This window comes from Hoplias malabaricus, chromosome 3 (assembly GCF_029633855.1).
Source record: "Hoplias malabaricus isolate fHopMal1 chromosome 3, fHopMal1.hap1, whole genome shotgun sequence".
Taxonomy (NCBI): Eukaryota; Metazoa; Chordata; class Actinopteri; order Characiformes; family Erythrinidae; genus Hoplias; species Hoplias malabaricus.
Genome location: NC_089802.1, coordinates 72,851,485 through 72,920,049, shown reverse-complemented (window position 1 = coordinate 72,920,049; position 68,565 = coordinate 72,851,485). Strand labels below are relative to the sequence as shown.

Genomic DNA, 68,565 nt, shown 5'->3' with positions numbered 1-68,565 from the left:
ATTTGTTTGACACCCTCATATAGCTAGTGCTTAGCTTTTAAACATGGCCGGTATTAATAATTTCTTTAATCAAATAGTTTTAAACATGGCGTTGAAAAATTCCATGTTTGAATTTGTTTATTACTATAGCAGATTAAGATTGAAAAGACTGACTGATGACTCTGCTGCTGTTTTAGGCCCATCGGGAGTTGGTGTGAATGAATTACGCCGAAGGCTAATTGAGATCAACCCAAAGACCTACCAGGGAGCCACTCCATGTCAGTATAGACACACACTCAGACTTTCTGAACTCTGTGTCGTTAAGAAACAGCTTTGTAGACTACAGCATTGCGTGCAGTGTATGATGTGTATTTTATTTTTTGTTGTTCCTCTGCCAGACACCACAAGACCTCAAAAATGTCATGAAGAGCCTGGTCGGGAATATCACTTCATCAGCAGGGAACAGTTTGAGAACATGATGTACAATCAGTGGTAACTTTACACATCAGTCCATACACATCAGTCCACTAGCAGGCGGCAGATGGTGCCTCTGAGGCTTGAAATAAGCAAAAATCTGAATGTTCAGAGGTGTCTTTGTGACATGTTTTTATCTTCTCAGTTTTATAGAGTATGGAGAGTACAGGGGTCACTTTTATGGCACCAGTGTGGAAGCAGTGAAGAATGTCCTGGCTGCTGGGAAGATCTGTGTCATTGACATTGAGCCTTATGTGAGCACTTTTGTAATTAATATATATGGCCAAAAGTTGGTTGACGACTGCCTGTTACGCCAGCTTTATTTTTTTAAACTATGGGTATTAAATGAATGAAAATGCATATTAGGACTTAAGGTCAACATATTAGTGTTGTTTACATGGCTACACTGTATGGATAAACTATAAATGCAGACAGAGACTGGACTAATCAGAGTGGTTTATTTGGTCTTTCTCTGCAGGCCATTGATTCAGTACGGACCCATGAGCTGAGAGCATACATCATTTATATAAAGCCTCCTCCTTTAGAGCAGATGAAGAAAACCCGAATAAACTCCCAGCTGCTCACCAGTTATTACAGTACTCGGCCCTTTAAGGTGAGTACACTCATCTCATTGATGACAGAAGTGTGTTCTGTGTGGCCTGTGATCATGTGGCTTTATTCTATTTGGTTGTTTAAGAGAGTGAGTTCTGATTAAAAAGAAGGAAGAAAAAAAATTAAAAACACATGGTTTAAAAATATATAATAATCTGTGTTTCCTTTCTGAGTCATGTTTGTTAAATGCTATCCCTTTGCATTTTTTCCTGTACTCTCTTATTACAAAAACTCAGTAACGTTTCTTTCTGTCTTTCATTCTTGTTCTTTATTTCCCTGTCTTTTTATACCTTTCTTTCATTTGATTGTTTATTTCTTTCGTGTCCTATATTTTTTATAAACTCATTATCTATTTTCTGATTTTTTTTCTTTCTTTCTCTTTGCCTTCTTTATTTCTATTTCTCTTTATCCCTCTCTCTTTTTTCTTGCTCTTCCTTTTCTCCCTCTCATTTTCTCTCTCTCTTAGGAGGAGGATTTTCAGGAGATAGAAGATGCAGGTCGGAAGATGGAGCAGCACTATAGTCAGTTCTTTGATCATGTGATCGTGAACGATGGCATGCAGGCCTCATGTGTCCAGCTGTTGACTGCGGTCAGGAGAGCACAAGATGAGCCACAGTGGGTCCCAGCCTCCTGGATCAGACCCACTGTCCAGTTCTGAGGGGAGGAGAGGAGAGTCTGTTCTGCTCAAACACTACTAATTCAGTGCTTCAAGAAGATCTAACCCTTAAAGGAGCAATCAGCAATTTTATCAAAGTATTTTTTTCACTACACCAGCCATTGTACTGACAGCTAGTTGCCTAGATGTATCAAAAATTCTGTAATTTATTTTCAACACAACCATTACTATGTGGGGCACCCACTCCGTGGAGTTTAACCACATTTATTTAAGGACAACAAAGCAATGTGTTTCTCCATCTCTTGCAAATTGCAAAGTAAAAAACAAAATAAAATCTTACAATGACAAAAAACTCACATTTATAAACGCTGCTTTCTGCTCTTACAGGTAAAATTGATGTATTGCTCCTTTAAAGGAAGGGAAAACTCAACAGACCTGCCACTGATTAATAACACATTGTAAAGTCTGTTTAAATAAATTCCCTGCTCCAACTCTTTTGGGAAATTCAGTGTTAATTTCTGTAATAAAATCAAAACTCTTATTCTTTGTGTCATGTAGTTTTTCCCATTTCTGTGAAAGTCAAATGTCCCACAGAACAGACATCCAAAACCTAAGCTTATAATCTATTTTTCCTAAAACCGTTAAATTCCAAGCATTTCCTAAGCCTTTCTCCGTTTTTGACCTCATGAAGTAAAATCCCGGCGGCATCGACTAGGGATTACTTTTAAGATGCGCATATATACGAGATATTACGTTAGATATATTTAGGCGCAAATAATAGGAGAAATGTGATTGAGATGTAACTATGCTTCGTATCCAACGACAACAACCAACGCTAAAGACAGCACAGCTTTCCCCTGTGCCCTTCGTTTGTGTTTACATGTAGCGTTTACCCACAATTTTAAAAGTTGAACATTTAATACAAATATTATCCGGACTTTTGGTTTAAACTTGAGTCTACAATGGACACCGACAGCGGAAAGGTTAGTGAACTAGAGAAACCTTGTTTATAAGTATTGTGTTAGCATAGCAATAGAGCTTCTATACATTGATTTATAGGTAGCTATGCTAAGCTAACTCCAGCTGCTTGGTTCAATTCTCCGTTCCACCTTAAATAGTGCAGCAGTTGCATTATCTCTCTTTCTTTTCTTGAACCTTTCCCGGTCATTACCTCCTTTTCCATATGCTTTTTAGTTTAATTAGAACCTTGTTTATATAAATATTTCTGTTCATTTTTAGATGTTTTTTTATATTATTACATTTTTTATTTTTTCCATTTAATATATATTTTCTCTACTCTGCCTTCCTTGAGTTCTAACAAACCTTTACTTCCTTCCTTCTAGCTTAATCTATCATAACACGTTCTGGAATACTCCCCTGCTTTGTGAAATACATCCCTGATCCCAATGGTTGTTTTTGTTTATGGTGTTCCTCTTAGGTTCACAGCACAAGGCGAAGGGATCTCCCTCCTCTTTCACATGTACAGAAAGTAAGTGAAGTCTTGCAGATTCCATGCATGCCCAAGCCAACAAAGTAATGCAGATACTTCTGCCGGAATGACTGAAGAAACAAATCCACTTTCATTGTCACTCATTTAATATCAGATGTGTGTAGAGTAGCCCAGACCCATGCTCAGGTAATGTGTTGTCCTCCCCAGTTGAATACTTGCCAATTCCATCCACTAGATAACATTCCCCCAGTCCCGAATCCTTCCTACAGGACATTAGAAGCCAGCCACAGTGTGTTTTCAAACGGACTCTTATGCTAATAATTCCCTAGAGGACTTTTAAGAACTCTGAAATAACGTAAAAGACAAAAGTCTGAATCCCTTTCACATAAACATAGTTGATTTGATCTGAACATTAAGATGAGAATAAAACTGACTTAAGACTGCTATCCTGACCACCACTACCCTGAACAATCTGGATAATGGAGGCATGCCACAACTCCAGCAAAACTCTCATTACATTTATTATCTTTTGGAAGTTCAAAATGCTTGGAGGAGAACACTAACAGCCCAGATCTGTCATTAGCTTGCTGCCTTATTGTAATATTGCATTGCTCAAAATCCAAGCTATTTAGTGAACAATTTATCGAGATTTTTAAAAGAAACCCATTATTATTGTAGGTTACCCAGCTCTGTGTGTGTGATGTTTATTATGGAAAGACTGAGTGACACTCTGATCCTGACTCTTGAGTATCTGCCCTCCTCTTCAGGGTTAATCCTGGTGCCTAGCAGATGCCTGTGTTAGATTTAGCTCAGCACTAATCCCTGCTATATGTGCACAGACCTGTGTGTTTGTGTGTAATGGCATGATTCCACTGTTGCACTGTTACAGCTAAGTGGAATGGCGAAGAAAGCATCGGTGAGAGTTTCTGACATGTTTTGCCCAGGGATATGCTGCTTACGACAGAATCTACAACGCTGTTTTTATCTTGTTATCTTAGTGTATGCATTCAGTAAAATTAAGATACATTCTTGTTTTTGCTCTTGATTTTCAGCGAGGGCCACGTGCATTACCGTCTTTGCCAAGGTGAGCTTCTCTTTTTTTAGCAATAAATACACAGTTGATCCTGTGCACTACTTTTTAGCCAAATACTTCACCTGCCAGCTGACTAACTGTTTACTTTCTGTCTTTCTGTTTCCTCTGCGTTTGTACCCATCCACTGAGAAAGTCAAGATACAGCAGGTCAGTATCACGTTAGCCAGGGTATTTTCAGGTGTCAATCAAATGTTCATATGACTTTCTGATGTGAAATGCTTTGTTGTAGAGAAACTAACAGTGTCAGAAATGTTAACAGAGATGGGGACAGAAACCAAATTTCTAACTGCCTAGTTTTTAACAGCGTAAAATGTAGCTCATAGGACGTTATCACTAGGAATGTTTCAATGTTTTTTACTATACACCTTATTTTACTATAAAAAATACCACACTATTTAACTCTATGGTACATCTGACATTTAAAAGCTCAGAAGGCATGTAGGTTTAGTGGTCATTTTGACTATATTGTGTGTAGTAGACCTTTCTCTATATCTACATTATTTTGTATGCAGCAGAACTCTACAGTTATCTCTTCTCTCATTCCCGATCCAGATGAGATGCCACTTCCAAGGACTAAGAAGAAGAAGGCCAGGCGTGAAGCGGACACAGAGGGAGCTGAGGTTCCTGAGGGTGAGTTTAAACAAGATTTATAACATGTGCAGCACTCATTACACTGTGCTTTATCACACACGCACCTTTATCATATTTCGCTGTCTGAAGAAAAAAACATTTGTCTCCATTTTTGTCAAGTTTTAATTATTGGATCATGTGAACACAGTAAGTTGTGTAAATCCTTCACATTTATTCACGAATGAACCAATAGAAATGCTACAAAATTAATAAAATCTTTTTAAATTTACTTCTATTGACAGTTAAAGTTTTTTCCTTCTCCTGTAAAATTACTATTTTGGAGACACATATTTTTCAATGGACAACAACAATATTCATTCATTCATTCATTATCTGTAAGCGCTTATCCAGTTCAGGGTCGCAGTGGGTCCAGAGCCTACCTGGAATCATTGGGCGCAAGGCTGGAATACACCCTGGAGGGGGCACCAGTCCTTCACAGGGCAACACAGACACACACACACACACATTCACTCACACCTACGGACACTTTTGTGTCACTAATCCACTTACCAACGTGTGTTTTTGGACTGTGGGAGGAAACCGATGCAGACACCGGGAGAACACACCACACTCCTCACAGACAGTCACCCGGAGGAAACCCACACAGACACAGGGAGAACACACCAACTCCTCACAGACAGTCACCCGGAGAAAACCCACGCAGACACAGGGAGAACACACCACACTCCTCACAGACAGTCACCCGGAGGAAACCCACACAGACACAGAGAGAACACACCACACTCCTCACAGACAGTCACTCGGAGGAAACCCACACAGACACAGGGAGAACACACCAACTCCTCACAGACAGTCACCCGGAGAAAACCCACGCAGACACAGGGAGAACACACCACACTCCTCACAGACAGTCACCCGGAGGAAACCCACACAGACACAGAGAGAACACACCACACTCCTCACTGACAGTCACCCAGAGGAAACCCACACAGACACAGGGAGAACACACCACACTCCTCACAGACAGTCACCCGGAGGAAACCCATGCAGACACAGGGAGAACACACCAACTCCTCACAGACAGTCACACAGGAGGAAACCCACGCAGACACAGGGAGAACACGCCAACTCCTCACAGACAGTCACCAGGAGGAAACCCATGCAGACACAGGGAGAACACACCAACTCCTCACAGACAGTCACCCGGAGGAAACCCACACAGACACAGGGAGAACACACCACACTCCTCACAGACAGTCACCAGGAGGAAACCCATGCAGACACAGGGAGAACACACCAACTCCTCACAGACAGTCATCCAGAGGAAACCCATGCAGACACAGGGAGAACACACCAACTCCTCACAGACAGTCACCCGTAGCGGGAATCGAACCCACAACCTCCAAGCCACCGTGCCGCCAATATTCATTCTAGAATTTATTTAATAAAAAGTTTGGAGTACTTGTATTGATGCAAAGTTTAATGTAAACCTGACCATGTAATTATTTCAAATATTTACTTATTTATAATAAAACATTGATTGTAGTTTAATAAAACAGGAATATTTTGGCCCAGTTGAAAATGATTTTTGTAAATATACTGAATACACATGTATAACTGGTGGGACTTTACACAATAGTGGAATATAGATGAAATCAGACTGTGAAGCAGTGTTTCTTTGGTGTTTTTTTAGCTGCAGGAGATACTGGGATCGAGATGGGGGACCTGGACAGTCGCAGGCAGTCAGAAAACCAGGATCGATTAACCCCTGAACCCCAAGAAAACCCACAACAGAAGAAGAAAAAGAAAAAGAAAACTCAAATTATTGGTGCATTTTACATCACAGTCAGTCTTAACATACACTCACAGACACATCCTTTTAGTAACTTTGTATAATTTGTTTAAGAAAAGCTCTCAATTTGGATAGAAACCACCTAAAGTCTTCTGTTTGGTGCTGAATAGAGATGGTATTCTATGATTGATCAGATCCAGAGGGTGACCAGACTGACCTGGTACAGAACGGAGACATGCCTGACCAGAACACGGATGAGGAGCCTACACGAAAAAAGAAGAGAAAGTGAATCATATCTGCTAAATTCCAACTTTATTACATTGTCATTGTTCACTGGATCAACACTGCCTGTTTGTTATTGTCTAACATCTCCTTCTCTGTCTCTATCTTTGCAGAGTGAAGTCTAAAGTGACAGACATGCAGTCAAATGAGTTAGCAGTTGAGGATGATGATATCATCACAGATGCACAGCCTCCGATCCCCCAGCATGCTCTGTTTTCTGCCCCTCAGGGCCAGAGTCAGCCTGTGGCCAAGGTGTTCATCGAGAGAGGACGTATGTTCACACACACACACACACACACTAATTTTCTGTGAGGGTCTGTTTGGTGATGCATGCTGTAGTCCAGTTGTTTGGATTCAGATTAAACCTATCACAATATTATGAAGAAGATGTCTGAGTGACTAGAAACGCTCTTGTTCAGTTCCTCTAACTAGAATCATAGTTTTGATTTATAGCTGTGAAAAGTCAAAGACTTGTGTTATCTCAGGTCGTTTCCAGCCAGCTGAGCGTATAGACAACCGTAAGACCAGCGATCAGATTGAACAGAACTTCATGGACATCCAGTCAATGTGGACCACCAAAGATGTGTCCATGAGAGTGCATCGTGGCTTCAGGTAATTCTGTGCTAACAGATGCATTAGGCTCAAAACATTACTTAATGAATAGATTTTCAAAGCAGGTCTCGGTAAAGTGAATAAAAGACCTTTAAAATGCTTCATATTACTAAAATATTTTTAATGAACATGGCTAGTGAGGGGCGGCACGGTGGCGCAGCAGGTAGTGTCGCAGTCACACAGCTCCAGGGACCTGGAGGTTGTGGGTTCGATTCCCGCTCTGGGTGACTGTCTGTGAGGAGTTGGTGTGTTCTCCCAGTGTCTGCGTGGGTTTCCTCCCACAGTCCAAAAACACACGTTGGTAGGTGGATTGGTGACTCAAAAGTGTTCGTAGGTGTGAGTGTGTGAGTGAATGTGTGTGTTGGACTGGCGCCCCCTCCAGGGTGTATTCCCACCTTGCGCCCAATGATTCCAGGTAGGCTCTGGACCCACCGTGACCCTGAATTGGATTAGCGCTTATAATGGATAATAATGGATGGATGGCTAGTGATCATTTTGAAAACATGTCTTCAAATGTTTTCAAAATTCAAGTCCTGAGGGTGAAACAATGTCTCAGTTTTCAGGAAATATAAAGGTAGCTTTACGTAGCATTAATGCATTGTCACGACTAGAACGCTTCATTAAACTTCTGCTACTTTTATTCCTTAAAGTTTTGATTGTGGAAAGGTTTTCACATTGATGTTATTTGTTCCTCTACAGGGTGATTGGCTTGTTCTCTCATGGCTTCCTGGCTGGATACGCTGTATGGAACATTATTGTAGTGTACGTTTTAGCTGGGGAGCAGATGAGCACTCTTCCTAACTTACTCCAGCAGTACCACACACTGGCTTACCCTGCACAGTCCCTCTTCTACTTCCTACTGGCCCTTAGCACTGTTTCAGCCTTCGACAGGTAGGCCATCTGATTCTATATGTATTGTTGGGGTCATGAGAAGTATATTCAATGACTATGGACTCACATCTATTGATGTATTTCATTTCTTCAAAAACCATTCACCTTCCAGAGTGAACCTGGCCAAAGCATCTGTGGCTTTGAGGAGTTTGCTCAATCTGGATCCAGTGGCACTTGCTTCTTTTTGTGAGTTTTTATCTCAGGAATATGTATAATCCCATCATGATGCTAAACTATATTAATATAAACTCAAGTCATGTTTTATCTATAATTCCAATCTTATATATGGTTTTCCCGCTAGTGTATTTCTCAGCTCTGATCCTGTCTCTAAGTCAGCAGATGACCAGTGACCACATCAATCTCTCTCAATACTCCAGCCCCAATGCTTCACTATTGTGAGTTTTCAGTTGTAGACTGAACAGTAAGCCTGGGCTATAAGAGGGCATTTATTTATTACTATAATAAGCTTTCCAGAACACGTTGCAGGTATGGCTAATACTTATAAACCATTGTGCATTTCCCCTCTCAGGCTGTCTGGCTCTGAACATAATGTACTATACCCCTGGATTATAGTGAATCTGGTTGTGACGTTGTTGGTGGGTTTGGCCTGGGTTTTAGTGTCCACCTCTCCAGATGTAGATTACACAGAAGGTGAGTGCAAAATGAGTCACAGATTCCGTTCTTGCAGGTGAAGCTCTGGTTATGCAGGCATTACACACACCTGAATGTAACCCGGTTATGTTCTGTGCAGAATATGAAGAAAAACTCCAGTTGTGAGCTTTTTTTGTGAAGATTGAGAAGAATATTTTAGGGTTATGCATTTGACAACACTGAGTTTAGTGGGAATTTATTTTTTAAACTGAACATCCATTGAGCTCCTGAAGGTGTGCACTTCAAAAGTGCCTCAGTGCAAAAATGGGGATAGGGCTTTTGAGTCAGTATCCTTGGGCCAAGGTTTTGACTGAACCAGCACTGCCTGTATCAATGTTTCACTATGATTTTAACATCTAACATTTTTGTGCAGACTTCTTGATGGGAATGGAGATAGAATATCCCAACCCTGAGGAGAAAAGAGATGTCACTGCCTGAGACTACTGAACTATTAAAGATTCTTATTTTTGCACACCGTCATGTGATTGAATAAAAATTTACTTGAATTGTTTTTGACTGCTGATCTTCTCACTTTTTCATAAACACAGCTAATGTTTAAAGAGCTGGTCAATTTGTGTGGTTCCCCAGATACAACTGGGTTTTGCACTTCATGCTCATGATGCTTTGAGACAGACTACAAAATATCCTCCCTACATCTGATTAAAGTTACAGGTGGATAGTACATCAAAACATTCCAACTACTGCATTATAGTGTCACTTCATTTTAAATGTTGAGTTTCAAGCCTGGACTGTATTTGGAAATAAAAACCATTTTGTTTCATAATTTTAAGATCTAAGAGCATGGATAAGGGTACCAAGACTATGGAAGCAAATCTGTCTCTTCAGACTTTGAAATATTATCACCTTTGAATTTTTTTTGCACTGAAATTATGTGTCTGAAGATAAGTGCTCTTGAATAGAACTTGAGTTTTCAATAAAATGTTTTCATTGTTATTATTCAAGTTTAATACCTTCAGATAAAAAAAAAAATTCAAGCTCAAATTCCAACAATATATTTCGAAGTTGCTCAAATTCGGTAGATGAAATTCAGAGACCAAAATACGAGTTACAAAAAAACGTCAGATACACATCCGGGTCACCAAGGATGAGCAATCGATTCATTTGGATTTTCTCTTTCACCTTAAACGGTGCAGTAGTTGCATTCAGTCGCCGCTAGATGGCTCTTTATTTTCAAGGTGTCTCACTGAAGACACAATATAACAGACTATTGATATCCTGAAGATGAAGATATTTTACTGTGGAATTTTTTTGTAATGGCCCTGTGAACATAGCATGAGAGCAGAGGCGATTGCTCTAAGACTGCAAGGGAAGCTCAACTTCCCCTAAAATGTCAAAAAATAAGTGATCAAATATGTACTGTTGTGTGTACATGTCAGTAAATAAATATGCACTACAACGTGCTCAACCTTTGTACAGAATCAGCTTCTTATCACTGGTAAAGACGCGGCTTTCCCGCAGATTCACGGTCCTTTAAACAGTGCTGACGCTGAGTGTCCACAGAGTTCAATAGCGAAGCAGCGAAACGAGACTGAGTCATTGGATAAATGCTGGGCTTTGTCCCGCCCATCGGACGCTCAGCGTCTCTGGGGGTCTATGGGGCAGTGGGCTGGCCTCGACGCTCAGCTTCTGCATGATTGGATGATCTGTCTGAGGCGGAATCCCTTTTTGATTGACAGCGAAATGAGCGAATCAGCGATCCTTTGGTGTAAAGATCTGTGGGAGCATTATATTTTCACTCTGTTCTGAGTTGAGCCAGGCTTTCTTAAACCTCTTAGCGGCATTTTCTTTGTTAAAAACGACTAGCGACAAATCGAGCTTCTATTTCTGGTGGGTTTTTTGTAGCTGCTTGTGTTTGGAGACTGACTTCTATCACTCTTTCTGACTTCTATCGCAGTTTCTGTCCAGCGGGTGCTGCTGAGCCCCTCCACCGTCACAAAGCACTCACAGACGGACACACTTCACATGGGCCAAGGCCGTTTAAGCCTAGCTCTGCTGGCCATTGAGAGGACACTAGTCAAGTCCCTGGAAAAGACGCCTTGTTGGTGCGACAGGGTCACAGATCATTTTCTTAAAAAAGGAACGGAGGGTAGAATTTACGTATAAATAAACCGACACATTTTATTATGTAGGCCGAAATTGAGCTTCCCCTCCTTGAAAGACCAGCATCCGCCACTGACCTGAGACAGACTTGCTTCCATAAAGGAAAACTAACTAGAAGGCTTAGGGGAAGGGGAATAAAAAAAAATAAATAAATAAATAACCCACACAACCAGCAGCATGAGATCAACACAGTCACTTTATTCATCATAGTTGTGTTGCCTATAGTCAGGGATTTTCACCAGTCTCACAAGAGCAATAGTGATCAGTCCACAGATACCCAACAACTGCAAGCATAGCAACTCCAACCAGCCCCTAGCTGGACTGTGACCCTAAAAAAAAAAAAAAAAATGAATACATAAAAAACCCTGCTGAGACGTTTCACTTAGAAAAACAGGGTCAATTCAGTTTGATTCAAATCCTTACTTTGTCCATCACCATCTCCTTGGCTTTTAGCTGAAACTGGCATGTCTGCGATCAGAAGGACTTCATTACTGGACACTAAGGCTGTGTTCTCCAAACCCTGGGTGGTTGAAATAGATCTTTCTAGAAAGAAGATTATAAAATTGATACAGTGCAAACCAGCATTTAATACACTTACCCCTACAGGCAAGAGTTGGTTACTTCATTAAAATGAACATGCCTTTGTGTCAAAAGTAAACTTACTTGTCCTATCACAGCTTGTTTCACAGGTCTCTGTAGCAGACATCTGACACACCGATGTGCTACAGTGGAAGAAAACCTAAAAATGTAATATTAAAATTAACAGCATGCATTTGAATTTTACAAATAAAGCAAGAGTAAAATGAGTAGAAAGTCATGTCCAAAGACCTGGTGACATCATGGGATTTGACAATAGTTAAGAGGCTGTGGCAAAAAAAAAAAAAAAAAAAAAGGTTCCTTAATCCCTCATTATGATTGCGGTATACAGTGAAGCAACATTTAGTTCACCAATTAGTGCAAGAAAAATTTAAGTTGAACACTCCCACTGTCCATTGCTTAATAAAAAAAAAAATAAAAATCATACCACATTTGTTTATTTTCTGACCTGACTTTCAAACACTCAAATGGCCAATGTACTCCCCAGTTAACAAGGAACGTCCCAAAATTGGTCTAAGTAGTCTGTCCGTCAAGGACATATTTTAAACGTCCAATGGAAATCCATCTTAAGTTAGTTATCAAGTGGTGACCAATCAATAACGGCAGTGGACGTCAAAAATACGTCTAATAGTCTTTTCAACTTTAATTTTCAACCTTAAGAAAACGTTGATAGACGGCAGTCGTTACGTTATTTCACCGTTGAATCAACGGCTAAATGTTTACTGGGTCCGCAGTGCCTTAAGGAGCCACTTCCAGCGTTACTCAGAAGAGATGTTTCTCATGTCAGATAAACAGCAAAAAGATTAACTACCCCACCCAAATTTCACTGCCATTTTAAAATTTCCCTCAAGCACAAATCTTACCCCTGTAAAACAATTAGCCGTTGATTCAACGTTGAAATAACGTAAAGACTGCCGTCTAATCAACGTTTTCTTAAGGTTGAAAAGACGACCAAACACAGACATTGAAAAGACGACTATTAGACGTATTTTGGACGTTCATTGATGTAATTAATTGGTCCCGAATAAATTACTTGTATAAAATGCATTTTGGACGTCCACTGACAATATCGATTTGTCACCATTTAATTTATTTTAAACGTCAATGGACGTTTGAGGTCCTATTCCACTGATTTAAAAAAAGTCTGAAGCAGGAACCAAGTAATGATAATACCACAGCGACAGATTCTGGAGTAATATTCATCTAAATTAAACTGAAAGAAATCCAAGAACCTGTTTCCATAAAGGACGAAGCCAAGTCTCATCCACAAAGGTAAACATCTTCACAATGAAGCGTTTGTAGTGGGTTGGGTACTGCAGACCAGAAGAGCCAACTGAGAGCACAGTGGTCAGGTAATGGTCACTTTTGTATGGACATCTAGCAGAAGAAGTCACAGCACATTTAATGCATTACAAACTAAATAGAAACATGAATTAAACTTGGCTAAGTACCAAACTAGCTAGGCATCAGCTTACCCGTTAATCAGCAGATCCCACCGAGGTAAACTTGTGGGGTCTGGGGTAGAAGTGGCCCAGCAGTGATTCAGTAAGAGGGCAATGTTCGGGTCAGTTCTCTGCAGCATTCTCACCTCCACATATACTGGCTCCCTCAGGACCTTAGTCACTGGGTAATCAGCTTCTTTGTAGTAGGAGCTGTATATGTCCACTATAATGAAGAACTAGTTTAATTTATGTACAGATTTGCATAAGCTTCCCTGGACCTCATTCTGACTGAATTAATGATTCTATAGAGTATTCGCCTACCATCTGAACATCCTTTAGTAGCACAGACTCCATTAGCAAGCCTGAGTTCCACTTGTAAAGGACCCTGATTGAAGACAGGTCGAGGAGGAGGAACAGTGTTCGCATTCAACATCAATGATGCCACTGTTGTTGCCAGATATTTGCACTGGAATTTTAGCCTACAAGACAACCTCATGTTATAAAAGAGCACAATTCCCTTTAAGCCACTTCTCCCAAAAGGCAACTCACGCATAAGAGCTGTCCCTTGTGACTGCTCCATGTGGCCCAACTCCCACTTCATAGGAAGAAGACATCATGTTCTCATAAACAATATAGTCACCTTCCACCTGAATAAACAAAACAATGGCTCAATCACCTCATTTTGGATAATTAAGTTATTAACACCACTTAGAAGGGTTCTAACGTTATAAGGATTCAACCCACAAACCTTTGTTTTTGTGCCACAAGAGTTGAATGGAAACTGAAAGATGATGAAATCCAAATTGCTGTCCACAGCAGTGCAGTGTTCCCCAGCAGCCTCCAACGTGACACTCTCCAGACTGATACAAGGCTGGGTGGCCTCTCTGGCAACAACCACCACAAACTGACCATCGTCGATGCATTGTACAGTCACTGAAACAACCAATTAACCACTCTTAGACAATTCAGTGTTGGAGCCATACAAAACAAGCTGATGAGTGAGATAGTAACCAGGGGTCATTAAGGAAAATTTATCCTATTTTAGTAACATCCAGTCTTAATGTGGCAACCCCATCAGCGGTGCAGCCCCTTGGAACTCTGGTTCCCATCACAACCATTTTAAGCAAGTCTGACTTGCTAGATTTCTCTAGAACAGAGTAATAAACCATGAGAAAAATTGCTAACATTCTAAAAATCAGTAAACTTCTTAATATTTGCTTACCTGATTTTGCATAGTAACACATGGGTCCATCAGGAGCTTGAATATACCTTCTGGTATCATAACAGCAGTTAAGAGCTTCACAGTCAATTTGAGAGATGCCTGGTTTGCCACAGCCCACTCTGGAATACTCGTCCACATCACACTGCTGTGAGGGGTCGAAACTGACCGGTACAGGCTGCTGCAACTCTGGCTGATTAACTGATTGAGGGTATTGCTGGGCACCGTGCTGTGGCACTTGTCCGTAATGTCGGAGAAGTTTGTGAAAACCTTCTAAAAGCATGAGAAAAATACACTTGCTAACAGATTAAAAAAAAAAAAAAAAAAAAAGAGGTGTTTACTGATTTTAGAATATTCCTTACCTGATTTTGCATAGTAACACATGGGTCCATCTGGAGCTCGAATATACCTTCTGGTATCATAACAGCAGTTAAGAGCTTCACAGTCAGTTTGAGAGATGCCTGGTTCGCCACAGCCCAATCGGGAAGGCTCATCCACAACACACCGCTGTGAGGGGTCGAAACTGACAGGTACAGGCTGCTGCAACTCTGGCTGATTAACTGTTTGAGGGTATTGCTGGCCACCATGCTGTGGCACTCGTCCGTGATGTTGGAGAAATTTGCGCAAACCCCCTATATATATATAAAAAAAAAAAAAACAAGAGAAAAATATAACTGCTATCAAATATTCTAAAATCAGTAAACCTCTCGATATTTCCTTACCTGATTTTGCATAGTAACACATGGGTCCATCAGGAGCTCGAATATAAATTCTAGAATCATAACAGCAGTTAAGAGCTTCACAGTCAGTTTGAGAGATGCCTGGTTTGCCACAGCCCACTCTGGAATACTCGTCCATGTCACACCGCTGTGAGGGGTCTAAACGGACCGGTACAGGCTGCAACTCTGGCTGATTAACTGTTTGAGGGTATCGCTGGCCACCATACTGTGGCACTCGTCTGTGATGTTGAAGAAACCTGTACAAACTCTCTGAAAACAACAGCATGACAATATAATTGCTAACAAATCCTAAAATCAGTAAACTTCTCTTTTAATATTTCCTTACCTGATTTTGCATAGTAACACATGGGTCCATCTGGAGCTCGAATATACCTTCTGGTATCATAACAGCAGTTAAGAGCTTCACAGTCAGTTTGAGAGATGCCTGGTTTGCCACAGCCCACTCTGGAATGCTCATCCACGTCACACCGCTGTGAGGGGTCGAAACTGACCGGTACAGGCTGCAACTCTGGAGGATTTACTGTTTGAGGGTATCGTAGGCCACCATGCTGTGGCACTCGTCCATGATATTGGAGAAATTTGTACAAACCCTCTAAAAAACAAGAAAAATTAAATTGCTAACATATATTCTAAAATCAATAAACTTATTTTAATATTTCCTTACCTGATTTTGCATAGTAACACATGGGTCCATCTGGAGCTCGAATATACCTTCTGGTATCATAACAGCAGTTAAGAGCTTCACAGTCAGTTTGAGAGATGCCTGGTTTGCCACAGCCCACTCTGGAATGCTCATCCACGTCACACCGCTGTGAGGGGTCAAAACCGATTGGTACAGGCTGCAACTCTGGCTGATTAACTGTTTGAGGGTATTGCTGGCCACCATGCTTTGGCACTCGTCCATGATGTCGGAAAACATTTGCCAAACTGTTAGCTTGTGCCATTTGCCATGGATCCTTCAGATCCTGAGCACTAGAAAATGCAGCCGCCAAGCAAAACCAAGCAACCAGTTTTAACATTGTACTATGAGTATTGTAAAGCTTAAGCTCAACTGCCTGAGTAAACACCATTTAAAGGGTGTTGGCTTCAACCAATTATCCCCAAAACCTGCCCCTTAATTAACACCTGGGCCCCTTAGAAACTGAAGGGGGTGGCTAGAAGTGCCTCAAATTTAAACATTCATTTTCAAATTCTGCACAAAATATAATAAAATGGTTAATATGGAGAAATATTTTGACAATATTTTAGTCATGTACTTGTACTCAAGTAATTATTGCGTGACCAAGTAATTTTTATTAATTTTTTTTATGAAAATGGTGATATAAAATTCTGTTCCTATAAAATGTTTTACAAATGTCTATGTAGTGTTTATATATGCTAGAAGACGTATCATGAGTGAAACTAGCAGTCAACACCATAAGCATTTCTTCGAAACTTCATGTTTTAAAGAAAGTCTCATCAGTAAAAAATAAATAAAAATTACATTTATTAAGTGGATTTTAAAAAATGTAATAAAATAAAAAAATAAATAAATAAAAAGACATGCGGGGCAGCCATTATGGGATTTTTAAAAATCGTTCTAAATATGTAGCTAGCTATTTGTGATGAATGTTTTAATCATTGACTAAAGAAGACTAAATAAACAAAACTCCCAGATTTTTACTTCAGCCTTGCTAATAATAGTTTTTGTACATTTTCTGTTTCTTTTTTAAGGAAATGCAGTTTAATTTATATGTTTTCTACTGTTGTTTTTGTCGACACGGAAACTCAGACCAGGTTGCCGTTGGCAACCATCGATCCCTCGGTATTCACTTTCTTCGGTCTATCTGTGTAGTCGATTGTCGACCTGAAAAGAGGAGGGTTGTAGACGTGGTGAAGCTTTAGTTCAGTAACGGCTTCTGAACCAGTTCTAATTCATCAGCTCCGATACTTTATGTCATTCTAATACATTTATGAGGAAGGCTGTAACTTAAGAAGTGCAAACATGCTGGACTTTGCTATATTCGCTGTGACGTTTGTTGTCATTTTGGTCGGCGCTGTCCTCTATTTGTACCCGGTAAGAATCATGCAGGAACTCGGGGAATTCTTTACACATTTCATATATTTGCTCAAATTTTAGGCGTTTTGGGTTCCTTAGCTAGACAATTTACATATGTGCAGTATACTTTGTGCTTGTTTAGTGGCCTGTTGGCCAGACACTGAACTTTATTTGGAATGGACAAATACCCAACTTATTAAAGGGCCCATATCACAGAAAAACGGAGCCCTAGTGACGCCCTTTTATAATAAATTAATGAGTGGGTACAAGATTTTTTAAAAAGTCGTTCCCACGCCCTTTAAAGACTTTTTTTTATTGTTTAAAATAAGATATTCATGCTGAATGTACACCTTCCTAAAGTTTTCATGTGTACCATTATCTCCCACAGTTCACCAGGTCCATATGAATACTGAGTTTGCGTGATGTAACAAAACGAAAGTCATTGTATATGTATTTACTATTCAACCTACAGTAAATTAGCTCCACCCAGTCATGCTGAAGTTGTAGTGTTTCAGCCAGCTTTGTGAACAAGGCTCAATGCTGGACAACATATCCAAGCTCATGTATTTTACATGTTTTAGACGTAAAGGCTGAGTAAAACAAAATCATATTTAATTCTAAAGGATAAGGAGAGGGAAGAAATATGTTCCAGTGAAAATAATTACAATCACATATACATACACAGTTGCAGTATGTTACATAAACATTCACAGATGTCATAGGTACAAAAATAGAAGACTGTAGGATGTAGTAAATCTGAGTGGCTTGACAATGTTTGAAAAATTGGTATTCCTTTTTCAGTTGTATAAAAAAATGCACACAATGTGGGTTTAGATACAGTTTCCAGTGTAGGATTAAATACAGATATTCATGCAGCTTTTTCATATTTAATGATTTGACATCTAATCTCCATTTTACTGGGTTTCTGCAGTCCTCAAGGAGAGCCTCTGGTGTGCCTGGCCTGAACCCCACAGAAGAGAAGTGAGTGCCAACAAAGATTAAGATTATTCTAAGATAATTCTTTTATTATTTTCCTCCCTCTCAATATGCAAATGTCCATTCTCTGCTATTCTTTAGAGATGGTAACCTGCAGGACATTGTGAACAGAGGAAGCTTGCATGAGTTCCTGGTTGGACTTCATGACCAATTTGGGTCAGTGGCATCCTTTTGGTTTGGACCAAGGCCTGTGGTGAGTCTGGGCTCAGTTGACAAACTGCGCCAGCACATCAACCCCAACCGAACCAGTAAGTAATAACTTTTAAGGTGCAATAACAATCTAAACCTAGCATTTAATGTGACAAATGATTTACTCTCAAGATTAATATTTAATAACCTAAATCCATTTTAAACGAATACCAATATGTAACTTTTTATGTTATTTTTGTCATTTAGCGGATTCATTTGAGACAATGCTCAAGTCGCTGCTTGGGTATCAGTCAGGGACAGGCATAGGAGGAACAGAGGCAATGATGAGGAAGAAAGTGTATGAAGGAGCTATTAACAAAACACTGGAGAATAACTTTCCAGTCTTGATCAAGGTATTATGCTCATTAAACTAAACTACATTCTTTCCCTAATTTTTTGCTTTTTGAAAGAAAGATGTTTTAGGTAACATCAGTATTGTGAAAGTGACATCATGCTGAGTACTGTTGTGTTTCCTTAATTTTATCAATATGAATTTACTTTAGAAACATGATCAGTTTTCTTTGTATTTGTAGCTGGTTGAAGAGTTGGTTCGAAAATGGCAGTCATATCCAAAGTCGCAACACACCCCCATCTGTGCCCACCTGCTGGGACTGTCCATGAAGGCAGTCACTCAGCTTGCCATGGGCAGCCACTTTGCAGATGATTCTGAAGTCATTCGCTTTCGTAAGAACCACGAAGCAGTGAGTAAATATGAATGCTCATCCTGGGTTTGTGTGAAGATTTCATTTTGTTAGTATCAATAAGATGATATACTGATGATGATAGCATGATTACTGAATTTGTTATGGTCAGATATGGTCAGAGATAGGTAAAGGCTATCTGGATGGTTCTATGGAGAAGAGTGCCAGCAGAAAGGCTCATTATGAAACTGGTGAGTGACCATGAAGTCTTTTTAATCTTCACTAACTCCTTTATATATATTTGTATTTATTCATCTATATATGTACATGTCCGTATGTATCTGCAGCACTGGCTGAAATGGAATCTATACTGAAGTCTTTTATTAAAGAGAAGAGTGGACGTAGCTCCAGCATGTCAACGTTTATGGATTCTCTACAGAAGGCCAATCTATCAGAGAGACAGGTACTGCACAGCACATTGGTTAACCACACATCTCTCATTGTTTCTAGTTTTTTTTCACTTGTGTTCTCCTTCTGTTTGATCAGTTTAGCTGATTTCTGCTTTGTGTGCCCCCCCCAGGTGATGGAGGAAAGCATGGTGTTCAGTCTCGCTGGCTGTGTCATCACTGCAAATTGTAAGCAGCTGATACTTCTAACTGCTTGTACAGTGTGTTTTTACATTTCTCTTTCTGTGGAGCCCTGGAGCCCTGTTTCGGGGGATGTAAAGTGATTTACTCTGTAAAGTGACTCAGCCTTGAGTGGCACAGAGGTGTTATAGGTAATCTTGCTACGGCTCAAGATCCTGGATCTGATTCTCACCTTCACTCTGCTCTGGATCATGGTCTGTTAGGGTTTCCTGATTTGCAGGTAGACTCTACACCCACCATGACCATTATTGGGATGAGGAAGTTACAGAAGGATTAGTAAATAATTGAACAAATTAATTTCAGGCTACTTGTTGTTTAGACATACAGTATTGATGGCAGTTCCTTTTAGATGCTATGGCCCAGACCAAATCCTTGATAATTCAGAATGAGGTTTTAATTCTTATGTTTACAAGCAAGGACCATGTAAACATTAACTTCTTAAAGATCTCAATTTTGGTCTAAATTGGACAATGCATCTATAGAGCTTTCCTGCAGCTGTGTAGCTAATCACATGATGTGGTAACACTTTTAATGCTCCAAAACTAGTGTCTCCACATTATTCTACTTTAACTGATCTATCTTCTGTATTATTTTGCCAGTTATATATATCCCTGTGGTTGCCATTGCATTATTGGCTTATTTTCATTTGATTTTTCCAGTATGCATCTGGGCAGTACACTTCCTCTCCATCTCAGAAGCGGTGCAGGAGAAACTACATCAGGAATTAATAGATGTGCTGGGGGATGCTCCTGTCTCACTTGACAAAATTCCACAACTCAGGTCAGTTTTGAGCGTGAACTGTAGCCACCATTTGGTTGCATGCTTTTTTACACTTTGTCCACTTGAGGGTGCTTCTGTGCTGCATTGATTATCTGCTCTGTGGGCAGGATTAGAATTTAACAGTATAACTGTGAAGTAATGCTTTCTGTCTGCAGGTACTGCCAGCAGGTTCTGAATGAGACTGTACGTACAGCCAAACTAACCCCGATTGCAGCCAGGCTGCAGGAGGTTGAAGGGAAAGTGGATCAGCACGTCATTCCTAAAGAGGTGCATAGTTTTCCTATTTCACTTTATTGGATAATGTCAAAACTAATGAAAAAGTTTGTCAGGATAAAGAGAATGCAGAACAGGAATCTCTGAAACAATTGTTTAATGGAGAGAAATCTTCTTATAATATCATTGTAGCCTCAAAAGTGTCTGTAGGGGTCTGTGTGTGTGTGTGTGTTGCAATGTGAAGGCCTGGCGCCCCCTCCAGAGTGTATTCCCACCTTGCGCCCAATGACTCCAGGTAGGCTCTGGACCCACCGCGACCCTGAATTGGATAAGGGTTACAGATAATGAATGAATGAATGAATGAATGAATATCATTGTGAATGAATTTTCTGAATGTTAAAATGGCTACACATTAATAGCTGCTCTGTGGGTCTTTATCTAAAGTTTAGGTGTGAGACATGCTTAGTTTTCTGCAATTTTAAGAACGAAGCAGTTGCTTTTATGGAATTTAATTTTTGCTCCATATTAGAAGTATTTATGCAACTTGGCTAACTTGATGTTGTACCTGGTTCTGCACTGTGATATTTGCCAGTGTGTGACCCTGTAATTACTCTTCTTACAGACTTTGGTTATCTACGCTCTGGGTGTAGTCCTTCAAGATGCAGACACATGGACGTTACCATACAGGTGTGTGTTGAATGCACATTTAGAATCTGTGCAATAATAAATGAATTATGCCCAAGTGTTTGATTATGTGTCTATGCCTCTGCAGGTTCAATCCAGATAGATTTACAGATGAGGCTGTTATGAAGAGCTTCTCCTTGTTGGGCTTTTCAGGAAACCAGGCCTGCCCTGAACTTAGGTAAACTAGGCAAACACTTGAGTGTAAATGCTAAACATTTGGAATACATTTGGCATATAACCAGCTTAATATCAGCTTGACACAGAATTGTTGAAATGTCAGAGATCATCTTTATTATACTACTCACTAATGTCTGTCAAATCCCTTTGATTTTCCATTTCCTTTATGCAAGTGGATTATCTTAATTCTTATGGGAAAAAAATAACTTACTTGTTTTGACTTAGAACTAAATTAAAGTTAGTCTCTGGACTTTAGGACTTAGTTCTGTGTGCATCTAGGAATATTATTTTGAAATACTAAAAGTGTTTTGCAATGCAGGTTCTCATAATAAAAGCAAATAAAATTGCTGAATCACTCATTTTGTTCAAAACCCCTTCAAAAAGTAGCAATTGTTCACAATTTGGCTTGTTCCTATCTGTGCAGATTTGCCTATACAGTGGCTACTGTGTTGTTGAGCACATTGGTGCGCAAACTGTGCCTGCATCGATTGGAGGGCCAGGTGGTGGAGGCCAGATATGAGCTAGTGACTACACCCAAGGATGACACTTGGATCACTGTCAGCAAGAGAGACTAATTTGCAGATCTCAATCTCACAACAAACTCCAGAAAGAGAGGGATTCTGGAGATCATTTCTGAGCCCCTATATACTGCCATGTCCAGACAGGTTTTATATAATGATGTTGTTCTTCATAAGGCCAATATTTTTGCTCACAGAATCCCTGATATGATGTTTTATGATGATCAAACGTTTGCCCATTTCAAACATTTATTTCAAGAAATTGTATGCTTTTTTTTTTTTTTTTATTAGTTTGTGTTCAGGAAATGACCATGAAGTACCACACTCATGAAAAACCCGTCCTTCATGGCCTCAGTTTTACAAATAAAAAGTATAAAAACTTAACCTTTTACCTGCTCTTTCGTTTTCCATTTCTACACCATTGCTAGATTATAACCCGGAAATTAAAGACTTATTTTTTGACATTTCATTTATTGGTTATGCAGATACTTTTATCGAAATCTTTCCACTTTCACATACTTTAAACATGCTGCTGATATGTGAGTGTAGCGTTTGTAGGCTTGCTCAAAATTTGTGTAGTGCCTGACGAGGGAATCAAGTTGTAATAAATGGAGGGCCAACAAATACATTATTACAACAAGCACTAACTGAGACCTATAGCAGTGGAGGATCTAGTAGGGTTGTGTCTCAGCACCTTTCTTATTGGAAAAGGCTTGATATTTGGGCTTAAGCTCTCGGGATAACCAGATTCAAATTTGCTTTTTGGAAAATCCCCATGGACTATTTTTTTTCCCCTTGAACATGTGCAATAATGTTTTTGAGGGGAAAAACAACAGTGTAAAAGTCATTATTAAAATATTATTCTTCATTAATGTTTATTAAACACAAGTTATACATGTTTCATTCAGTAGTCAATTTAAAAACCCAATCTTTTAGGATACTTGCTCTCCGTTCTAAATTCTCACTCTGTATTATCAGTTTTGGAAGTTAGATTTTCTGCTTCTTATGATCCAAAGGTTCTGGGGTGGACTCCAACAACTTATTTTTTTATTTTTTTCCTTTTCTCTAAAGGCTTTTTTCAGACCCAGCCAGTTGTCTTGGAGTAGAACTGAGATAACCTGTAGATTTAAGAAAATGGGAATCTAATCTCAGAAATGTTCTACAAATCTTAATTTGTACTTAAAAGCTGTTTTGACTGGACATTATTCCTGTAGTGCTAGTTCTATAATGCTGTAAAACGCAATCGTCTTCGAAACGTGTTAAACGTTTCAAAAAACGTCGGTGTAAATTTCAGTTAATTGTGTATTCTTGAAGCTGAGAGATGAACAGATTGTACTTGATGGTCGAAGTGAGGGAAGGGAGAGCCGCTGGTGTCTGCGCACTTCATCGTTGAGGCGGTGGAGAAGATGTGAAGATGGCGGAGTTACAAATGCTTTTGGAAGAGGAGATTCCCGCGGGTCGAGGCGCTTTACTGGACAGTTATGCCAATTTAGAGCGAGTGGCGGAATACTGCGAGAGCAACTACATACAGGTAAAGCCGAAATTACTCTCACTGCGGGACATATGAATGATTTCACTGCTGTTATTGTCGCCCCTCTGGAACGAGGCAAATAGCCGTTGAGCTAACTAGCCCAAGCGCTAATTCGACCCAAGGATTGATGTTTCTATGAATAAAGATACATTACATGAACGTACAACTGTAAATTTAGTACCGTATGTAAAATGTACGTTTTTCAGTCCTATTAATGGCGCACAACCGTTGCCATATTTTAAAGAGACGTTGAGCTGCAAAGCTGAAGTTGTCTTGTTTTTCGCCATCATCCAGTCCCCCTTAAATGGGACATTGTGCGTTACATCCCGAGTCGCCAGAATGGAGCCGCTGCACCTTTTAAGGTGGAACGGAAAACACGAATGAGGAGTCGACTTCAGCTTCGTGTATAAGCTAACCGAGGCATCATTTAATCTAAACCCAACTATGATTTTAAACAAGTTTACGTTTATTCGCCAGTTTATAATTGAAGTTTTTGTTTATCAATGCAAATGTTGTAACCTTTATATTAACCTCGTCCTTAGCCTTCGTTATTTCCCTCAGTGAATGTTCAGTGTCTATTAATGTTACAGTACAGTTCAGGATTGTAGCTGGTTACATTTACATCAAGCACTACGATTTTGTTCAGACACGTTCCAATTATAAATCTAGGTAAAAACACAGTGTTGTTTATTGCTGCTGGAAAACCCATAAATATAGGTATTTTCAATTTACAGTCAATTTATTGCCTCTCAGGCTAAAGGCTCAGGATTCTTTCTTGAAACTCTGGAGTGTTCAGAGATTGTTATTTCCCTGCAAACTATTTTTGGTTTTGCACAAAACACTTTTATTTTCTCACTGAATGGATGGATACCCAGGGAGCTTCATAAAATGCATACAAGGACATTCCTGCTTAAAGCTAGCACTGTTTGTAATGTTATGTAATATTGTGTAACATCTATTTCTACTGAATTCACCATTTTGCCCATGAATGTTCTCACTACAATACTCAAAATGGTCAGCTACCATACAATCTTTAGGAAAGCCCTCACAGTGATGATGAAGAATTGAATTGATGAATCTCTGACATGATATTTGGCTTTGTAGCAGCAGCCACCTTCAAGGTGCATCATCAGGAAGGGATTTCCTAGACTTTAAAGAGGAAAATGTCACTCTAGGGAGTACTGCGGCACTGCGGTAGAATGTGAATAGGCTCTTTACAACACGTGTTGCTGTAGATACATTTTTCATGTAAGCCAGACTGCCTCTTTAATGTTGCATTTCTTGCACAGCTTTTAATGACTCTGGGTGCAGTATGGATAAAATGCCATGTTGAATCCTTGAAATTGCTCTGTGTTATTTTGACAGATTGTTTATGGCTCATGTGAATTTCTACAGAGCGCAGTCTGCACACAGTAACTGCTAATGATTTGAGAGCTGTTATGCATCTGTTCATTCTATCAGTATCACAGAGAGTAGACTACAATATGTTGTGCAGCACTACTGATGTATCCTTTCATGAAACGCTGTTGACTGAAGCTGATCAGAATAGAGTCAGATCAGAGCTGTTCATGGGTGCTGTAGCCCCCAGCTACGGCTAACCTGATGGATTTGTGTCATTCAAATCACTAGAACGAGATTCAGAGTGAAAGCAAGCTGTGCTTGTTTAGCATATTTGCTTAAGGGAATCTTTATTCTATGTCTATTTCAGAATTTAATTTCACGATAAATGTGATTTTCTGGCAGTGAAAAGCTTATTTACCTTTGTAAGACATAGCACATCTGCTTTTGAAATACTTCCCACAGTCCCAAAGGTATCACACACCTCACTAGAAATATAAGTATCTGAAACTGAGTGAGTCACTCCACACTTTCTCGCATCCTGCGTGGTCTCATTCTTTGACTGATTTTAGCTCCGGAGTTCAGTGCTATATTCTGCCTGTGTGTGGTCTGCGGTCACGGCTTGACTGTAACTCAATATTTCCTCTCTTACCCACTTCTTAAACTTGGAGATCAAGTCTGAAAACCAGCTTAAGTGGTTTTGCGTAATAAAATACCTAAACACTTACGCAGTATTTTTTATTTTCTCTTTTAAAAAGCAGGTTGTTCTTAGATCTGTTTCACAATGACACTAAATCATCTCCCTTTAGAATTGTCTCTGGTGGAGTGTAATGGTTTTAGCTGTAAATCTGTTTTTGGTGAAATCTTTGCCTAAATTCATTGGGGTTTGGGGTTATGGTCCAGTACATCTGCTAGAATTTTTTGTTTGTTTATTTATTTATTTATTTTTGATAAGATCTGGAAAATAAAGAACTTAAGAGAGTTTTGCCACACAAGGGCCCAAAAAATCAATGCTCTATAGTATAATATTAAGGTCAACAAGAATCGTGCTATATTTGACAAACAAATACAAAGTTTGAGATTATTTACAAAATTTAATGGTTATATACTAATTCAAGGATTTGATAAAATACAATTTCTGAATAATTCTTGGAAGTCAATGCCAAGTATCATTCAAGCATATGTATACTGACATTTGGTTTTGATGAGAAGTCTCATTTAGCATTCTCTTGAGTTGTGGATTTATGTAGACTGGATTATATTGTAACGCCAATATGTAAAATCTAGGTTGATGTTTAGTTGTGAGCTGCAGTTACACATGAGCCTCTTTATATCTCATATATATATATATATATATATATATGAGATGTATGAATACATGGGTCTGTGGATTACAGTTCATTTGAGTAGTAAATCCAAATATATATTAGTGTATGAACATTTGTGTTTGAGTGTGTATGTTTGTTTTATTTCAAAAGGCATATTTTTAATACCACTATTCCAACGTCCTAGAAGTCTATAATTTGGATGTAGTATACACATATCTTGTTTTAAATCAACTGTTTTTGGTTTTAAAACATTCACAGATTTACTGTAGTGTTTAGTTGGCTATTTTGGAAAGCAGCACTTCATGCACATGCTGTCACACTTACTCACATTCACACCCTCCCTCTGCTTCGTTTTATTTTTTTGGCGTCCCATTTATCGTTGAGTCTTGAGTGTTGCCATAGTTACGCTGGAGGGGGATGATTGATGGCTTTGGCCATCCAGGAAAACACACCCAGAGGTGGTTTTAATGATGGATGCCACCACTATGATTGGTTACTGCGGTGACTGTCCTTATGTTCTCTCTCACTCGCAGGAGATTAGTCATGAATGAGTGTGGGGGGGAGAGGAAAGATGGTGTGAAGCTGTTTATGATGTTTTGTTTATTTGTTAACTCCTATTTCCTAATCCCTCTCTATTTCTGTGATGGCAGACTAGACTGTGTTTAAGTTGGAATCTTTTTAAGTATAATGAATAAAATTCGTCATGATGACAATAGAGGTCATGTTATTTATTCTCGCTCCCTTAATTAAGAACAGAAATATTGTTGGACAGGAATATATCTTGTGAGTTGTGAATCTCTGAATATTAGTTTATATCCAAATCAAAATTTGCAGCAGTATTTCAGTGAGAGTTTTCAAATCTCAAGAAAATCTCTATTTTTAATACAGCCTACATTATCAATCATCTGCATTTCAAACCGAGACATTGAGCTTTTATGACAGTTAAACATGTCAGAGTCGGTCAAATACTGTGCTGTGTACACGAGAACAAACACATGTGAATGATCTTGTCCTTTACCAATCAAAAATGGTCAAAACAATCTAAATTGTGTTTATGCACTTATTTATACACGTTTTATAGCACTGTGTAACTACTTTCTGTTTGAATTCAGTCTCCAGATAAGCAACGAGCATTAGAGGAGACCAAAAGCTACACCACTCAGTCTCTGGCCAGTGTTGCCTACCTGATCAACACATTAGCCAACAATGTGCTGCAGATGCTGGACATCCAGGCGTCTCAGCTACGCCGCATGGAGTCCTCCATCAACCACATCTCACAGGTAAACGCATACAAGCATGGACATTAATCTAACTAAAAAACATTTTCATGACAGCATAAAATGTCAGTACTTTCAAATATTGTTTTGTATGTAGTTGCATTGTCTTGCGTGAAATCTTTTTTTTTTTTCTTTTCATTTAGTTCTTTATTTGTGTGATAGGAATGGGTCAACAATTACTATTTTGTGAAATGAAGTTAACACCTTTTTTTTTTTCACCTCTTTCTTATACAGTATATCCATTTTGTTTACCCAGTGACAGTTTACTCATTTCAAATTCAACGTGCCTTGGTTAACATTTTGTTTTATACATTTCATCCTTGTCTTGCTTTAGACTGTGGACATCCACAAAGAGAAAGTGGCCAGGCGTGAGATTGGCATCCTCACTACAAATAAAAACACCTCTCGGACACACAAGATTATTGCGCCTGCCAATCCCGAGAGGCCTGTGCGCTACATCCGCAAACCTATCGACTACAGCCTGCTGGATGACGTAGGCCATGGCGTGAAGGTACAGCAAGTTGTGTTCATAGACACATGAACGTATGTCTGACAGTAACAGACGTCACAAGGATGTATGGATATTTGATTAGTTTATATCTAGTGTGCTTGCTTTCTGCTGTTACTTATTCACTGTGCATGCATGCATGATTTTCGGATCTTCTGCACACTAACCGTCTGTATCTTTTCTCCCTTTACCTCTCACGTTTGCTTCATAATTGAATGTAGTGGTTACTAAGGTTCAAGGTAAGCCTTGGATTGTGGTTTTCTTTGAGTGGTATATTAATGAATTAGATGGTTGTGACTGACATTTGTCCAATGATCTCTGCAGGTTAATGCACAGAACATGAAAGCGGGTACAACTCCACACACAACTGCCCCAACTCAGAAACCGCCCAGTCCCCCAGGCCCAGGAAAGGGCACCCTTGGGTACGTGTTTGTGTATGAATACTTGGTTGGGAGTCTGCAGCGTTATATCAGTTATAGGCAAGGCCAAACTTTGTCTTTTCTCTACTGTGGGTCAGCACCACTCTTGAGCCTTCCATCAGGATGTGCATTAAAAACAATGTTCTTCTTTTGGATCCCTTAACCTTACTACAAATTCCTTCATGCTTGTAATTGGTTTCTCTGTCTCTCTGTCTTCACCCACAAAGCTTTTAGTTTGTTCTGTTTTAATTTTGGATTAAAGGACTGACTTTAACAGGGCAGTGTGGAAAAGTGCTCTTGTCTCTAAATGCGTCTGCTTTTCTTTCCCTGGGCAGGACACGTTGGAACAGAACCTATAACACTTGTCATTGTCGTATACAATGTGTTTATTTCATGTGCTTGTGTTTTTAATGCCAGTGTTTGTTTCTGTTGCTCTCCCTTTACTGTGTGACCCCTCCTCATGCCCCCACACCTGCCCTTACCTCACACTGTCACCATGGTAACACAGCTGTGGAATCTCAACCAATGTTAAACTGAGTTTCTCCAAGTTTGGTCTAATTTCACTTCCTTCCTGTGATTAAAGGGCCACATTTTAAGGAGTAACCTCAGAATTGTGGCCAAGTTGATAGGGCAAAAACAGTAAAAGTTAGTGTTTACAGATGTGTCCCAATTTTATACTAAACACCAATATTATAAGGTATACTGTACTTACTTAAAGTGAACACTTTTCATATGTTGTAATGCAACATTTTATTGTTCCTCATTGTGTATTTGAGGGAAAAGTAGAAATTATGTTATTAAAAAAAAGGTGTATGGACAATTGCGAAAGTCAAAAAATATTTGTGGTCATTACAGCTACAGGGCGTTATTCTGAGGCCCTGTGATGAACAGGTGTCCTGTCCTGGGTGTGTTTCCACCTTGAACCCAATGATTCCAGATAGGCTCTGGACGCCCTGTGATCCTGAACTGAATAAGCAATAACAGATAATGAATGAATGAATGAACATCATTCTGAGGACATTAGATGAGAAACAGGACAAAATAGAACTGTTACAGCCAATTTAACTTCGGAAGTGTGAAAAGTTGCCCCTGAAAATGCAAAAAGGTCTCTTGCAAAGGCAAATGCTGGACTGAAAATTTGTCAAAAATGTTCAGGAAATTCACTACTGGATATTTTCTCCTAATTTTACAGCACTACTACATACCCACCTAGCATTGGTGTTTAGTAAACAGTAGGGACAAAACAACAGTGTTGAGAGGATGTAGGCCTGTTTCATAGTTTGTAATGGGGAGCCAGTTTCAATGCCATCAGTACCGTTAGGATATTAAACTTTAACCCTGCCCCGTCCCCCGGCAGGCGCCACTCCCCCTACCGGACGCTCGAGCCCGTGCGTCCCCCCGTCGTCCCTAATGACTACGTGCCGAGTCCAACCCGCAACACGGCCCCGCCCCTCCAGAGCCCAGCACGAACCGCCTCCGTTAATCAGAGGACCCGCACGTACAGGTACCCACACACAAACATGCACATGTATATAAAATAAACACACTCTCACTCTTCTCCTAACATCCAGGCTGACACACATGATAGCCATTTCTACTTTGAGACTCTTATGGGACTTCTTTGACCACCAACAGCAGGAGATGTGGCCCCTTCCTTCTGCGTCATCTTCCTTTTCCCCCCATCCCTTTTTTCAGTCTGTCTCTTCACCTGTCACTCTCTCTGGAGCCCTGTGTGTGTGTTTGTAAGCCGTCTGTCTTCTGTCTTTTTGTCTGTCAGTGTGTCTTGGCAAAAATAACAGCCACTCACTAACTTCCTCTTTCCTTCTCTCTTTGGCTTTTGCTCTTTCATCCTTAGAGCTTTTCATCTAAGTTCAAATAGCCATGGCATTCTTAAGAAGATCTTTCTCTCTCTCCCCCTCCCCCCTTTTCTGGTACTCTCGATTTCTATTTCTATTTCAGTCTCTTTTCTGAACATCTTTTTCTTCTTCATCTCTTTGCCGTTTGCATCCTGAGCTGAACAGCCAACTTTTATTCAGAGACTCTGTGGATCAAACTGAAAGGAACAGCGAGAGCAGCCTGATAATCAGAATGTCACAAAGCACACTCACTCTTTGGTTCCTCCACGTGGATTTTGCCGGCATGTTGCTACATGGACAGGTGGAAAATAAATGTGGTCACCCCATACTGGTTCTGGCCCTCTAATGTGACTTCCACTGCACTGTTTTAAATGCTGACATCTGAATCTTTGAATCTTTTTTTTGGGTGGGTTTCACTCTGGGAATTATTTTAGCAAGCCCTTACTTATGAACTGTGCAAAAGTCTGTGCGTGTGTATATTTATTTATATAGATTCGTTATTGGCCAAAACTGGACTGTTTTTTCTTACATGGAAGTATGTTGTTAAATTGGTGTTTTGTTGAGGCATACGATTTCTGATGACTGTGTGATTCTCTTTCCCATTTCTGTTTCTTGGGCTCTTTGCAGCAGTGGCAGCAGTGGAGGCAGTCACCCCAGCAGTCGCAGCAGCAGCAGAGAGAACAGCGGCAGTGGGAGTGTGGGTGTACCCATAGCAGTGCCGACCCCTGCCCCACCCTCTGCATTTCCAGGTAAATAATCCAATCTTCATATGCTATGAAACAGGCATTGGATTTAGTATTTAATGTACAAAATAGTACTACAAGGTAGTGTCGGAGTCACACAGCTCAAGAGACCTGGAGGTTGTGGGTTTGAGTCCCACTCCGGGTGACTGTCTGTGAGGAGTGTGGTGTGTTCTCCCTGTGTCTGCGTGGGTTTCCTCCGGGTGACTGTCTGTGAGGAGTGTGGTGTGTTCTCCCTGTGTCTGCGTGGGTTTCCTCCGGGTGACTGTCTGTGAGGAGTGTGGTGTGTTCTCCCTGTGTCTGCGTGGGTTTCCTCCGGGTGACTGTCTGTGAGGAGTGTGGTGTGTTCTCCCTGTGCTGCGTGGGTTTCCTCTGGGTGACTGTCTGTGAGGAGTGTGGTGTGTTCTCCCTGTGCTGCTTGGGTTTCTTCTGGGTGACTGTCTGTGAGGAGTGTGGTGTGTTCTCCCTGTGTCTGCGTGGGTTTCCTCCGGGTGACTGTCTGTGAGGAGTGTGGTGTGTTCTCCCTGTGTCTGCGTGGGTTTCCTCCGGGTGACTGTCTGTGAGGAGTGTGGTGTGTTCTCCCTGTGTCTGCGTGGGTTTCCTCTGGGTGACTGTCTGTGAGGAGTGTGGTGTGTTCTCCCTGTGCTGCGTGGGTTTCCTCTGGGTGACTGTCTGTGAGGAGTGTGGTGTGTTTTCCCTGTGCTGCGTGGGTTTCCTCTGGGTGACTGTCTGTGAGGAGTGTGGTGTGTTCTCCCTGTGTCTGCGTGGGTTTCCTCCGGGTGACTGTCTGTGAGGAGTGTGGTGTGTTCTCCCTGTGTCTGTGTGGGTTTCCTCCAGGTGCTCCGATTTCCTCCCACAGTCCAAAAACACGTTGGTAGGTGGATTGGTGACTCAAAAAGTGTCCGTAGGTGTGAATGTGTGTGAGTGTTTGTGTTGCCCTGTGAAGGACTGGCTTTCCCTCCAGGGTGTATTCCTGCCTTGTGCTCAATGATTCCGGGTAGGCTCTGGACCAACCGCGACCTTGAACTGGATAAGCGCTTACAGATAATGAAAGAATTAATGAGTGTAGTCTTTGAGCCAAGAAATTAACGAACAATGGTATGCTACAATAAGAGTAGCATTAGCTATCTTGAAACTTTAATTTATTCCTTTTTTTTGTGTATATCATGGTTTTAAAAAGGGAATTCCACCTTTTTTTCCATGTATAATTTTAGAGATGTTGAACATAGTTTTACAACTGTACAGCAACATTAGATGCAGCACTCCAGACATGTTAACTACTCTAGTTTTTTTATTATTATAATTTTTTTTTAAATCTGAAAAGCCCTCAATTTCTTAATATTCCCCCTTTTATTGTAAGTGTTCTTCTTGCTCCCCTCTCCTATGTCCTAAGAAATATCAGCTTCTCTCCTTTCTGTTGCTACAGTGTACTTACAGATTTCTTGGTCAAACTTACACATCTACATCTGTAGCTCTCCTCCTGATCTCTACTTTCTTACTCCATTTATTTCCTTCTGTCTTACTGCCTAACATGGTTATCCTGTCTCTCCCTTTCCTCCTCTGTTTCACTTCTCTCCCTCATTCTGTGGCTCATGCTGCAGCAGGTACAGCTCCTGTCCCCCCAAATCCCCCCAAACTCCCTCCCAGCATCCCTACTCCCCCGGCACCACCACCTCCCCCAACCCCCGAGCCTGTGCCGCCCATACCTCCTGCCCCCACAGCCCCTGTAGAAGCCGCCCCTGATGTCCCTCCTCCCCCACAACTGCCCCCCACCCTGCCTGTTAGTTCCACCACAAACTCTGCAAATGCTACAAGCACCCCTGCACAAGGTGAGTCTTCCTCACTTCCCAAATCACTGTGCCCCAGTTACCACTCATACCATGGTCCCCATTCTTGTTTCATCTTTTCAGTCATGGTCAGATTTTTCATGTCTACCCACATGGCCTGCGTCACCACTCGTCTTGACCTGCCGGGTTTGAGGCTTGATTTTGCTTGCACTTCCTTGGGGTCTGTTATGCTATTTTCTTTTTGTATCACCTAATGCTGTCTTCAAACCTTCAGCAAACTTTTTCCCTACTTTAAATTCACAATTACAATGTCTTTATGTTGAATTGCATTCTAGTAGGAAGCATGTAAAATTTGCTGTTTGAAAGGGCTCCTATCACAAATTGTCACCTTCAGATCTATATTTCCTTTATGACTGACAGATATTTCTGTTTAACAAAGCTGCTTTACAAGCCGTTTGCAAAAATTCAGTGACGTGTCCTCAACTACATCATGCCATGTGACAGGGCTTGCTGCTGGCTTCCCATGGTCCAACCTAGATCATCTACGCCAGCAAGATTGGAAAGCATCAGTCACTATGAGCAAGTGGTTGGATGTTTTTCAACAGGAATGCTAATGCTGAATTTTCAAGATCTGTTACTATATCATTGACAAGGAGGTCCTTGGGGGGGGGGGGGGGAGCAGTGCCAGCAATCTCCACATTACTGTTGGTCAATGAGGACCTCAATTAGCCAGCCACATCCTTCAAATGGAGAACCACTGGACCCTGAATATGGTAATGAGGTGTGTACCACTTATCTAAATGTCCAAGAGGATGCCACAGAAGGATTTTCATACAGGATCTAAAGACACTGGACATCAAATGGGTTGATTAATAAACACTTACCCAGGGCTGGAAATGCTGAAGGACAGTTTCTGCACATTATGCTCCCTAGCATGAGAGGGTCTATGTCTAACTCCTAAGTCAGTTCTGTTTATATCTGTTAGCAAATGAAGGCAGCAAATATGTCTTTTTTTGGTTCCTTGTGTGCTGTCTTTTGTATTTAGTGCTGTCCCCCCCCACCTGCTTGTATTCAGTTAAAGTGTCAGATTAATCAGATATGAAGGGCTGTTTCACATTAGAGTGTATTGCCACCATCTTCACATTTGCATGCATTGTTGCATGTGTTATTTGGTTTCATTCTTTGTCTTACTTTAAGGATACTCAAGATTACTTGTGCATTTTCCTGTGAGAATCGGTGTTTGATTGTTTCTTCCTGTCTTCCAGGAAATGGTCCTCAGTTCTACAGTATGAACCGACAAATTACGCGACAGACCACGTCCTCAGTGGGAGGGTCTCTGCCCTATCGCAGGCCTTCTTCTGTCACTAATCAACCAAACAACACACCTCAGAATGCTCATCCAAACCTGAGCCAGAACCAGCTAAACGGGGGACCACACTACAACCAGAACCAAGGTAGGCTTCATGCTTCTCTACTGGACGTAATTTTGAGCATTCAAACCTTTTAATCTGAAAGCCACTGATTTACTGTATTTTCCTCTTTCTTCTTTGTTGTCATCCATTCACACACCTTCTGTCCACATATTGATTTGTTTTCCACTCTTACTTTCTGTCTATTCTGTGTTTGGGAAATAGCCCCTATGGCCCCTCCTCCACCTTCCATATTACAGATTACCCCTCAGCTCCCTTTGATGGGGTTTGTGGCTCGGGTTCAGGAGACCAGTAAGTCAGCAGCTTAAATTGTGTTTGTGTTTATATGCATGGATCCCTTTTTTTCTCTTCCCACCTCTCTCTCTGTGAATCTCTTCTAGTATAGACAATTTAGAAGATAGTAAACCTATAGCCTGCATACACTATATATCCAAATGTTTGTATACACCCCTGTCTGTTGAGTGAATTCAGCTAGGGTGTACTTGTTCAATTGTGCTCAATAGATCTTAATAGAAATGCATAACCCAATTAAATGGGACACCCAGGAGTATGAGAGTCTAACGTCACCATGCCCAATGCCAAGTGTGATTTAGAGGGTTTTAAAAAGCCAGCATTGGATTGTGAAGAAATTTAACTGTGTTCTCTGATGTGATGATGCACCTTTTTATACATTTTGGGATGAGTTGGAGTGACGCTGATAATCTATCTTGTATCTTACTTGTAGCTGACATTTGGACATATGGCGTATATTAAATGCGTGATATTTGCACACATTGCATGTTCTTTTGCATGCTCATGGCTTTGTCTGTGCATGACACCCTTTCCTTTTTGACTAGTTATCTCCGTTTGAAATTTACAGCATGGTAAACTCCAGATGGCTGAACTCATGTTCTGGAACTTGCCTCATTTAATATGATAGCCTCCGCCTTTATAATCGACACGAGAACGGCCCGTGAACAGATTGTATGTTGTTGTTGTTGTTGATGTTGAACATGTATTCTATTGTACCTCAGTCTCCGATGCTCCTCCTCCACCACCACCTGCAGAAGAGGCAGAGTTTGTGGACACTGCCCCGCCCCCACCCCCACCAGAGGACTACGAGGATGAGGAAGGGGAAGAAGATGAAGAGTCAGCTGTGGTAGAGTACAGTGACCCCTACGCTGAGGAGGATCCTCCATGGGCCCCACGCACCTACCTGGAAAAAGGTTAAAGACTGATGTTTTGCTTTCACACTCACACAAACTTTTTGGAACTCTTATTCTACAGGCATTTCCTCCAAATATGACATCTGGTCATAAGGGGTCTCTAGAGTGAATGACTGTCCACTAATGACCATATAGTTGTGTCAATTCCAGGTATGAACATGGCCTCTGATTCCACTCTCTAATCTTTTTTGGCAGTGGTTGCAATCTATGATTACGCACGTGATAAGGAGGACGAGCTTTCCTTCCAGGAGGGGGCCATCATTTACGTGATTAAGAAGAACGACGACGGCTGGTTTGAGGGGGTAATGAACGGCACCACTGGTCTCTTCCCGGGAAACTACGTGGAGTCCATCATGCACTACGCTGACTGAGCCAGCAGGGGCAGTGTTTTTCCTCTCTCACATCCAAAAATCTTCCTTCGCGCGCATACACACACACACACACACACACACATCTTTAAAAACAAATACACATTTATACACCGCACAAAAAGAGACTACAGAACATACACTGACTCGCACGTGAAATACAAACACGTATATACACAGAATTCACATTTGGATGGAGAGAAGTTTCAAACGGATGAGGAAAAAGATCATAAGGAGGAATGTCTCGAGGCGAGGACAAAGTAACACATTGTATATTTGATAAGAGAAAGACAGTTCGTTCAGATTTTATCCCAGCAAAAAAAAAAATGGTGATCTATGATGTGAAAGATGTGTGGTGTTGATTTTTTGGAGACATAAGACATATAAGGCTTAAAGATTTATAAGGACCATTTCTTATTGTCTTAATTTCAATCTCATAGCATATTACACTAAGTGTTCCCACTGTTGGTTTTCCATTACTTGTGGTGACCCCAACCCCATCCACCAAAAATTCCCTGTGACTCGCATTATTCCAGAGAACCGCCTGCACTCTGGGAGAACAGTGAGATTCTGAAGAAGTAGAAAGGACAGCCAGTATCTGCCACCTTCCTCCACTCGTTTCTTAGTTCCTCAGATTTCCAACAGGACACGAGTCTCTACTCCACAGCTACAAGTCACTGAAGGCGATTCTCATTTTGGCCGAATGGCTGCACTACAGGCAACAATTAGAAGCTTTTTAAAGAAGTTTTATGGACCTTAAAACTACATATAATAGGACTTTGTGCTTTTGAGTGGTTATTATTATTATTATTATTATTATTATTATTTTTCTTCTGGTGATTATTTTGTTTTCTCTACATAAGAGATATGGGATCAGTTTGAAGTCTTTTAGCAGTAGGCTATACCAAAGGATTCAGATGCATTTAGGTTTCGGACAGTGGAGTGGCAATGTGAATACCGAATACAACCTTAAGATTCTTTGTTTCTTTCTGTCATTCCTTTACATATGTTTCCATCAGAGTTTTTATTGCAAAGTTTTGCAATGATCTATAGTTAAGTATGATTAAAAAACACTATTGAAACTTTACGCTTGTGCCATAAAAGAAGTGTTCCTAGCTAGTGAGAAATGTTTATGAAGAATATTCTTTAAGATACTTGCCACCGTCGTTTGTGTTCGTCTGATTAAAAACAGAAGCTCTAAGTGGTGGATTTTTTTTTTCCCTTCATTTTTAACCAGCTCTGGACTCAAGAAATACACTATGTATGTTACATATTGATTTTTTTTAATGCTAATGTGTTGGTGTATATGACTGACATGGGCAAGAGAACACTCGATTTATCTGCAATAATGAAGGCACAGCAAGGAAGTTCTCTACATTTACACAGAGGCTTTGGTCTTGAAAGCACAAGCAGAATGCTACAGATAGCTGAAATAGATGCAGGTTGTGTGGGAGTGGTGACAAACACAAAGAAACCAGCCCGAACTTCAGAACATTCTCTCACAGTTGTGGTGCGTTCCACTCATTCAGAACTGTGCCACTAGCACAGGTGTGTTTTATTTTTTTCTATGAGGTACATTTATGTCTATATGGAAGTCTGTATGTGTGAGAGACAAAGGGAGAATGTTGTGTGGAAGTGTTTGTGGATTGTTGTTGACTGAATTGCTCGTCTGTGCAAATTTTTTTTTTTCAATGGAGCGTCTGTGACTGTGTGTGTGTTGCATGTTGATCATTTCTGTGATTTTTTTTTTTCCCTGCTGATGGAGAATAAACTGGATTTATCTAGTCTGCATATGTATTTTTTTTTTTGTATGTGAATCTATTAAACACCTCGAAACTCAAACATAAAACAGATTCTCAGCATGCGATTGTATATTTAAAAAAAAACCCTACACAAGATAAACCCTCATTGCTCCAAAGAGGTAAAAATATACACTTTAATGTGTAAAAACAAATTTAGACATTCGTTCAAACGTATTCCCGCTCTTTGTTGGGTGTCCTTTTGAAATGCTAGCACATTCTATTAGCTCCTTTTATGGAAGCTACTCTTTACTTTTTGTGCCCCCTAGTGGATGTCCTCAAAACTACATCTCTGGCCCTGTTCAGATGCAATGTTAAAAAAGAGCAGTCATTTTCTTCATAGTAACGGCCGAGATATGTCCAAGATCCTGTACTAAACCTAATCTATTTTTAAATGTGGGAAACCGCTCTACGGAGCATTAGCTGGTTCATTTAGGGCCTTCTCTCTCTCTCTCGATATATATACATTTATTTACTCATTCTGTAACCCCTTCATCCTGTTCCAGTCGGTGTGTTGTGTCACTGGGTGCAAGGCAGGAACACACCCTTGTACAGTGAGCCACTCCATCACCTGGAATCGCACACCTCCTCTGTACAGTTCTGCACAACCGATCCCTCTATCGATGTATGTATTTGGATTGTGGGAGGAACACACACAGGAAAACCATGCAGCCGGAATAATGCTGTATTTGTGGTATGTTTCCTCTACAAACGTCTAGATGGGTTCTATCAATAAATTCCAGAGCTTGATATATATTCATATGCATGTACCATGCAGTATATGAAATGCAGTTTTTTAATCATGTGAAGGCCCACATAGGATCCTTTAAAATACCCACAAAGCACTCAACATTGAATATTTTCATGAGTATGTTAACACAGAATATATTCTAGACCAAATTCCTTGTGCTTCTTGATTTTCAGTTTCCAGTGTCTATATAACTACTTCCTTTATCTCTTTAGTCCCCCCAGATTAAGGACACTTTTGAAGGTGGCACATAATAAACAAACATCCAGGATTTCCATTTAAGCTTCATTTTAAACGTGTTCCGTATGAAAAGTCCTCACCTTTTGGCTTAAGATATCTAGCCTAAGGTGACCAGACGTCCCCTTTTTTAGACTTAAAAAAATGTCCGGGCGGAATTTCACAAACGTCCGGGATTTTGTTTTTCTAGAGCTTACATAGAATTTTCGAGAAGCGTTTCGTTCACAAACTAGTCCCGCCCTCCCCTACTCCGATTGGTTCGCTTGAGTGAGAAGGGGGCGTGGTGAAGTAGCCTAAAATCTTCTGATTGGACGGTCTGACTGTAGCGCTACCGTTATTGGTCGATAACCTTCTCTGTAAACATTTAATTGGTCAGTCTGCACGTCAGTAGTCCTTGTTTACGTCAGGCAAAGCTACCTAGCTATCGAGCAGCTATGCCGAAACGTAAATGTAAGTTCTCGGGTGAGTTAAAAAAATAAATGTCCATGTTTTGTGTAGCAAATAAAGGTGAAAAGGACCTAAAAGCACACATAGCTTCAGCTAAGCGAGGGGCGTGACCTCCTCACAGCCCCCCCCCCCCCCCATCTCAGATCTGGTCACCTTAATCTAGCCAAGTCAAACCCTGCTTTGTACAACAGGCTGCCCAAGACCTTCCTACATTGCTTCAAGGTCCAGTTCTAAAGCTGACACGTCAACTGTAGGTGATTTACAGTGTATAATGGTCAACTTGTTCACTTAACAGTCTATGGCTACACAGCCCTTTAACCTATGAGTGTGTTGGTTTACATTCCCCCTGCAATGATCAACAAAGATTTCTCACTCCTGTGGCACAGGAATTACTTCCTGGTTCACTCCAGATGGGACGAGGAACACAGAATTAAAGAAACAGTGGTCCAATGTTTATTGTGTTAATCCTTAACATTTAATCTTTGTTATGTAATGTTATACACATTATATTGGTCAATACAGATTGAGCTTGACTGTTATAGACATCTGTAGAAGAATTTAGATATAAACCTTTACACTTTCAGTATACACATTCCCGAAATCTCTTAATTTCGCATTGTCACAAATAGCTATGAAATTTAAACTGCCTGAAAATTAAACATTTCTCTTGCTTGTTCCAATTTGATATATCTTAAAGCAGTTAAAGCCTAGAAAATAATGTCCCTGTTTGTCACCATCTCAGACTCTTATTTACCTGTATTAATAGTTACAGCTGATAAACCAGTTTTAAAAAAAATTCTACACTAGTAATTATAGCTAACACAAAATGATTTCTGCTTATGTTTTTATATACCCACAATGGCTATATCCTACATACTTATCTATTATCATCCAGTGTATAATATGGTGAGCTAGGCTGTGACAGACCTTCACAGTTTTAACAAAAAAACAAACAAACAAAAAAAACAAACCTTTTTTTTATTGCCTTGCGTTCAGACACACACTTTGATGGACACAACAACTCTGCATATTCACAAGAATCTGCTTCAAATCCCATCTCTCAAAACCTGTTCTCCTTTAGAAAAGCTTGTGAAAAAGTAAAACTACTGAGAAATGAAAACAAATAATCCCTACTCTGAAAAACATCAAACACAGATAAATCACTCTGAAAAAGAAATTGAGAAAGAGTCTTAAAAGTAGGGGATAATATTCTCACCGACTCCTCCTCCCTCTCTCTTTCTCTCCCTCTCCCATTTGCTGTACAGAAAAAAAAAACCAGAGACAGAAAGCGGAAAAACACCACACACGGGAAACAGGAAGAGTTTTAAAAGGAAAGAGAAGGAGGGGGTGGGTGGCGGTCCCAGAAATTCACTGCACTCAAGTGGATTTAGGAAAAGTGGTTCAAGTTGTTTCTGGCAGATGGCCCTGTGCTCTACTGCTCACAGATCAAGGTCTCCACCACAAACTTGTTCTCAAAGTGGCGAATCTTGTGGCAGTTTAGGGCCTCGCGCTTCTGGATTCCTGTTGAGAACAAACATGGACAGAGAAGCGTGTTGAACTGTGTTTAAAATCTGAAAAAGCAAGGCCATGATTCACAAAATTCTTTTATTTACAAACTTTAAGTCAAATGATGGAGATGATCTTTCAGACCATCAACAGATAAGCAGCCTGAGGAACCAATAAACGATCCAATCCAAGCCTTGGGAAACTATTTAGTCAAATATCAATAGGCACTGCTCCTCCAACATTCAGCAATGATCTCTGAGAATGTTTACACTTACCCAGAGTGGTGTCTCTGCGCTGTAATCTGTAGGTATCTCTGCCTCTACACAGGCTGTAGATGAAGTATCCCAGCTGATCCACATGCTCAACCTTATCTGTAACAACCATCTGCTCGTGCACCAGGTAAGACTGTGGCAGGTATGTGCCGGCCTACAAACACACACAGTTACTTTGGGACCCGTTCACATAAAGACAGGTACAACACACCTGAGTCGTGTGCAATGTGCATCAGGACAGTTGCTGAGTCAAGTGCATTGATATCTATAACAAATACCTGGTTGTCTGGTTTCCATATAAATCTAGTCATCTTTTCAGCATCCATTAAAATTTAATTTTCTGTGATCACGAAAGGAGAATTTCAGATATTGGTCCCTTCATTATAAACAGGATACACTCCTTTAGTCTGGTTGTCCTGCATTACAGTAGCCATAGTTACCTCAATGTTGACAAGCAGCTCCAGGAAGTCCTTGGGGGGCATGACGATGGAGGTATTGAGAGGAATGACATAGCACTTATTCAGATTCAGATCCAGATAGGCAGTCAGTCTCTAAAGGAAGATGGCACAAAACAACATTAGAAAAAGGAATTCTGAACGTTTGCCACTGTGTGACACATTCTCCGGGAGCGTATTAAAGGTGTTTCCACACAGTGTAAATTATTAGACTGCATATATCCTCTAGTACTTCTCAAACTGTTATTAATAGACAGCCAGACAGTCTATTTTTGTTCTCTCCTTGTGTGTTGGAATCAGACTGCAGCTCTGAGGGTCTCTCAGGAGTGGTTGGAAAACTACTGCCTAGTGGCATCTTAACAAATGTGAATGCATAGTTAGCTGTGAGTGTTTAGTCAAACTATACTTGGCAGAATTTTTTTTCAGATCCTTCATAAGGCCCATTGTAAACAATCATTTACAAAGTGAGTTCCAAAAACAGCACTATCTGCTTACATTTACAGAACTTTTGAAACAGCTGAATGGACAAAGACACAGGTTGTAAGTGTGTGGGTTCACCCTTGTCTAAAGGATCTCACCCGGTTAAAGTCGTGGACAATGTCAGCTGGGTCACTGTCACTGAACTCTGGCACTGGGACGTTGATGAGCTCCACCTCCTCATCCTTCAGGACCCGAACACGTTCCTCTAGCCGCTTCAGCATGGCCCCTGGCTGCACCTTGTCCTCGCTGTTCTCTCGCATCATGTAGCGATCCTCATGGTAGCTCACTCCGCAGAAGTATGTGTTCCTTTCCTGATTAGCAGCAACACCAACCTTAGTAAGGGGTGCATCTTATGAAATGTGTTCTTATACTTCTGGTCAACTCTGAGATAAAGTTGCCAGCAAGTCTACTAAAGTGTACATTTTAAAATCAATGAAATATTTTTGTCTAAAATATTGTGCTAAAATATCTGCAAATTATTCACGCCATCTCAAGTGCTTCCTGGTCTACAGATAAGCTGGAGTTACTTTCAACCTCAAGTTCCACAGAGTAGACCTTTATTTCTGAGCATAGTGCCTGAATGCGCTTATATTTGATCTGAATTCTCAGTATGATAATTATGGCTTCACAATTGTACAATGTTTTGAAGACTTCAAAGCCTTCTAACACTGTCCTCTGAAAAACATACTGTGACATTTTGCCATGCAATTTATCATGATAACAATAAATATTTTGTTAGGGCTCAGGTCCATTATATAAAAATTATGCAATAATATTTAAATGATATAAAACTAAATTAATGTTTACTTCGCTTCTTTTGGTTCAAAGAACTACTACTGCCCTCACCACAGTCAGTCACTTTCAGTTCATAAGCTGTTTAGTATTATTTAAGAAGTCAAAACTTTGTTGAATCGTTCTGTGTGATGCATTTTTTCTCACCTCCAGTATGTAATACCTGTACAGGTAAGCTCCACCGACCACCACACCAGACAGCATGAGGGCCAGACCCAGACACATGCACCAGCACCAGGCCCGGGACTGCTGCCTGACCCGGATAAAGTCCTCCACATCCTATACAAAAACGGGGGTTAAGTCACTGCCAATGCCACCCTGCTGCTATCATGTCCCTGAACTGCTTAACTTGATGTAGAACCTCTTCTGCTCAGTTCTATAGATTATTGTAAATGGTAATTCAATGTAGGAACACATGACAATATCAGAATCAAACTGGTATTGACAAGTAATTTGTTGTCAATCATTCCCATCAAACATAGCATTTCATTCGCGCCGTAATAAGTGTCATTTCCTGACAACCAGTGTTAACCTTGACTGCCACTTAAGAGTCCTGAGCACAAGCCTGAAAGAGTTTATATTAGATTTGGTTTTTCGAAACTCCTACAACTCAGGAAGAGCTACTGTACAATTTGATTTTAAATATATCAAACAATAAGCTGAGTAGGCTGTCATTCAGCCACAAGCAAAAATATAAAGTTGTTAGCGGACTGGCCCACTCAGGCTGAAACTGAATTACTGCTGACTGGCTTCCTCGTCCGGAAGTGGTCATCATGTGCTTGTACTTTTAGCTTCAGTTTTATTTCTGCTTTGTGCTGTTAGGACGCTAAGTGAACATCATAATGCTCATCAGAGCAACAAAAGTTAGGTTTGAAGCAGTTCTTTTAACAACGTATTGAGTTAAAACAGGAATCAAATGAGAATACTGCAGTCCTGAATGTGGCTCAGCCAATCAACTTTAGGAGCTGTCACTGTGCATTTAATTAAGACTGAACTGGTAAACACCGCACAATTCCACAGTGGAAGCTAGAGATTAAAGGGCATGCTCTATGTGGGCCTGAGAGCACAAGAGTAATCAAGGATAAAGAGCATTCGTGTTTACGTAACACAGCCATGAGATTTAAGAATTAATTATTTGCCATGTTCCCATGAGGTTTACAACAAACTACTTAATCTTAAACTATCCCTTTGTTTACATGTTGGGCATGTGATTGTTCGGTTCAGATGTACGCCTGGGTGTGGCAGCCATATTTTAGACAAAAGCTTTGTGAGAAAATGATGCTGGGACATTTCCAAGAACAGCCCTTAGACCCCAGAGAAAGGCAAAAGCTGCACACAGAGTAATCATGTTGGAACACGACAAGACATCTGCACATAGAGATAAACGGGGGAGTACAAAGAGAAAATTAAAGTTTCTACTTGTACAAGCTTTTAAAGCATATTTAGTGTGAGCTTTGCTGTTTACATTACAGATTACATTAAAACATGGTAAGGATATGGTTGCTCAACCAACACTGACGAAAGAAAAAGCCATAAACTAATAAAATGTGCTGAAACCACAGCAGGTGGAATATTCACTGGCGTGAAGCCTTAGGGACACGATCTGTCTCCATCCTCGCTGATGATGCAATACAAGAATGAAACAGAATCATTGGCATTTGGTAGACAATATCATACAGTGTCTTAAAGTTTTAATTATGTTACAGAGTTAGTCACAATCAGGCAAATTAAATGGATGTGTTCCTGCATCTCCTGGAACTCTTTCATTCTAAACTGGGGCATTTGTGAGGTGCCGGTACATGAGAACAAAGCCTGCCATTTGCTAAAATGCATAAAACCAACTTGAGGTGGGGGAAACTGCATTAGATAAATAAATCTGATTCAACCTGCTGAAACATTCCACACTCGCCATTGAGCAGAACCTCTGACAAACAGGGCCAGTTTGGGCAAATGATATTCCAGTTGTGTAATACTGGCTACTTCCTTAAATTTCCTCTGAAAATGTAACAAAGATGGGCTACAGTTTCAGCCTGTCATCCATTCACTCGCTCTAAAACACACTCTCACCCTTTTCCGCTCCCAAAAACACACCACACACACGACGGCTTAGGCCCAACAGAGACAGTCTTTGTTGAAACGATCCAAACTGGTTGGAGATTTTACAAAAGGGAAAAATCTCTGCTTTAAAGTATCTGCTCCTGCCAGACAGTCTCAACCAGGCTTTGATCACCAGTGTGACAGAAAGCCAAGAGACAGTCTGCTACGCTTCAACAGAACCGGACCACACACTGTTCTTAGTACTTATCTACCTGGGATCAGTGATATTCTACCATGATTATAGTGTTCTTTTAAACAGTGGTTTGTTTTCTGCAAGATTGCTATAATACTGTGAATGCAAACCTGTCCCCAACCTAGTAGCTTTAAATCAACAAATTCAGCCCATGTGATGACCACTTATAAAACAGAAAAGCCACAACCAAATGCAGAATTCAAAGCAGTTCAATCTATGTCACACATTATAAAAGACAGCATTCTGTTTTTTCTCAAACCTATCTGGTTGGCCTATCGATTGGAAACAACTGCAAATTCAGCCTTCGTGCATACAAATAAAAGATTTTCAGTGATAAACTGGCCTATTCAAATAAGAACTTTTTAAAATTGATAATACTGATCCAATAGTTCGGTTTGTCACTTAAATGGTTGATCATTTACCTCCCTTCAGTATACTCAAGATACCTCGAATATTGGTCTTCCAAAAGAGCTAGTTGTAATTTAAACACTTCACTTCCCCATTGGAAAAATAAAAAGTGTACATCAGGACATTACTCAGTGTGTGTGTGTGTTCACTATTTCATGTTAGACTTGTTACAGGACCAGGCCAGATTCACACTGTCTTACTTACAATATCCATCCACATTTTTCTGCTGAAATTTTATTGCATATTTGTGCCATATGCGTTTAATGCAATCAAAAATGTATTGAAATGGTCCATTTAAAAATAACATTGCATAAGGCTGTTTTTAATGAGTCATTTGCAGTTCCAAGTGTGTAACAAAAACAGCTTTTGTTTGCAGTTTCTCTCTACTACTTCCCTTTACGCTCGGGTTATTTGGAGCAAGCTGTCTTGTAGAATGGTGGCAGCTTTCCTGTAGTCAAGCTCAAGATGTATTCCATTAATATTTCACAGTGTTTCAGCGTGAAAAGCCTAACTGGCCTATATCACACTGACTCATCATTAGCAGATTTCAGTGCAGGGCTTGGATGCTTCTCTACTCTCCACTCGCCCACAACATTACACTCAGACTCTCAGTCTGGCACCTCCGCATTCAGACACAAATAGACTGCTCAGACACATCCAAACCTGTCCCTCTGCAAGTTTACAGTCGGAAATAAACCATTTCCAGCCAAATGGAGAGGGTCATGCTTAAACCAATGACCTTTGCTTGGTCTCATAATGTTTTCAAAATGCAAGAATTAGGAGAAACGCAAAACCGGACAATAATGTATTTCAAAAGGGGATGGCGAGTATATCAATCTAATTTTAAAGACCTAATCTTCATATTCATTAGAAATATTTGAATCTAACGTTAAAACAGGCGGCTGTCAATCTCTAGCCATTTTGACTACAAGCGCTATGTCCTCAAGTCAGCCATTTTCCCATTCTGCCTTCATGTTCAGGGACTGAGTTCGTTCAGGAATTTAGGAATCGACACCCATTCTGATTCAAAACAATAGAATCGATTCCTAAAGCCGATTCAACATAATCTACTCATAATCGTAAAAAAACAGGCCAAATTAAAGAACACTTTACATTTACTCCTATGTGACTTCCGAAAGTACACTATGAAATTTAATGTAAGCTATTTGAACTTGCGCTGGCCAAGTTGTGTGTTACCTAACAGCATAATAAATAATGTTCCACCACCAGCAATAGCAATGTTGTTGGGAAGCTAGTTACTGCCAACATTTTTTACGTTGTTTATTTAAAGTAAATACATTATACAAGAATACAAGTAAATACAAGAGAAGCATTGTGTACACTGTGCAGATAAACTTCAATGTCACTTGAGATCAATCAATTACAAAGCTTCGGAGTCAACTTGAGGTATTCGAATGCTTAGAACCTAGGAATCGATTCTTTTTTTTCCTGTGGTGAATATGAGCCCAAAGAGCTACAGTAAAGTAAGTCTCTTGTGTCTTGTTCACCCAAACAAACCCAAAAGTGACATCTCTAAAAGCCTTTTGGCTTTTCCAGTCAGGTTCGGCCACAACGGCTCTGGCATAGCTGCCGATACTGGACGCTCTGTGCTTTCAGATAAAAAAATAAAGACATGGGTGGTTGCTGATACAGTTAGCAAATGCGTAAGATTAACTTAAAATCCAACTGAAGCCCTATATTCAGGCCCGGTGTACACATTTCCTTTCGAAAACATTTAGCTAAAACAAGCCGGTATAATTCCCTATGTAAACCCGCAAATGACAAAGGTTAAACTGAAGAATGTCGTTGTAATTAACTGTAGTTAAAACCGACTGCAGAAGCTGGCGATAAGCGAACGTTAACGTTACCTGCGCTTACCAAAACTGGTCTGTCTGCTTCTATAAACTCACCAATTGTTGTGGAATCAGAGCTTCATCCTTTTCTTCTTTCTTCGCGTCTTTTTGATTGAGGGACGAGTTAAATGCTAGTTTAACCATGGCTGACCCTGTCTAAACGTGCAAGCAGGAAAAAAATGTTGTCTCAACCAGGGGAAACCGACTCTAACGTTATCTAAAGTAAATGAGTACAATGTCTGCCGCTCCTTCTTACCAACTTGCTGTGGCGCATTTACACAAACAGATACCGAGATAGCCAACAGGGGGCGCTACTCTCAATAACAGTAATGACAAACAGCTCAAAATTAAAAAGGAATTCCACAAATTTTACAATAACATCTGTATGATTCAGAGGTGGTTTTGACATAAAATGGCTCAATACAGAGAACCATGTCAACTTGAATTTGGTGAACAGTGGTGGTAGTTGGAACCATAACTCACATCATGTATACACTACAAATACAGCCATTCTGTTTATGCTTCTTTTGAGTTTTGAGTTCTGAGTTAATGTGTTTTACCATTTGCTAATGTTGCCATTCCTTTTCAACAACTGAAAAGCATTTAGGGACACCAAGTGATGGAGCATTTAAGGTGTTCATTTTATCCCCTTCTATCTGCAAATAAGTCTAAGACTTACTAATGGGACTAAGGGCCTCTGTTGTCACATTTTGCATTTCTCTGTTGGGTACAGGTCAGGACAACAAGCAGGCCAGCCCAATGTTTATCTCAGAACTCATTAATCTTATAATAATGTGGATTTATATAGTGCTTGTACCCAAAAATTGTTATATATACCTCATAATTACTCAAACATAAACCACATAAATATAAACAACGTGGAAACAAAACAGAGGCAATATACAGATCACGTGATGACCATCCTGAAGAAAGAATCAGGTTAAGTGATGATATAAGGTCAAATTAGTGAGATAGATTAAATATGGGTTACCTTATTGGCCAAAGTCTAATGTCATACAGGGAGAGAAAGACAAGTCCAAAGACAAGGGACAATGTTTGAAAAAGCTCAAACGCCTAAGGAGGGAAGGTTAGATGAGGGGACTGCAATAGAGGACCTTTGAGAACAAGTGTGTTTGTTAGGGTAAAGGAGATTAGGCAGATAAGTAGGAGCAAGGCTGCTAAATGCCTGAGCAGGGGAATTTTGAAGTGAATGCCAAGAAGCCAGTGAAGATTGTGGAGGATAGATGCAATGTGATGAGAGGAGCAGGCATAACTGAGGAGATGGGCAGCGGAGTTCAGAACCATTTGATGTTTGTGAAGTACGGAAGAGGATAGGTCTAATTTTAGCAATGTTGCACAGATGGAAGAAAGACATTTAAAAAACAGTTAACATAAGCATTGACTGAAAGAGTTTGGTCGAAGATGACACCCAGATTTCAAACAACTGAAGATGGGAAGAGAGTTACATCATTGATGGAGGTAGTTATGGGGTTGGTTTGCTGAAAGTGAATTTAGAGCTAATAAGAATGAGTGTGAATCTATATTATTTTATCAAACTTTAATACACAATAACACTATATGACAGATCACTACAGCTGCTACACTTTTAGATGAGTAACTCCCCTCACTTGCACAGTCCTGTCTTATTCCAGTGGTGGAGGTAAGTGAAAGACGTTGTTGTGCATTTATTCTCACAGTGAGGTAAACACAGAGCATCTTGATTATATTAAGTCTTTGCCTCTGTTTCTGAACGGCTGGAAACCCTGCTGTCTCAGATTAGCCAGAGGCAAGAAGAGCTGCTCCTCTGGGGGAAAGTCTTCCCAAATTCTCCATATCCACTCTGAATGGAAAACAGAGAAAACAGTTCTAAATTTCATTAAGAATAGACATAATCTGATATTTACACGATACCCTGGCTACCATGAAAATGAAAGAACTTTTATATAATCCAGTGGCATCACATTTCTGCTTTAAATGCTAGATAAACTGCCATCTGATGAAGGTGGGAGGAAATTCAAAACCTAATGGGAGACAGATTTGTTGCAAACTTTGATTTTGAATGTGTAAATACAGAAGGAGGACGGCACGGTGGTGCAGCAGGTAGTGTCGCAGTCACACAGCTCCAGGGGCTTGGAGGTTGTGGGTTTGAGTCCCACTCCGGGTGACTGTCTGTGAGGAGTTGGTGTGTTCTCCCTGTGTCTTCGTGGGTTTCCTCCGGGTGCTCCGGTTTCCTCCCACAGTCCAAAAACACACGTTGGTAGGTGGATTGGCGACTCAAAGAAGTGTCCGTAGGTGTGAGTGAATGTGTGATTGTATATGTGTGTGTGTTGCCCTGTGAAGGACTGGCGCCCCCTCCAGGGTGTATTCCCGCCTTGCGCCCAATGATTCCAGGTAGGCTCTGGACCCGCTTACAGATAATGAATGAATGAATGAAAATTCCGAAGGAATGTAGATTTCTAGGGATTCCCAGCGGTTATATGATACATGAAAATGTAATAAAACATGAATTCTGTAAAACCAGTGGAGCTGAGGGATACATTGCTGTTCTACACAATACTGCAGAACATGCAAAAAATAAACTCTAGTTTAAGTCTTTCTGCAAAGCCCAGTAAGCCATAGTGCTCTGGAATGCTAGATTCAGCCAGAATCAATTTAAATGAAATATTTTCAGCATGTCTGGCCATTAACCTCTTATTACAATCAGCTATGTTGCACCTCAAGGCAAACCCCAGTAAAAGTCTTCATCTCCAGTACTATTACTCTGAGAAAGAACATGCTGATGACATTTTGAACTTTTCTTATATATCTGACTGGAATAACTGCTGATTCATACTTCAGAATAAATCATTCATTCATTATCTGTAACCCGGGGGGGGGGGGGGGGGGGGGGTTTCCAGAGCCTACCTGGAATCATTGGGCGCAAGGCAGGAATACACCCTGGAGGGGGCGCCAGTCCTTCACAGGGCAACACAGACACACACACATTCACTCACACCTACGGACACTTTTGAGTCGCCAATCCACCTACCAACTTGTGTTTTTGGATTGTGGGAGGAAACCGGGGACACGGGGAGAACACACCAACTCCTCACAGACAGTCACCCGGAGCGGGAATCAACCCCCGACCTCCAGGCCCCTGGAGCTGTGTGACTGCGACACTACCTGCTGCGCCACCGTGCCGCCAGACCATCAACAGAAACAAACATTAATTTGTAATTACCTTTACTGTTATTGGCAAGCAATAGTATGCCCCATTTATATGTTAAGATATTGTTCCTGATAATGTAGACTACAAATTAATTGCAAGATCTGTATAAAATAATCTTTCACCCTTAACTATATTTACCCTCATTTTTCTCAGGCTCCATATTTACAGGTTCAGATGAGAAGGCCTTGTCCACTTCTCCTTGCATGAAGATTGTAACATAGTGATAGTTATCGTCCAGCTTAATGGAGTTCACCACGAAGGCATAATGGATGTTCTTCAGCTGTAATCCAGCCTCCTCCATCACCTCTCTCTGAGCACACTCCTCCCAGGTTTCTCTGCAGGGAACAAACAAAAGTTTCAACTGGAAATATTCAAGATTGTGGATTTTAGTTGAATGTCAATGTGAAGCCTATAAAATGCAAATAAATATTATTCAAACCATGTCATAACAGTTGTCGCTGGAGTGTGTATGAAGTAATCATCTGTAAACTTTACTTATGACATTAACAAATAGAATCACAGCACATATAAAATATTACTCAGATTAATGGGTAGCACTGTGATGCAACTGGTATGGTGCTGCCACACAGCTCCAGGATCTTGAGGTCCTGGTTTCCCCCCCACCAATTTAAAATCAAATGTTGGTAGGTGGATTGGGCTGTGTGAAATTGTACACAGGTGTGAGACATCCTGAGAGTGACTTGCACCCTTTCCAGGGTGTATTCATATCTAGCTCACAATGATTCCAGGTAGGCTATTGACCCATTATAATCCTGATCAGGATGGAACAGTAACAAAATACGGAAGAAAAAAATGCACTGTCCGATCTGATGCTTACATTACCTTCCAATTTGTCTTTTCATACAACAATAGCATAATATGCTATTCCAGGCTTCCAGTTAATCTGAGGTACACTTATAACATCTGTGGGTTTTATGTATCAATTACATAAGGTAGCCTCTTCTGTCCCGAGTGTGTACCTTTTTTTAAGAGTGTCTGTACATTCCCAGAAGAAAAACGCGAGTATATCTTGTTCAGTACTGTTTGTTTGTGTGCTGTCTTCTGTTAATGTTGACCTTGCTGATACTGATTTGTCCTAATTCTATCCCTTATTCCTGATACTTGCAGCTCCCAGAAGACGGACAATGGCCAGAAAGCCTAATATAATTCATATTAGTTGTAAAGAAATGCAAAGGCAACACTTCTTCTCAGCTTGGTTTAAATTAAGGGAAAAAAACATCTATTTTATAGGTTACTCACCCAAATTCAATGTGACCTCCAGGTAACTGATATGCACCTTTTCCTACCAAGCTCTTTCTTTTTCCTAACAGCACACATCCAGGCTGAGAGGAGTCAGTGACCAGAACTCCAATCCCCACACCAGGCCGCCTTGGCGCTGGACTCTGAGCAGAATCTGCCATTTTAGTTAATCTGAGACACAACCAGGGAGGCCATGAGTTAATAATATTTTCCTGTACTTTTAACATGAGATAACAACTTAATTAATAACTTATTTTTGTGACCTCAGTACAACAGAAGTTTACATCGGTAAACAATAGTTTTCTAGAGATAACTACTGCTGAATTCTTGAAATAATGGCATACTCCAAACAGGAACAGGATGTTGCTAATATGCCTCAAAGGAGTGATAGTGGAAGACAACAAAATCTTTTGAAAAATAAGCAAGGATCTCCAGAAAACAATATGTTAACTTATCATTATGATAAAAAAATAATAATAAGCTGTGCCCTTGTGTAGACATTTTGTTATTTTGAAATCTATTAATAGCAATATATAAAATTAACTCATGGCATTTTGTTTTAAAAGAAAACATGAAAGACCAGTACTCACTGAAGTCTCACCTGAGATAGGAATCTTCTGGCCCATAACATATTTACAGTGTATAATAGGTCAATAAACACATACTTAAATACTGAAGTAATTTACAATAAGACTCATCTAACTCTGCAATTTATTTAAGTAAATACATGAAACGTAAAATCAGTCACTCTGTTTAAACTGGGAGTAGGCCATCTTTAGTGTGTTTGCGGAGTGTATGCCATTCACGATAGGAAGCTGCGAAGATGACGCAAAGGTACGTTCAAATCAAAGGAGAGTGTTGTGTTGTGCTAATTTAACCTTTGCGAAGAGACTGAAGAGACTATCTGTCGCTTAAAATAGACAAACATGAAAAACGTTACAATCACTGCAGAAGAATTTCCAGCCAAAGAGGTTTAGAAAATTTTAAAAAATGTTTTGGAAGTACACCAAATATACTTCAATTTTTAATATAGCATTTTAATACTTGCAAACATTTGAAATACAAATAATGAAGAATTGATTTCTAATAACATATTCCCATAATATTTGGAAATAATATAATATTTAATTGTATTTCAATTATGAACCAAGATAATTATTAATATTATATATTATAAATGTTAAGAATTTGTCAGGTTTTATATTATTAATAGCATTCAAAACAATAACATTTTAGAAATGCTCTAACTGACCTCACAACTTTTTTAATCAGGGGAAGATACGTAAAGTGACACTCAAAGATGGGGGGGGGGTGAGTTCCCATAGCAACTATAATGGCAATAACAGAGTCATTCATTCATTTTCTGTAACCGCTTATCCAGTTTAGGGTCACGCTGGGTCCGGAGCCCCGCCTCCTGGCGGAAGGCGGGAACATACCCTGGAGGGGGCGCCAATAAGCTTTATCGAATACTTATATTTGTTGTTACTAAGCATTTGAGAATAATTATACTCGTGAACGCTACATCAGTTCTCGCGTACGCATGCGCGTCTTTTTCGCGAATGCACCTACAATGTGATTCAGCGTCTAGAATCGACTCTATTGAACACCTCTCAGTAAATCAAAAAATATATTAGTGATTTAAATTCATATTAATTATTTCAGAGATAAAGCTTTAGGGCCACGGCTGAGAATTTAGTCATTGAGGTCCCCTGTGCAATTACAGCCTTTGTGAAACTGAAAAGAATTTACCACCAGATACTGAAATATTGATTTGAGATATGTATGAGAATATTGCTATTGCATATGAGAATGCTGATGTAGGCACCACGGAGGCACAACTGGTGTTGTTGCTGTCACACAACAGCAGGGTTCTGGGGTTGTGGGCTCAAACTCTACCTCAGTGCTGTAAATAGTTTTAATTAATGATTTCTTACCTAACAGTCAAGTTTTTCTTTTTATTTAAATACATAATTAAAAATGTAAAATTAGTGGAACACATTTATGGAATAATCCAAATAGTGCATGACGTATGTGTAGGCTGCTGTTACTGCCTCCTTAGTGTACTGTACTGCCTGATTCGATGCGGTTGATTTATGAATCGGTTCCTTTGGTTCTTCAAGAAAAGAACCGGACCAGAGAGCCGATTCACTGGAGTGTGATCTGAGCTGCATTAGCGCTGCTGAGCGGAGTGGAACATGGCGGCGTCCCTGATCTGCGGCCGGGTTTCTGCCGGACTCAGGAGCTCGGGCTCCAGAACCGCACTGGGCTCGGCAGCTAAGGTCAGTTCAACACAGTTATACACTTTGTGTGATTGAGCCGTGTTTTTTCCGAGTGTCTGGGGGCTCTGAGTAACCCTGTGGGGTGACCTCAAAGTGAGGACTTCTCATTTGACATTAGCTGTTTAGCTCAGAGCTAACTGCCCTGACTGTCAACATCAGTAAACCGCGGGGAATGAACGGGGGGCTGCCGCTCAGCCGGAGTTAAGAATTAACAATGACTTGTTTGAAATATTTAAGAATACTTTAATATATATTTTATGTACAACGCAAGCCTGAAATTCAGGCTTTAAAAACGGGGGAGTTGGAAGGACAGAACTCAAACTATTTTTACTCCCCTCCCTTCCAGTCCATCACAGTTTGGCATAGGGCTAAAACATTAACCCATCTATTATCGAAATAACAATTTAAAACCAGAGTTAGACTTTGTTATTGTAGCCTTTGTTTTACTGCTATCACCCTTATACAGCATTGTAGATCTACAACCTATATCTACCACAGAACTTGCCTGTGAATGAATTAAAACTAGGGGTGTCAAAAGTTACAATAATCACGGTTAAATGCTTCACTTTTTGTAGTTAATTGCAGTTAACACTAATTGTTTATTTGCTCTAGCTTTATCCTAAAATATAGATTTGACTGTTTAAAATAAGTGATTTTAAGTATACTCATACAGTGGACAGAATGGATTTATTACTTATAGTATTCATCAACTCACATTTTTGTTATTGCATAACATCTCCAAGACATGGAGCAGTTCCCGTACAGCTCCTGTTTTCTTCTAGATTTACTTTTGTGAATGTGTGGGGTTCTTTCCTAAAAAGTTTCAGGATTAGCCAATCAGGGGAGAGCAGACCACATCTCATCTGGTTCTGGTCCTGATCACTACATTTTTACTTCAGTTTCTGTAACAATTGAGTAATGCTCACGTGTCGAGCAGAGCCCTGCAATGTGGTGGACTATGGCAAGAAAATTAAGAGATTCTCTGATATCAGCATAACCACTGCAGAAACGTCTCAGGAAAATGTTCAAGTAGCTGTATACCGTTAGAATAGAGTTATTGTATCACACTACAAATGTGTTAAAGGTTTTTAAAAAATGAGCTCTTCTATACCTTTATAGTGTTAATGTGATGTAAATATGTTAATTTTGATACCACTCATTAAAACTGAACAGAAGCAAATAAATGCCCTTGTATTGTGACATCACAACCTGATATCACAGGCAGTCTGACACAATATTTACAAAAATTTGCATAACAAAATTGTGTTTCCGTTTTTCTCTGTTTTTGACATAATCTGTAAAACCCTATGTTTAAAAGGTTTATGAACGAACTGATCGAAATGGACCTTAATTACTAATTACTATTTTTCTTCTTGTGACCATTTTGGAGATTATTGAGTTTTGTCATGACAACAGTGATATACATATCTTCATGACTGAAATAAACAGGCCTGGAACATAATATCTAGAAAAAAATGAGCATTTAAATCCCAATCAGACACTTGACACTAGCCTCTGTTTTTGCACATTCCATTCTTTTAGTAGATAATGTTTCCTCACAGCTGGATGGGAGGTTCAGCAGAGCTAAACAAGGGCCTCAATGTTGTAAAACAGCAGATAGTTAGCCACATTTACTGATGGTTGAAAGTGCTTCCTGCTGCTAAAATAGTTTCATCAACTTTTTCTACTCAGAATTGACTTGCTTTAGTGGGAGGTTATGTTTAAATAGCTGATCCTCTCATTTGTTCACATGACATTAAAAGTGTTTATTGTTGCCCTCACTGCTGTTCTGTTGTTTCAATACAGACAGCAGAGGTAAGCAAAAACAGGCAAAAGCTGATCTGCTGTTGATTGGAAACTCACACGACCAGTGCTATGAATAAAGCTGTTGTGTGGCGTACAGCTGCATTTTAAAGATGGATGCACACATTTTTATTACTTTTTAGTGGTCCAAATTTATAGTGCTCTTCATTGGATCAGTAATAGATCTTGTGGAGATCTCTCTACACTGTACATAGGCCATCTCATTTTTTATTTATTTTTTATTTTTCAACAACTAAATATAATACTGCCATTGTCAGTGTTTAATATGTCCACTTTTGCTTCAGTTGTATTTGAAGGCCTGGCATTCAATAAAAAAATGTAATATACTTGTTTCTACACCTGTAAACGTCAGTCAATTGTTGTGAAAAAATGTAGCTCTATCATTTTCATATGTACACTAGTATCATGAGATGGCATGAGGCTGTAAAGTACAAGAGACCTTATGCCTAGACTTCTGTTTATCAAACACATGCCGTTATGAGCGTTTTAGTTTCATGTCTTGGAGGCTTTCTCTTTCAAAGTCATTTAATGGAAAAGCTAGGTTCTTCTTGTATTACACTAAACTGAGATGATTAACCTTACTCTCCACAGCAGTAAAGGAAGGCACTTCCAGGAAGCTCAGTGCAGAAGGATTCGTTCTCAGTCCTGTTCCATGTCCATTTCATTGTATTTATTTCTTGTTTGCCGTCAGGTACTCGCTGGAACATCAGGGTTGTTCGGTAACCATGCCAGCCACCCAACTCCACCAGCAACGCTTCAGCAGCAGAGGAACCTGTCCCTGCACGAGTACATGAGCATCGGCCTGCTGAAAGAGGCAGGCATATCTGTGCCCGCGGGGATGGTGGCTAACACACCAGACGAGGCCTACACCATCGCCAAGCAGATTGGTAAGAGCACAGAGCAACAGTGTCCAGTCAGTTCTGTCCACCAAACCAATCTTTAATTAAATTCCTATTTTCTCTGGGAAATAATTCAGTCATACTCTTTGATTTTTGTGTTTTTATCTGTTATATTTTATGTAGCATTGTTTATGTATTTTGCTTAATTGGCAGACATTGTGTAGGCTGGGTATGTCTTAAAAAAACCTAAGGGGTAAAGTTTATAATATTTTAAATATGCTATTTATTATATGGTGACTCTTAACACCTGGCCAGGGAGTAAAATCAAGTCTCTTCTGTGAACCCCGGCCCATTATAACTGTGTTATTAATATAGACTGCATTTGGACTGTAATCCTATACAAATGCATTCTGCATTTCTCTGTAATGCTAGTTCAGATGGATTATAAATTCTACAATTTATGAAAGAATATCCAAAGATTTGTACACTCCTTATTACCACTGTTTTTGTCTGTTTTGACTGTGTTTGGCTTTTTGCATGCTTTAAAAGTTGGATCTTTTATTTATGACATCTGGGTGTTAAATAAAACAGCAGCCAGGTATAAAAAAACAAAACATCTAGTACACTCAATACAATAGAAAACTAAGAATTCTGTTTTTATTCTCTGCTGAAAAGTTGGCATTTGGAGACCCTCTGGGTTTTGTAAAGCAATGGTAAACAACAGCAATGGAGGTGAAGCCTTACTGTCAGCAGATATTTGCTATTCATAACCATATGTCTTTGATCTTCATATCCTCTCAGTTTGGTTCCACTCAGTTTCCTATAAACAAAAGTCATTGCAATCCAGTTGCTGTTTGTGAAGAGCTGCATTCTTTTTAAGAACTGTGTGGAATAATATCATGGAATATCCTAGCTTTATTGTGCGTGGTTTGGCTTGTTTACTGAAGTCACACACACTTGGGTCTAAACTTAGCTTGGTGCTGGCACTCGTGGGACGTGTATGTGTGTGTGTGTGTAGCTGTCAGCATACAACCAGCACCTGCCACTTTTCCTATGAATGAAGTGGGAGGGGGAGGCCATAATATTCCTTGGGACATATGCTTTTTGCTTTGTGTATGTTGTATTCATGGTTGTTTTCTCTGTTTTAGTGTTAGACGTCTCTCTACAAAGTTGTTGACAATATAAATTAATCCAGTCAGGTTTTTATTACCTGATTTAGACTAGTTTAGATGCTAAGGCTAATCAGTGCTAAAGGAAAGGGAAGTGATAACTTAAGCTTAGGGTTGTAGACAAAGGGAATCTTTGCTGAATTTACAAAGTTGGCACACAGTCCATATTTCACAATCTTGGAACATGCAAGCCTGCAGTTTTGTGTTTTGGTGTTGAGATTGGACACAATTTTAAAGGTGATATTCGCTGAGTCAAAAAAGGATATAAATCTAAGTCATTAAGATTATCTACAAAGAAGCTTTTCACACCAAACCACTCAGAATTGCTTTGTTTACAGCTCAATTAATAATATTTGCCAACCATTTTTTAAAAATAGATATAAATACAATTCAACAACTTGCCTGATGTTGGGAGTTTTCCTTTCATCTTTACCAAGAGTTGAAAGACTAAAGACTGGGTCATAATTTGTTGGTGTGTATGGCGGTAGATTAACGTAATTTGTGCTCACGAGTGTCAAAAGGCTTGGCCGAATGTGTATTCTGCAACTTCTTGTTACATGTTACTGCTTGTGTTTATAGCAGAATATGTGAAGCTTGTAAAGGTATTTCAGACGTATTGTAGAAGCATGCATAAGCTTCCTGCCCTTGTCCTTAACTTAGATGGCCCCTGCCTGTTATGTAAGGCTGTCTTTGTTACAGGACTGCCAGAGTGGGCTTGGGTTCTGTATCTGATGTCATGAGGTCATGTAGATTCTCATTCTTTCTCTAATTCTTTCGCAGGCTCGAAAGATCTGGTGGTGAAGGCGCAGGTTTTGGCTGGAGGCAGAGGCAAAGGAACGTTTGAGGGAGGTTTGAAAGGAGGAGTCAGAATTGTCTACTCGTAAGTGCTCAGGCAGTGGTGTTGAGACCAGTCAAAGTGGCCATTATGTAAAAGTCCATTTTCAACTTTCTTTTTTTTTTTTTGTTAATGACATAGTTCTAAAAAGAGCACACTTGCTTTAAGAAGAGGAGAGTAAATATACTAAAAAACAGCTGTGCAACCAACTTCTTAGACTAAATGTGTGGAACTTGGTGGTTTATGTGTTTTGCACAGTATTCTACACTGAAATTGACTTCTGAGTAGATTTTGTTCACTGAGTGTAACTTTATTTTATCTCCATCACAACACTGATTCCTATCTTATCTGCCTTGGTTCCTGGGTGTTTCACTCTCTAGGCCAGAAGAAGCAAAGGATATCTCCTCTCAGATGATTGGCAGAAAGCTGTACACTAAGCAGACCGGCGAGGCGGGTAGGATCTGTAACCAGGTGTTTATCTGTGAGCGTCGCTATCCCCGTCGGGAATATTACTTCGCCATCACCATGGAGAGGTCCTTCCAGGTCAGAGCTGCTGATATCAATGCGGGAAATGTAATTTATGATGATAAAACATAGTGGTGACCCCACAAAAATTCAATTACAAGTCTTTAGGAAACCATTCAGCACAGAATTACATCTAATCATGAAATTTTAATACAAATCAGTTTAATGAAGATGTTTTTATACAATTCATAATTAAGAAAGTTATTACCTAATATGCAAATGTGCTGTGAGGTCTTAATTAAGAAAAATGCAGTAGAGGAATGCATGTTGTAGCTAGGTTTCCATCCAGCTGTTGAATTAAATTCAAGTATGTCAGCCAAATATTGCAAAAAAATGTATACACCTCTCCTAAAAGGAATTTTAATTCATATCAAGTACAACATACATGTCGTGTACCATGCTGGTCATGGGATATATCTACATGTAATTTGATTATCAATTATGATTATTATGTCATAAATGAGAGCTTTAAATAAAAAGATTTGTACCTGTTCTGTGTATTACTCTGTATTTAAACTGTGTTTTTTTTCCCTGTACAAATTTGCTTTATGCATTTAGTGCTGTGAACCTGCTAGAGATTTTCTATGTATTTTTAAGAGGGACAGTTTTTATGTTATTCCAGCAGGTGGCACTAGATTGTTGCATTTTAAAGGTTGTTAAATTTTGTCTTGGGAGTTCTATAGTTGCATCACTCTGATGATAATGCTGTTTGGTGTTTGTACTTAGGGTCCAGTGCTGATTGGCAGCTCTCAGGGGGGTGTGAACATTGAGGATGTGGCAGCGGAGAATCCAGATGCCATTGTGAAAGAGCCTATCGATATCATAGACGGCATTAAGACAGACCAAGCAGTAAAAGTGAGTAGTACAGAGAACAAGCAGAACAACATGACTTGTTAATGAATTAATTTTTTGCAATGTCATAAAACACAGTAAGTAAAACAAAAAAGGCAAAATGCGTAAGTGAACCTTAATTTTTGTTATTTCTACACTTTTTAAAACTTATTTTTTTTATATTTTCTTTGTTTAGTTTCCTCTTTAATAAGATAATCGCAGTATAAATGTTTCACAAACTCATTTTTGCATTTACTTGATTTCTCTTCAGGTAGCAAAGAGGATGGGCTTCCCTGATGCTTTAGTAAATGAAGCCGCAGAAATGATGATCAAACTCTATAACGTTTTTATCAAATACGATGCATCAATGGTGGAGATCAACCCAATGGTGGAAGACTCTTCTGGCATTGGTACATAAATACACTCTATTATACATACACAGAATAAACCAGGCTTATTTACACTTGCACAGACGCGTATACTTGGCCATCTTTATTCCAAGGATGAGAGATCAGGAAAATGGATGAGCGTTGCCACAAGGCCTCTATTTAGCTGCTGGGCTGCACTGTGAAGGGAATGCAGACATTCTGAAAATTAAGTTTGTTTTACTGTCCAATGCCAATGCACTAGTGCATCCACCCAGTTAATAGAATATAAACTAATACACTAGTCATCTCCAGCTCAACCCCGCCCCCACACACACACCCCTCTTAAATTTCATAAATACATTGTGTGTTTGTATATTGCTGTAACTAAAACATGGGCAAAACCCAGAATGTTACTACTGTTAATAACCTTCTGTTACAGACGTTCCTTGAGTGAGATTTTCTTGCTTAAAGACTAAGAAATAAAAACATTTGAGGATATAACTGCAACACTAAAAAGTCCAAGTGTGGATGTGTGATGGTGGAGAGTTTGAATGTTTATTATGCTTGCAGGCTAAAGCAAAAGGAAATTCAATATTTATTGTTACTGCTAGGAGACTGAATTTAATGCCTTTGTTGTTTTATAGCCTCAACATAAGTAGATTTCTTTATCATGGGGAAGATTCCCAGTGGTTTTACAGCAGAAAAATGCATGCTGGTTTGTATAGTGAGTTAAAAATACAGACAAAAAGAAAAACAGTATGCAAAACAGTCATTTTTATCAAATACAATGAGAGATATAATGATGCGTTATTTAATATTAAATCACATAATAATTGTAAATGCTATTAGCATCTTTAGCATTTAGCATCTTGTCATTTGATTAAATATATACACCGCTCTTTTATAGTTTTGAAAAATATCAATAGTCTTTTTGAGTACTGGTTTATTTTAGCTGATGTGTTTTCCAGGGGTCTTTGTAGCTTTCCCCCATATTTAGTGTTGCACATGTCTCTAATATTCTCTCTCTATGTTTTTGTTTGAAGTCATGTGCATGGACGCCAAGATCAACTTTGACTCTAATGCTGCATACAGACAGAAGAAAGTGTTCGACATGCGGGACTGGAGTCAGGAGGATATTAGAGACAGACAAGCGGCTAAAGCTGATCTTAACTACATCGGCCTGGACGGCACCATCGGCTGCCTGGGTGAGTCGAGTAGTTCTTGTGTAGTGTTTATGGAAATATTATAATAGTATTCTTTAAAGTTTGTATTATGATATTGGATATGATGAACTATTGCACATACAGAGATGGATAGGGAAGCAAATAAAAGTATCTTTACTTTAAATATGGACTGAAGTAAAAATACCTTACCAAATGCATCTTAAGTAGAAGTACAAAGATAGCTGCTCACAAACTATGTAAGTAGTAAGTGACGTATAGAACTGCTGCAGAACAGTTTGGTCTGGAAAGCAGCAGTGGCTGGTTAAGACTTAAATATTCTGTATAGCATCCTGGGCTTCTTTGCTGCTGTGTGAAGTATAATGATCTCTGTATCTGTTCTTAGTAAATGGGGCCGGCCTCGCGATGGCAACCATGGACATTATCAAACTCCATGGTGGAACTCCTGCCAACTTTCTTGATGTTGGAGGCGGAGCCACAGCGCATCAGGTGACAGAAGCTTTCAAGCTCATCACATCCGACAGAAAGGTAAAGCAGCAGTGTGTAATGAGATATCTGTCACAGCCTCAGGGTGGAAGGAACTTCTGTATGGGGTCTGCTCTGACTGGACATACTGTTTGCTTCGTGACAGGTCCAGGCCATTTTAGTGAACATCTTTGGCGGGATTATGAGATGTGATGTCATCGCTCAGGGCATCATCATGGCCGTTTCCGACCTGGACCTGAAAATCCCTATTGTAGTACGGTTACAAGGTAAGAAAGAAAAATTAAAAAGGAAAAAAAAACTTTTAATGCGATGAGAAAAATTAGTGGGAAAAGTAATGGGTCGATGAGATGATGTAATATGACAGCTAACCAGGGAAAGAAAAGGATAAAGGGTAAAAACTCTGATTATGACAGAATTGTATCAACAAATATGGGCGGCACGGTGGTGCAGCCACACAGCTCCAGGGACCTGGAGGTTGTGGGTTCGATTCCCGCTCCGGGTGACTGTCTGTAAGGAGTTGGTGTGTTCTCCCTGTGTCCACATGGGTTTCCTCCGGGTGACTGTCTGTGAGGAGTGTGGTGTGTTCTCCCTGTGTCTGCGTGGGTTTCCTCCGGGTGACTGTCTGTGAGGAGTGTGGTGTATTCTCCCTGTGTCTGCGTGGGTTTCCTCTGGGTGCTCCGGTTTCCTCCCACAGTCCAAAAACACACGTTGGTAGGTGGATTGGCGACTCAAAAAGTGTCCGTAGGGTGTGTGTGTGTGTGTGTGTGTGTGTGTTGCCCTGTGAAGGACTGGCGCCCCCTCCAGGGTGTATTCCCGCCTTACACCCAATGATTCCAGGTAGGCTTTGGACCCACCGCGACCCTGAACTGGATAAGTGCTTACAGATAGTGAATGAATGAATGTATCAACAAATATGATGTTTACTGGATATTTGTTATGGTGATGCTAGTTTGTTATGACACAAGCCACTAGACATGGCTCCTAGAGCTACATTCCAAATCCTATTACATATTTTGCTAATGATAAAGCATGGCTAATTGAATAGTCCTTCTCCCACCGCGTCTTGTAGTGTCTTGCGCTCAGTTGTAATGGCCAGATGTATCCACTGAACATTTATGTAATATAACTGAGCCCAGTAAAAGTGCTTGTAGACATTTGTTAAATAACCAATGTCAAATTATTGTTACAGCGACACTTGTTCATCAGTCCATGCTGTACTCGCACTGTATTCCTGTGTGTTTGTGATTTTCTGTCTGAATCCTCAATGTGTCCTGCTGTTGGATGCAGGGACGAGAGTGGACGATGCCAAGGCACTCATCGCTGCCAGTCCTCTGAAGATTCTGGCCTGTGATGACTTGGATGAGGCAGCTAAGATGGTACACCACTGTTCACACACAACACAGCCACAAACATTTAACGCTCTAAAACCCTTTAAGGGTCAACATATTAACATTTAAATGTTTCAGTCTTTGGTTTAAAAAAAGATTAAAAAATAGATTAGGCACGCTCTGTATTTTATTTTAATTGAGGTAAAGTAGAAAGTTCAGAAAGATGCAGTAGTGTCTTGAATGGATCATGTACTAGCTCTCAGCCTGCTCCATCACAGTGATGTGTGTTAGGTGGAGATCTGGCTAGTTGGTGAAATATGCAGTACCTTAATTGTCCCTGTAGGAAAAAAAAATGTAGCTTCCATTCTGATCCGGTGATTCAGTTTGGAACATCTGTATAATTTATAGTAGCAACTGAATAATAAAACTTGGTATTAGTAAATTAATAATAAGTGTGAAAAAAAAATTAACACTTGTCCTAAACTTGTCTCCATGTTTATTATAGTGTTTGCAACTCCTTTAATTCTCTCTCTCTTTCTCTTTTTTCTCTCTCTCTCTCTCTCACTCTCTCTTTCTCTCTCTCTCTCTCTCTTTCACTTTCTCTCTCTCTCTCTCTCTCTCTCTCTCTCTCTAGGTTGTAAAGCTTTCTGAAATTGTGTCATTGGCCAAAGAGGCCCAGGTGGATGTGAAGTTCCAGCTGCCCATCTAAAGATGTCTCTCCCAGAAACCATGCCCATAAACTCCACTTCTCTATCCTCACCACCTCTCTGACCAGACTCCAAACCATAAACTTGAGCTAGCTGCTGAGTCCAGTTCCACTTAAACCCTGTGTCTCTTATTCTGTCTGGAACCATCTCCCTGTGGTCATCACTGCCCTCCCCAGTGTTTCAGTACTTCCAGAATGTAAAGGCACACTCATGTCTTTGTGGTTTTTTTTTTTTTTTTTTTTCTGCTCCAGTCTGTCCCTGCTGATCAGCTGTCTCTTCTGCGCGCCCCCCATTGTAGAATCCTGCTCTAGTCCGATGTAACCCAGACCCCGATTAAGGGAGTTATCTTGGTTACACTGATTAGATCAGGTCAGTATTACTAACTGTTCATTACACTCGTTTATTTAGTTGCTTTTGATGTTGGTTTCCTCGTTTTCTTAAGAGGCGGACCTATTTATGTGGGACTGTATTTATATTTAGAAACTGTACATTGGGGTGAAGCTTGCTGGATGTAGTATATGTTTGACGCAGGTTCTCTCTTTTGCAACAAACACACAGAAACACGTACAGAGCCTCATTAAATAAACACTTCCTTCTCTTTCGCCCCTCCTTTCCAGAGCCTCATGGGCTCTTTGCTTCAGTGTTTCCAAAGAACACGGCACTGTTTCCCACACTTAAAAAAAACAAAAAAACGCACAAACACTTGGGGAATCTGTGTAAACTTTAATTGTATTGTGTTCTCTTGGCCCTATCCAGAAAGCACTGGTTAACAAGAGGGAGAAAATAATAAAATGTTCAGTTATGTTAATCATGATCGTAGTGGTGATGACAGATTCTGCTCAAGGGGTTTCAGGTGTTGTTGTTATTTTTTTTGTGGATGAAGAACTTACTGATTTGGAAAAGAGTAGTGGTCTTTTCAGTGCTCCTGTAGCTATATACTGTATATGGGACGATAGAGATGAGGAAATTAAGATTAAAGGTACATTTGTGAGTGTTTTTCTAGTGGGGTAATTTGATTTGATAAAAAAAAATTCGGAGCATGGCTTTGGGGTTGTATTGCATCAGCCAAAAGATATATTTTGAAAATGTTGTTGATTTGTTTACCACTGTTGTGGATTGGGGGTTGCTAGCTTATGTTCTGAATTCTTGAGCCAGGAAAAGAAAATAAATAGTGTGCAAAACCAAATGTAAATTTACCATAAAACCAAACTTAAATATCATTTTTCAAATTCTATACACTGAGATACAAAGCCATGCAGTGAGATTTCAATTGGAATGATCCATCGTATAGAAACCGACTGACATTTAAAGAATTGTTGATTTTGCAATGTCTACAAACATATTCAACCATTTTTTAAAAATACAACTCAAAATGGTGTTTAATGTAATTTTGAAAGTAACGTAATGATGGTTTCCTTCTACTGCCCAAAGACATGTCGCTAGGTGAATTGGCAGTGTGATATAAGCCACACATGTGAGTATTGGAATTGACTGGGACCCTGTCTGGTGTGGCTTTCTGCCTAGTGTCCAGTGACTCCGGGTAAGCTCGCTACACTCCACTTCCCTGATAATGATGAAAGGGTTACTGTACTTGTGTACACTTCAAAATCTCTTAATCCCCTTTAATACACCATTGTGCCAATCTCATACTCTGTATATTAGCCTTCTGTTACAAAAGGCATATAGATATGTGTGAAATGTGATAAAACTACTTTGCTTAAAATAATTTTGTTTTGTAACAGGTTAATCCTAATTAAAGACTACTGAGAACAGCTGGGAGGTAAAACCTAAAGGTCTTTACACAGGGATCTGTTGTATAGGTGATAATGAGAGGGTTCATTTGAATGGGTGATCTTAGACAAACACAGGATCGCTTTTGACTGAACAGGTGTGAGATAGTTATTGTGGGATCATAGAAAGAAAGGGAGTTAATTTTATAGACAACCAGATTGTAATTCATTTGTAAGTCTGTTTAGGATCACACACAGCTCTCCAACTCGTCACAAACATACTCCATCACTTCAGAGAACACAGCCCCACCACTCCACGGTTCAGTAATTTATAACAACCTACCCGACACATGGTGACCTTAAGCTCATGCAGCTACTCCAAAGCGTACTGAGTAATTTCAACTCTTGCGTTCACAATGGATGCATTTGAAAGGATTCACTTATTATAAGAAGTGTTTGCAAACATTTGAAAATGTATTACAGACTTCTATTTTTGTTTTTCAGATTGTTATTATTAGTGCGACAACTGCCTCCTGTGGCAATCAAAGGGAACTTGAATGTCGAATGTGGTACACAGTGCTTTACTTGACTCAAATCAGGAATCCCAAAACACACGGTTAAACTGAAAATCATTCAAAAATAATGTATATTTTGTCAATACGTTCTCGTTCCAGAAAAGTTAACACAGAAACACACTTACCACCATGTTGCATCAGCTTTCACTTTAGGAACTCTTCATGATCATTTGGGGACAGAAGATCGGAATTGACCCAGCTTTGAAAACCCAAATATCTTTCCATTCTTACATTATACAAGTCCTCAGCTGAGCCTCCATTATGTTTTAAATTTTATAATGTACCATGTGATTTCAGTTGGAGAATGATCTAGACTACAGACAGTCCAGTGTAGCTCTTGCAATCTGATTGATCAGCCATGTTGTTGTAGAATGGTGCGGCGCTGTCCTGCTGAAGAAAGTATATTGGCCCTAGAAGGACATCATCTACAAAAGTATGTATAGACTATTGATATATACAGTCTTTCACCCCTTAAAAAGCCTTCAGAGATGTGGAAGTAACTCATGCCATTACAGCTGCTAGCTTGAGTGTGAATTTCTTGCTGGTAACTATCTGACATTTCTGTAGATCGATGTTTGTCTCTATGTTCTAAGTGTCCCAACTTTTTTGGAACATCTGTCCCAATCCTAGACTGAATGAGTGGCAAGTACTTTAATATTAATGTTAGAAAACTAATTTTAATGTGCTAATAAGTGATTTAAGAGTCACTGGACATATTTGCGAAGCTTGAAACTCCAAGTCTGGCCTCAGGTTGAAGATTATTAGCAGCAAAATAAAGATGGCCGCAAAACTAACCTCTCACAACGTCCGGAAAAACAAGCTAGCGGTGCATTAATTGTTGGACGCTTTGGTGAATAAATAACTTGGTGACATTTGGATGCGCTGAGAGTTGTTGCTAAGACATTTGGACGGCTGTCCTCTCTTTTTTTTTATTGCTCCTATCACACCATGAGCTCAAGCTTTCATGGTGCAGTAATTGCATAGGAATAGGTCTGAAGATATTGTAAAAATGGTGATAAATTTTAATCAATCCAAATTATATGCTATTTATTATAAACCCATGTCAAGAAAAGACATTTTGCAGCTATTAAATTGGGATTTGTTAATTCTCATGAAACAAAAACACAAAGAAACATATCTCCAGTAGTTTCCCTGACCAACTTGAATGCGTTTTGTAGATAAAAAAAAATTGATTTTGACACCTGCTGAACAAGTTACACTATTTGAAAACATTCCACAATAAGAACGTAAAATAAAATGTATAGCAGACTGTGACATTTAAAGGAACGTATGCAGCCGTTAAGGCCCTGTCTTTTATCAAGAAGGCTATAGTTATTTCAGCAATACAGTGGCAGGCCTCATTCTGCAGTTGGCTTCATAGACACAGAGTGCATGTGGTTCACTGGCTTGCCTGCAGTCCAGAGCTGTCTCCTATTGAAACTATATCCCATAATGAAGAGAAGTGTCAGTCAATGGTAGCCATGGAGGATCAAAATTAATTTTCAGTTCCCAAGTGATTAAGAAGTCTAATTAAAAGGAAAGATTGTATAACACAGGAACAAACAAGAATCGGTCCAAAATTTTTGGAATGTTTATAAAAATAATAAACACTTTCGTGTTGATCCATTGAAACATTTGAAATCTTTTCTTTGTACATTTGTAGTTAAATATGTGCTCAGGAAAATGTATTTATGGAAATTTATGGGTATTTATGGAAAGACGTACCTGGAAGTTAAAATGAAAATTCAGCCTTGGCCCTGTTTGATTTACATAACTTTCCTGTCAAAATTAGCACAGCTGGAATTATTTAACATAATTTTGAATCTGATGGATTTCAATGGACTCAGGCTTAAACAGTGCAGCAGGAGCATCTGATTTGTAAGAGATTTTTGTTCATTTTTTAAGACATGGATGCACCCAATGCCCAAATGTCTATAAAAACAAACCTCTTACAATTAGTAAATTAATTTACTTTTAGATGCACCGATTTGGACAAGCTGGAAATGAAATGGGACTCTTTGAAGCAACTACACATGAACCTAAAGTCATAATCCCCATTGCCAAATGTTGGCTCGAGTGGTAGAAGGTCCTCAAGCATTGGACCGTGGAGTAATGGAACTGTAATAGAACAGTTCCTCATAGAAAAGTGTAAAATTCTTCCCAGAAGAACAGAGGTTGTTACATTGAGGGATTAGCAACACATTCTCCTCCCTCAACATCCACAGCTGGAGTGCCCTTGAGTAAGGCATCTGAACCTTAACTGCTCCCCAGGGCTGTGGTTGGATGCTTGCTTCTCTGAAT

The 68,565-nt window shown here is 39.8% G+C and overlaps 8 protein-coding genes across 25 annotated transcripts in view; 5 read left to right on the top strand and 3 right to left on the bottom strand.

The window, feature by feature from the left end:
* The window catches only part of mpp4b (MAGUK p55 scaffold protein 4b), a 12,661-nt gene extending 10,475 nt beyond the window's left edge, over positions 1–2,186 (top strand). For all 6 annotated transcript variants that reach the window (XM_066665200.1, XM_066665198.1, XM_066665199.1 and 3 more), the window contains exons 18-22: positions 177–257; positions 378–471; positions 599–707; positions 932–1,066; positions 1,532–2,186. In XM_066665200.1, the coding sequence (XP_066521297.1) occupies positions 177–257; positions 378–471; positions 599–707; positions 932–1,066; positions 1,532–1,723 (611 nt within the window). In that variant the 3' untranslated portion in view covers positions 1,724–2,186. The remainder of the gene's footprint in view (positions 1–176; positions 258–377; positions 472–598; positions 708–931; positions 1,067–1,531) is intronic.
* A 267-nt stretch (positions 2,187–2,453) lies between these two features.
* On the top strand, positions 2,454–9,528 carry tmem237b (transmembrane protein 237b). The gene is made up of 14 exons (XM_066665791.1): positions 2,454–2,664; positions 3,120–3,170; positions 4,184–4,215; positions 4,358–4,371; positions 4,777–4,854; positions 6,509–6,643; positions 6,802–6,892; positions 7,003–7,160; positions 7,375–7,501; positions 8,201–8,392; positions 8,505–8,578; positions 8,694–8,787; positions 8,922–9,043; positions 9,417–9,528. Exons 1-14 carry the CDS (start codon positions 2,644–2,646, stop codon positions 9,479–9,481), a joined length of 1,254 nt encoding a protein of 417 aa, XP_066521888.1. The 5' UTR covers positions 2,454–2,643; the 3' UTR covers positions 9,482–9,528.
* Positions 9,529–11,357: 1,829 nt separating this feature from the next.
* On the bottom strand, positions 11,358–16,212 carry zp2l2 (zona pellucida glycoprotein 2, like 2). The gene is made up of 13 exons (XM_066664737.1): positions 15,827–16,212; positions 15,488–15,754; positions 15,145–15,411; positions 14,785–15,054; positions 14,426–14,695; positions 13,952–14,136; positions 13,753–13,850; positions 13,525–13,682; positions 13,237–13,426; positions 12,994–13,138; positions 11,828–11,903; positions 11,588–11,707; positions 11,358–11,493 (listed from the first exon to the last, which is right to left on the bottom strand). Exons 1-13 carry the CDS (start codon positions 16,179–16,181, stop codon positions 11,477–11,479), a joined length of 2,418 nt encoding a protein of 805 aa, XP_066520834.1. The 5' UTR covers positions 16,182–16,212; the 3' UTR covers positions 11,358–11,476.
* A 789-nt stretch (positions 16,213–17,001) lies between these two features.
* On the top strand, positions 17,002–22,393 carry cyp20a1 (cytochrome P450, family 20, subfamily A, polypeptide 1). Its single transcript, XM_066665132.1, has 13 exons — positions 17,002–17,218; positions 18,132–18,181; positions 18,278–18,444; positions 18,593–18,738; positions 18,919–19,086; positions 19,199–19,277; positions 19,374–19,489; positions 19,607–19,661; positions 20,333–20,453; positions 20,609–20,720; positions 21,289–21,353; positions 21,439–21,528; positions 21,952–22,393. The coding sequence occupies exons 1-13, from the start codon at positions 17,147–17,149 to the stop codon at positions 22,100–22,102; spliced, it is 1,392 nt and encodes a 463-aa protein (XP_066521229.1). The 5' UTR covers positions 17,002–17,146; the 3' UTR covers positions 22,103–22,393.
* A 990-nt stretch (positions 22,394–23,383) lies between these two features.
* Positions 23,384–37,603, top strand: abi2b (abl-interactor 2b). Of its 11 annotated transcripts, XM_066662640.1 has the most exons (12): positions 23,385–23,576; positions 27,355–27,522; positions 27,854–28,030; positions 28,249–28,266; positions 28,352–28,449; positions 29,804–29,950; positions 30,930–31,051; positions 32,644–32,871; positions 34,095–34,283; positions 34,464–34,550; positions 35,273–35,464; positions 35,660–37,603. In XM_066662640.1, the coding sequence occupies exons 1-12, from the start codon at positions 23,460–23,462 to the stop codon at positions 35,833–35,835; spliced, it is 1,719 nt and encodes a 572-aa protein (XP_066518737.1). In that variant the 5' UTR covers positions 23,385–23,459; the 3' UTR covers positions 35,836–37,603. The 11 variants fall into 11 exon arrangements, with proteins under 11 accessions (XP_066518739.1, XP_066518740.1, XP_066518737.1 ...); XM_066662642.1 differs by lacking the exon at positions 29,804–29,950 and having other exon boundaries at positions 23,384–23,576; XM_066662641.1 differs by lacking the exon at positions 28,249–28,266 and having other exon boundaries at positions 23,386–23,576.
* Positions 37,604–39,700: 2,097 nt separating this feature from the next.
* Positions 39,701–47,406, bottom strand: itm2ba (integral membrane protein 2Ba). Its single transcript, XM_066666210.1, has 6 exons — positions 47,177–47,406; positions 42,716–42,847; positions 41,875–42,087; positions 41,282–41,392; positions 40,845–40,995; positions 39,701–40,584 (listed from the first exon to the last, which is right to left on the bottom strand). The coding sequence occupies exons 1-6, from the start codon at positions 47,261–47,263 to the stop codon at positions 40,496–40,498; spliced, it is 783 nt and encodes a 260-aa protein (XP_066522307.1). The 5' UTR covers positions 47,264–47,406; the 3' UTR covers positions 39,701–40,495.
* nudt15 (nudix (nucleoside diphosphate linked moiety X)-type motif 15) lies at positions 47,222–52,415 on the bottom strand. Of its 3 annotated transcripts, none has more exons than XM_066666211.1 (4): positions 52,178–52,413; positions 51,588–51,758; positions 50,466–50,662; positions 47,222–48,959 (listed from the first exon to the last, which is right to left on the bottom strand). In XM_066666211.1, the coding sequence occupies exons 1-4, from the start codon at positions 52,216–52,218 to the stop codon at positions 48,841–48,843; spliced, it is 528 nt and encodes a 175-aa protein (XP_066522308.1). In that variant the 5' UTR covers positions 52,219–52,413; the 3' UTR covers positions 47,222–48,840. The 3 variants fall into 3 exon arrangements, with proteins under 3 accessions (XP_066522308.1, XP_066522309.1, XP_066522310.1); XM_066666212.1 differs by having other exon boundaries at positions 52,189–52,412; XM_066666213.1 differs by having other exon boundaries at positions 48,823–48,959; positions 50,494–50,662; positions 52,178–52,415.
* Positions 52,416–53,725: 1,310 nt separating this feature from the next.
* sucla2 (succinate-CoA ligase ADP-forming subunit beta) lies at positions 53,726–67,835 on the top strand. The gene is made up of 11 exons (XM_066666209.1): positions 53,726–53,866; positions 56,382–56,577; positions 58,479–58,578; positions 58,914–59,076; positions 59,785–59,913; positions 60,161–60,299; positions 61,301–61,462; positions 61,824–61,966; positions 62,070–62,190; positions 63,212–63,300; positions 63,887–67,835. The coding sequence occupies exons 1-11, from the start codon at positions 53,783–53,785 to the stop codon at positions 63,959–63,961; spliced, it is 1,401 nt and encodes a 466-aa protein (XP_066522306.1). The 5' UTR covers positions 53,726–53,782; the 3' UTR covers positions 63,962–67,835.
* The last annotated feature ends 730 nt before the right edge of the window (positions 67,836–68,565 follow it).

Excerpts from the sequence above, each read along its gene's own strand:
- tmem237b (XM_066665791.1), top strand. The coding sequence starts at position 2,644 with ATGGACACCGACAGCGGAAAG. Across the intron at positions 7,502-8,200 it reads AGAGTGCATCGTGGCTTCAG|GGTGATTGGCTTGTTCTCTC; the intron begins GTAATTCTGTGC and ends GTTCCTCTACAG. Across the intron at positions 8,788-8,921 it reads AGCCCCAATGCTTCACTATT|GCTGTCTGGCTCTGAACATA; the intron begins GTGAGTTTTCAG and ends TTCCCCTCTCAG.
- zp2l2 (XM_066664737.1), bottom strand. The coding sequence starts at position 16,181 with ATGTTAAAACTGGTTGCTTGGTTTTGCTTGGCGGCTGCATTTTCTAGT. Across the intron at positions 13,851-13,951 it reads CTTGTGGCACAAAAACAAAG|GTGGAAGGTGACTATATTGT; the intron begins GTTTGTGGGTTG and ends TTGTTTATTCAG. Across the intron at positions 13,683-13,752 it reads ACAAGGGACAGCTCTTATGC|GCTAAAATTCCAGTGCAAAT; the intron begins GTGAGTTGCCTT and ends GTTGTCTTGTAG.
- cyp20a1 (XM_066665132.1), top strand. The coding sequence starts at position 17,147 with ATGCTGGACTTTGCTATATTCGCTGTGACGTTTGTTGTCATTTTGGTC. Across the intron at positions 19,490-19,606 it reads CCAATCTATCAGAGAGACAG|GTGATGGAGGAAAGCATGGT; the intron begins GTACTGCACAGC and ends TGCCCCCCCCAG. Across the intron at positions 20,454-20,608 it reads GACAAAATTCCACAACTCAG|GTACTGCCAGCAGGTTCTGA; the intron begins GTCAGTTTTGAG and ends TTCTGTCTGCAG.
- abi2b (XM_066662640.1), top strand. The coding sequence starts at position 23,460 with ATGGCGGAGTTACAAATGCTTTTGGAAGAGGAGATTCCCGCGGGTCGA. Across the intron at positions 28,450-29,803 it reads CCAGGAAAGGGCACCCTTGG|GCGCCACTCCCCCTACCGGA; the intron begins GTACGTGTTTGT and ends GTCCCCCGGCAG. Across the intron at positions 32,872-34,094 it reads TACAAGCACCCCTGCACAAG|GAAATGGTCCTCAGTTCTAC; the intron begins GTGAGTCTTCCT and ends CCTGTCTTCCAG.
- itm2ba (XM_066666210.1), bottom strand. The coding sequence starts at position 47,263 with ATGGTTAAACTAGCATTTAACTCGTCCCTCAATCAAAAAGACGCGAAG. Across the intron at positions 42,848-47,176 it reads CTCTGATTCCACAACAATTG|GATGTGGAGGACTTTATCCG; the intron begins GTGAGTTTATAG and ends GTTTTTGTATAG. Across the intron at positions 40,585-40,844 it reads GCGCAGAGACACCACTCTGG|GAATCCAGAAGCGCGAGGCC; the intron begins GTAAGTGTAAAC and ends TGTTCTCAACAG.
- nudt15 (XM_066666211.1), bottom strand. The coding sequence starts at position 52,218 with ATGTTATGGGCCAGAAGATTCCTATCTCAGGTGAGACTTCA. Across the intron at positions 50,663-51,587 it reads GGAGGTCACATTGAATTTGG|AGAAACCTGGGAGGAGTGTG; the intron begins GTGAGTAACCTA and ends TGTTCCCTGCAG. Across the intron at positions 48,960-50,465 it reads GGAGCCTGAGAAAAATGAGG|AGTGGATATGGAGAATTTGG; the intron begins GTAAATATAGTT and ends TTTTCCATTCAG.
- sucla2 (XM_066666209.1), top strand. The coding sequence starts at position 53,783 with ATGGCGGCGTCCCTGATCTGCGGCCGGGTTTCTGCCGGACTCAGGAGC. Across the intron at positions 61,463-61,823 it reads CGGCACCATCGGCTGCCTGG|TAAATGGGGCCGGCCTCGCG; the intron begins GTGAGTCGAGTA and ends ATCTGTTCTTAG. Across the intron at positions 63,301-63,886 it reads TGGATGAGGCAGCTAAGATG|GTTGTAAAGCTTTCTGAAAT; the intron begins GTACACCACTGT and ends CTCTCTCTCTAG.